At 39.4% G+C, this 72089-nt stretch overlaps 1 protein-coding gene across 2 annotated transcripts; it reads left to right on the top strand.

The window, feature by feature from the left end:
• Window positions 1-29851: 29851 nt before the first annotated feature.
• On the top strand, window positions 29852-51143 carry INHBA (inhibin subunit beta A). 2 transcript variants are annotated; one of them, XM_056337780.1, is made up of 3 exons: window positions 29852-29924; window positions 32591-33112; window positions 44214-51143. In XM_056337780.1, exons 2-3 carry the CDS (start codon window positions 32725-32727, stop codon window positions 45098-45100), a joined length of 1275 nt encoding a protein of 424 aa, XP_056193755.1. In that variant the 5' UTR covers window positions 29852-29924; window positions 32591-32724; the 3' UTR covers window positions 45101-51143. The 2 variants fall into 2 exon arrangements, with proteins under 2 accessions (XP_056193755.1, XP_056193753.1); XM_056337778.1 differs by lacking the exon at window positions 29852-29924 and having other exon boundaries at window positions 32263-33112.
• The last annotated feature ends 20946 nt before the right edge of the window (window positions 51144-72089 follow it).

Genomic DNA, 72089 nt, shown 5'->3' with positions numbered 1-72089 from the left:
TCAAGCATATGGGCTAGTAAACTTCTCTTCATTTGATCAATTTGCTTTAAAAATCAAATTAAAACCATTCTTAAGGATATATCAAACAGTTAAAGCCACAAGAATGTCCCACGGCTGGTAACAGTAAGGCAGTAAATCAGACCTTTTTGTAGGCCTAGCAAATGCAGGGCAAACAATAACAAAACAGACAATGGCAGCAGAGCCGTATCCTTTGAACTGGACACTGTAACTAATATATGCTGTCTTTTTTTGCAAAAACAGCACAATAGTATGTTGCTGAGAGCATACAGAAAGCTAAAAGAAAAACAAAACAAAAAAAATCTGGCTTTTTTCCACTTTTAGTCACAAAAAGCCATGAGGAAGTTGAGCTAGGAGGATATTTCAACTGCTTTCAAACAGGTCATTCTGCTACGTGAGGTCAGCAGTACTGCTGCTATTGACTTCAGCTGAATCAGGTTTTGGCACACTGGTTTTAATTTATCAAATTACTGAAGTTGCACATTGATATAAATCCACACCAGAGCAAAATAGGAATAATGCTGTAATTAATCAGGCCTAATGAAACAATGGTCCTCTAGGTCAGAAATACAGTTGTATCTCTGATGTTAGGATTAATACTCGCCCAGCCTTGAAATTGGTTAAAAAGTTTATTGCTATGGATGTCATAGTTCACATATGGAGGGGCTAACCAGCACAACCCTCAGATCTACGTGATCAGGAAAAAAAAATGCCACACAAAGAGGTGCAAATCAATAATTCTAATGATCCATCTGCCAAAAGAAATTCCATTGGCTAAGCACTAATACAAAAAGTTAGCTTGATAATATGGGATGAAGCCTAGAAGCAAAATTATCTGCAGATTCATAAACCCCTTGTAGTCCAGGTGATAAAAGAGCAATACTTGTGCATGTTACTGAAGAGGAGGAAAAACATAGGTGTGCCATTTGCCTGTCTCAAACAGAGCACTAATATATTCTGACTGACCTGCTATAGATACATTCAAAAAACTCATTGATGAACCTCATTCAGGGAAAAAATATTTACATTCCCGGAAATTATAAGGTCTTTAAACAAAGTCTGCTGAGCTAAGTCAGTATTAATTTTCCCCTAAGACACTCTCAAAATCAGTACCAGAGATCCCTGAGGAATGAGGGAAGTGATGGATTTACAATGGCTGATGATTTAGTTTATAAAAGAGGTTTGATCATACTGAAAGACATAGACAATTTTTTATGTGTAATAGAGAGATATAACGCTGAACTTAAATCTGATTGAATAGACACCATCTACCCAGGAATCGAAACCAAACAGAAAGAATTGAATTACACCAGCAATTCTTTTTACTAGCTCAGGCATCTCCTTGCTTCAGTATGCCCCATATCATGCCCATAGCTCATCCCTATAGTAGTATGCTGACTCTGGCCTCAACAATCGCTGCTGGGGTATTTTCTCCCACAGTCATGATTGCCCATTCCTCCGTTCCCTGGCTGTGCTCACATGCTGGCATGTGAATGAGGTCACTCGTGCAATCCATGCTTGAAATGCTCACAAGTCATTGACTGGCACTCTTTGCCCTGCAACACGTAGTGCTTTCTGGTATGATTGGGAGAAATGCTGAAACAAATATACCACTTTGAGGACAATGCTAATTCTCACTAACCTATACTTGTGACTTCAGCTGAGCTAAGTTGCACAGGAATGTTCTGCGCCTTACTGAAGATATTCCTGTAAAAAGTAATACTTCTGTAGCCTTAAGAGATACATATAAACAAACATTTCAGCCACCCAGAATTCTGTTCATTTATTTTAATTTTTTTTTCTTTGACCAAACTGCTCTCTTATTTATGCACCACCCTAAGGAATGGGTGCTTCATGCAGGAAGGGGAGTGATTTTATTCATACCAACATCTCTGAACAACACTGCAGCCACCGTTTGCTCCTGAATGGACCACAAATACCATGCCTGTATTGATACAGAGAATTATGGCAAGTTGTTTCAAGCTTTAGTGTTGTAGCCTAATACTTATATAAGTTAACGGCATTCTAACTGAAAATGTATTTTACAAGCCTTTTTTTTAAATTTTATTTTATTTTTTTTTGGTTTTAGCTGCAACTAGAACACAGATATGAAAGATAATTCAACTTAAGGGCGGGTCATATGCTCAGCAAGGCAATAAACAGATCTACACCAACTAAAAATAAAGCACATTCCTTTTCATTCTGCAGTGTCAGAAAACTATTACAGAGATATATTCCTCCCCTCTAGTTTTGTGTTAAGTAAAAGAACAGAGTTTATAAAGCCAGGGTAAGCAAAGAGTGTTTAGATCCCCACAATCTCAGCATTTTAGAAAGAAAAGAATGAACAGAACCTCTCAGTGTCAGGAGAAATATGATGATTTCAGCAGTTTAGGAAAAAACACAGTATCATAGGTATTGAAAAAAGTTAGCAAAGGGCAAGACAAGTTTTGCTGTGGCCTGGGACATATGCTTAGATACAAGACATGATAGTTCCAAAGAACACAAACGAAAAAAGAATGATTCAAGTTCGTGAAATGACAGACTATGGGAAAAGCAAGAGAGAATTTGACCTAAAAACCTATTTCTTAGAATATGATTCCTGTTCTAAAATTCAAAAAGAAGCCAAAACTAATAAACAATTAGTACAATGTCGATGTTTATGCATATCAAATCATGATGTGCAAGGCGAAGAATATCAGCAGTTCAAGTTACTGGGTGAACACCCAGTGAGGTATATCCGTTGCTCAAAGCATTCACAGGGCAATGAGATGGCTGGGAAAGCCTGCAGAAGCTTCACTCCCTTAAAGACAGCACAAAAGGCCAGTAAAGATGTGTGACTGGATCCAACTGAATCTTTAGACAGCACCACTGAACAGACCTGGCTTCTTCAGTGTTGATGGCACTGAATGTATGAACATGGGTGTGCCTGTTCAGAAGGTTATAAATATGTAAGTACATAGTGTATTTACAGTTGTGTTAAACAGCAAAGGAAAAGAATGCTGTGAAGAATGACACATAGAAAACCATCTTCCAGCCTGACAGTCACAGCCACAATGCCAAGCCAGACTACCCACCAGAGAATGGAAAAGCCAAAGATGGATAGGCCAAAGATGTCGCAAATCAAGAAGAAACGTCACAACTGGGTTAGGCTCTCAGCCACAGACAGTGGACATGACTGTCCCAGCTGCCTGTATGGGATACCAGTGGCATCCCAGCTAGCTATCAGTGGGAAGTGAGAGGAGAAAACTGGCCTCTCACTGCAACAGAGGGCGATCATTTGCAATGAGGGCACTAAAGTACAATTCAGCAGATACGAAGGCGTTCATCCCTATTTTAGCGGAAGCGTAATGCAACACTGAGCTTTGCTGAGATCTAGATTTACTGTTGTAAAATAGGTAGTAACAGCTCTAACAGGTAAGAGGGTGTGAGAATGGCACCATGGACACATTTGCACTCTCATGCCTGCACCTGTCTCATACACCCAGCTGAGTCTTAAAAGATGGTGGCAACTATCAAGAGACCAGGTTTTACCAGCAGCGGAGGAAACAGCTCATATATATAAGTTCCTTCTGCATCTTTACCACTGAGACAGAAATACTGAGATCTGAACTGTTGCTTTCATTTATTTCAGTAAGTTTTGATTTAAATCCTCTGCTTTCCATTTGGAAGTGGCAAAATGCCAGGAGGGATAGTCTTATTTGTTACAACGTGGTTCTTTTTTGGGCTTTTCCAGGTAAAACCCATTCACTCTTGCAAGTCTCCCTGTGATGAAAATTCAGTCTCAGGTGCTGCAATGAGCAACAGCTATGACAGTGAAACAGAAAAGAAGTATGTGGTATCAAATCTTACACTAATTATTTGAAGTTGTTGCCATCTATATTCTGTATCATGATCTGAGTAAAACAAGCTTCGTGATTGCAGTCCTGTTCCTGCAGCACAGAAATCTCCATGAAAAGCACCACTGCAACCAGTATCACTCTGGCTACACCTGGTAGGGAGGCCAAGTATTTAATAGAAAATGATAGTATCTCAAGTCACCTCTAGATAATCGTCCTCCAAAGCAGGTTAGAGGAACAGCAAAGGAGTGATGAGGGGAAATGTACATTAGGCATAATTTTCGTTTTGAGTACACAGTTGAGGCTGGTTTTGCTTTCTGTTAGCCAAGGACAACAAAAGCCATAGCTGTGTGATAAACATTTTTTGAGCAAGCTGGACAGAAATGCCCTTTAAAATTCATCTAGGGGGGAATAAAAACTCTTTCACTTAGCAACAGTCTCTTAGTCCCTCAGCCCTTCTGAAAGTCTATCCCTCCGAAAAAGGTGCCTCTGGTCCTCTCTGTTCCTTTTGGGTTGTCAGCTGGGAATTGTAGCTCTCGGCTAATTGCCAGTATTTGGGTAAGGTTTTGTTGTACAGTGGCACCAGCAACTCCCACAGGTCCTTCAAGGGGCCACATGCACTGTTACACTTCTTTATCCCATGCTCTCAGTATAAGACTGTCTGTATTTGCTATAACAGCAAGAAAATTACTTTTGAAAGAAGAATGCTTATGACCCCACCATATTTTGGACCATAAGTAAAACCTTGTGTCCCAACAGGCATTCTGGGAGGTGCTGGGCATGGCTTCATGTGAAATTTCAGGGCACACAGTTCCTTGAGCAATCAGATCTGATATGACTACAATCGTCATCTGCAGAAGTTTAACACATCTCAGACCTTTCTGACAGCGCTAGAGTTTTTGCTGATGCTGAGAACATTTTGATGCTAGTTTATATCTTTTTCTGAGGAAGCACAGAAAGAGAAGCCAAAGCTTTAATTCTTCTAAGCTATTCTTTTTATTTTTCTTTTGATATGCATTTTTACCCATAGGCCACTTGGTTTCTAGCTGTACTTGCCAGTCCCACAAGTGCTTTGGAACCCTTCTCAAAGGAAGCTTCTTCCTTGTCATTTGTTTGCAGAGAGCTCACTGAATAAAACACACTCATCTCTAACTTCTCCTTACTGTCTTTTCTAGGAAGACATACTACTTCTAACTTCTGCAAGCTTCTAGGGTACGTAGGGTACTACCCATAGCACTGCAACACACGTTGTGTTGTTGGGAGAGGAGGGCTGTGCGAGTGTCGCTCCTCTGTGCTATTAAATACCACAACCAAAGCCTAAATACTGTGCTGACATGAACTTCATGAATACAAAAAAGAGACTCACAGGTTGGTAAAAGCAGCAAGGATTCTAAAAAGCACATTCCCACACCCTAGGATATCTGTGCTCTCAAGAATATCTGTTTGCTTCTGTTCCTGCCCTGAGTGAAGAGGGACAGAAACAAGACTTGCTGCCATGATCCACAACTGAAATACAGAAATGTTCTACAGGGCAAAGGAGTGGTAGGATAAGTGCTACAATAGACAAGCAGGCTCAGTCAGCACATTGTTGCGAGCAGATGACGTGCCAGCAGAAGAGAACAGCAGTCCCAAGACAATTGTGGCTGGCCCACAACCTCAGTCTATGTCAACTCTGTGGCCTGTAAGCCAAAGGTTTGCTTTTTTTCCCACTCCCTGGCATACCACATGGCATCTCCAACTTTACACAATTACTGACTTCTCTCTGGATCTTTGGGTGAAGGAAACAAAGCCAGGAACGGACTCCAGAGAGCAGCAGACAGTATGTTAAACATCTTTCTGAGAGCTGAACAAGGGTAAAAGCTGCTCTGACTCTGAAGAACCCTCCTACCTCATTCGACCCAGCTTCCTTGAACCTCCTGCACATGTGACAGCAATCTATATCCAAGAACAAAGCAAGTCCCTTTTCTGGTCATCCAGGTTCTTTTTCACAGATATGTAGAAGGTTTTCCTTTTTCATGATGCTCTCAGTCTTTGCTGGTCCCTGTCGTAGGTGACTTTGGTTCTTCATGCAGTTCCTGTATTGCTGGAATTCATCCATTATAAGAGGCTGAAGAATCCCTTGATTCTTGTGGAATGGCTTGAAGAAAAAAACCCTCTAGTGGATTACAGCTCACTGAACATAGCTGAAGTTATTTAAATGAATGAGAATTATACTTATACCCAGGCTGTTCATTACTTTCACTGCAAGGCCATTACTCTAGCTACTGTGCCTTTGTAAGTTGTGCATCCTCTAACAATGGTTGTGGTGTCAAAACAGTGAGATACAAACATTATTTTTTCTCAGCCAAGAAATCAATTATAAGGCTGCTCCTGAAGAATCTCCACATGTACCAGTATGTAACCAGCATTAAATTAATCAGATTAACAGGTCTGGGGCTCCTCTGCAGCAACACACACTGTTAGAACCAGGTGCTTGGAAGAGATGAGAAACGATAGTTCAAAATGATGCTTCCTTCAGAAGAACAGAGCAATACTAAGGGGCAAACCCAGACTAATGCCTATCTCCACACACTGTCAGAGAAGCCGGTGATAGAAAAGACGTAAGGTAATTCAACCTTTCTCTGGGACACTAAACAACATAGCTGAAAAAGGGAGGATTTTCAGCTAGTGGGGAGGGGGGATAGGAGGAGTCTGGGAAACTTGACAGGCCAAGTTTGAGTGCTCAGCAACATCCCACCCACAGTATGGGGTTCTACCTACATACACCATAGGGCAGGATAAAGGCAGCCCCCCTTCCCTCCCCTGACAGTGTCCCCCGCACGGGCGGCGCGGCGGCCCGCGCCAGAAGAGGGCGCTCCAACACCAACCAAATCCGGGAATTGCCTTAATCAGCGCTTCGAGCTAATTAACGCTCGGATTAAAGGCTCCGGTTTTGCGGGCACTAGCTCGCTCGCACTGAGAGGCGGATGCAGGCAGCGGACGTTACAGACGTGCTGCAGCGAAGCAGCTGCAGTTTATTCACAGAAGCCTCCCTTTTTGTTTTCCTTTGGTAAATGCAGGCCAGATTCTTTGCCAAAGGCAGAGATTGAAGAACATGACTCAGGCAGGGGAGCAATAAGGCTATTTCATACCCTATTTTATTCCTGGGGGCTGTGAGTTTCCTCATTGATCCCATTGCTGCCCCTTCCCCAGCGTGCAGTAGCTACGGGGACAGACACGCAGCGAAACCACAGCTGCTCTTGCAAGAGCCATGGCATGCTGGCTCCTGTCCTCTTGCTGCTCTCACATGTGTCACCTCTCCCTTAGGCTTGGCATGTCTCCTGCACAGTGAGGAGACAGCCAAGGGGCTTCTGGAGTGCAAAGCCCACATCCCACCTACCTGCAATGCCAAACCCTAGCCTCCTGTAGTGCCCAGGATGCCAGAAGCATCCCTTGAATGCCTGCATCAGGGACTAAACTGCCCTGTGGGCTCCCCCAGCCCCTTCCCCCTCCCCCATAATCTGAATCACAAGGTCTCAGTGCTGGATAAATACAGGTAAAACATCCTTATTCCCATTTCATACCACAGAAGCAAAAGGTTTATACAGGTAGATCAATTTTGAGCAGATCATAAAATAACTAGGAAAACTTCAGGTGGAGCCAGCCATAACAGGACCGGTAAGCTGATAGCCCCAGCAAATCACTGCCTTCCCCTCTGTTAATGTTTCTTTTATAAACTCTCTAAAGAGGGGATGGGATGGGTTATGTTAGATTATATATGGGTTACACTCTTGGATTCACTGTACATATGAACATCAACAACTTAATTGATGGTGTATGTCCATCCCGTAGGAAAATATGGCATTTGCTGATGGGCCAACCAGAAAAATATCTCATTTGAAATGATGAAAAAGTTTCTTTCAATGCTAGCAGGCAAAGGACTGTCACTTTTTGTCACTGCAGCTGCTCACTGGTGTGCATCTGCTCGTTCACTCCTTTAAGTTCCACTACTGCCATAAATCCAAAATTTGTTTATTGAAGTCCCTGAGGTTTGATCAGCCTGCTTTTGTTACAGCCTGGTAAGACAACCTGCCCTTAGCTATCGATTTGATTTAATTGCATAGATATATTATTTAGGAAGAACATTATCCATGCTTAAACTTATTTTTTAACCATTTTCAGTGTCCTGAGGGGCCAAACTTAGAAGTGTGTTAATGTATAACAAACAAGGTTGCTCTTTGTTCCTGCAACTGCTCTGATAATATGGTGACAGGATAAGCTTCACCTAGTGGATGCTGCTATGAACTTGTACTTATACATCCCAGGAGTCCCTGGACAGGCCACTTGCTCTGTGCTACACTCCAGTTTCCCATCTGCAAAATGCAGCTGGTACTTCCCTGCCTGTCAGGGGCAGTGGGAATAAAACCCTTCTAGGATTGCAAGATGTTTGAAGACTGCATTAGTGAAGGCCATATAGGTGCCGAGAACAGATATGTATCTACATATCCAGACAGCTACAGACTTATTGTGACTCAATGAAGTTTAAATATTGTAAGATAAAAGCTGCTATTTCAAGCTTATTAGTCTCAAGGAAATCCATAATAAAAACAAACCATCAGCACAGAAATAACTGGGATTATTCACACCCAGAAGAAGTGAGAGAAATCCCTTGTCAAGGTCACTTCTGAGACCTCGACAGACTGAGGAGAAAAAAAAATAATTCCAATGTATGAAATCCATGACAGAAAAAAGATGTAAGATTAAAGCTTCTTTCCCCATTACTTATTCAAATAGAGAAAAAAATCCAATGTTTTATCTCCAGCTGAATACTCCTGAAGGCTGAAACACTGAAAATGAGTTTATATATACCAGGCCAGATTTACCTTTTCTACAATGCCTTGAGGAACAGGTCTGCGGCATAGATGTGGTCCAGAATATTCACTCTTCAGGGAAAAATCAGTTAATCTTGAAAGCACACCAGCCTCTCATTTGCTATACATTGCTGGAGTGTCAGGAGACAACTGTCTCATGATTTACCCTCTCCTCAGCTCTGGCCCGGTTGAAACTGATAAATTACAAGGCTGGCTAGCCTTTAACCCCCTGGCTAGAGATTGTCCTTCTAAGTGCTGGCACACAGGAAATTCTTGTTTTAAAATATGGGAGTGACACTAGCAGAGCATTTCAATCAAAAGGCAATTCTGATCCAGCAAAAGCACAAGACTGGTCTTATTGCCACCTTGGCTCTATTGTTTTGAAGCCTTAGATACACAGTCGCTTGTACTGACACCCATAATCACCACCATTCATTCACCCACAGTCACACAAGCTCTTACAGCAGAGATGAGCCCGAGCTACAAAATACTGCTCTGGATCCAAAGTCCACCCTGTGTCTCCCTAATCGTGGATTTAGTTTTGTTCAGCCTCAACTCTAATACACAGTCACAATTACAGACACAGCACAGAAACATAGACATATGAATCTCCCTAAGGGGGAGCCTGTAAACATATATGGGCTTAATCAGATCCTTATCCCTGTAACTAACAACTAAAGGAGCATGAAACACAGTATTACGCACTACGTGGAAAATGAGCTCTTCAGTACTACCCTGACCTTGCCAACTAGAATGTATTTTGTGCCTGCCTGTCCAACCTGGACAAGCTGTACACTCACTGTAAGGGATTACTGTGGTAACTGTGCACGAGTTACTTGTTACAGGGAAGCTCTGGGACCTTTCCTGTACCAGATCCATTGTTCTCCCACTTCTGCATTTCAGTGACCCTCTTTGGTCCGAGGCTTCCCCCTACGAGGTTGCTTCATTCCTCTGCGTCAGAGTGCATGTGTGTGTGTTACGTAAAGCATGTGGGAATGTTAGTGTGGACTATTTACGCAGCAGAAAAGTGTCATATGTCTGTTTTGCAAGATATAGAGTGTTTCATATGTAAGTTACTAGCAAGGTATAGGTACAGATAAAAACATGGATATAGACATGCACCTGTATAGTTTTGGAAAATGTCAATACTTTCCTATGGCACAGGGTAATGTGATTTAAATCTACTAATACCAGAGAAGAGGCAATACACTGTTCTTAGATGTTGTCTGAAGGATGAAAACATTTGGTGAACTCTTGGTTTGGCAGCCGGAGCAAAGCATTGCTATTCAAAGCAATATGATAAAAATACAGTAGTGAGAACCTTCTAACCAACTACGGCAAAATAATTTCTCATGCTATTTCTTTTTAACCTTGTATTACACTCTTCTGCAGTTGATTTCAAGTAATGTATTTTGCCTTCTTTATTTCAAAGGAAATGGAGATCGAAGAGCGTTGTAAATCCACAGAAGAGGAGTTACAGGGATTGCCAGTTACCTTTTGCTGCAGCTACCCTTCTACTGTAATAGAAACGTGAGAACACAGAACTGGAAAGGACCATCTGGAACCATCTGTGAGCCGTTCCTCGCACTGTAGGCTACTATGAATTAGATGTTTAATTGCATACAGTGCATAGAACATGCACTCCACATGTCACAGGCCATAAAACAGTTCCTGCGTAACACAATTAAGAAAGATGATGAATAATAATAAGCACCCACAACAGTAATGTGCCATAGATAGAACATAGCATCAAGCATCATAGCATCTGAGTCCTGTGGGCTATCATCATTTTAGGGTGGAATGTTTTTAATAAATAAAGCATGAATTTTGCTGTAAGAAGGTAAAACCAAGAAAACCCCAGCATCCACTACTCCTACCCAGGGGAGGATTTCTTCTTCACCTCGAAACTGGCAATCCATTTAGCCTGGAGCGTGTGAATCAGATTCACCTCCCACTCACTTACAGGAGAGCAGTTCATGATGAAAGCATGTGTTATTGCCTGTAATTCATCTCCTTTTCATTTCCCCCCATCAGTAGTACTACAGCCACTGTATTTCAGCCATAAGGCAGGTCTGAAAAAGCTAGAGAAGACCATACAGGAGATGCGCAACTCTGGACCAACTCACTTTACATGAGTATGTACTACAAAGGTTTAAGGGTGTCATAGCAGCGCACTGATCTGCTGCCAGTGGCCTTGTAAAGAAAATATAAGAAGCATTTGAGGTTGCGTTAAAGGTATAGCCGAAAAAGTGCATCAAAAATGCTGCTGTTTTGTGGGCTGGGCTGAAAGGCGGCCTTTCTTCCTATCCATTCCCAGTAAGTCTTCCTTACACACTATGACTATTAAATCTAAAAAGGAAAAGGAACGCCTAATGGAGCTTTTAACTGGATGGCTTTAGGGTTTTGGAGGATGTTATCTTCCAGGGTTAAGGCCAGACTGAATCCCAGCAGCTTCAGTTTGCAACAACCATAAAACAGAGCATAAAACAACTGTCCAGAAGTAAAAAAAAAAAAGGAAGCTTACTGCTTCTTTTTCTCTCCCTTGATCCTAATGGGCTGATCAAGAAAAATGTGGTCTGTGTAAATGGAAGGTATTCCATAAGCACATTGAGTGGAGCTTACAGTATCCCAAAGGAGCTATTCATCAGCTCCAACAGGAACATGCACTGGGAGGCCTTCACTGAATTAAAAACAACAAAAAAAGAGCTATCCACTTATCTTATCATTTGGTTATCTCTGATTTCAAGGAACGCATAGAGAAATGTTAAGCACTCACCAGACTTTTAAAAAGAGCTCCTTAAGCCCAATGTCTTTTTTTCCCAGTAAGTACAGGAGAGATATCCAAAGATTTCTGCATGTACTGTCTTACATTAAAAGTACTTTTTAATTACATTTACATTACGTGGGATTTAAATAATATTTTTTTACTGATTTAGAAAAAGCTATTAAAATCCAGACTGTGCAATTCAATACTCTATTGACAGACAGTTTTAAATACCACTGGCGTGTACTAGTGTCCATTCTGCCTGAGCTTCAGCAGAATTTTTTTAATTAAATTTAAAATTCTTTAGGGACTATAAAGTGAAAAAAAATAATTGGTCAAGGTTCAATCTTACGAAATACTAAACATTTTCAAGACAGATTGAGTGTCCTCAGTTTTATCTTAATCCAAATGAAAGTTGATGGTCCTCAGTGTCTATCAGAAATGCTCAGCACTTTGCAGGGTTAAATCCCCCAAGAACAAGCAAACAATATGCTCTGAATGCTGACAAGCCTTTAGAAAACACTCTAATAATGACCTCAACCATGACCTGGAGGGACTATTTCTTGTGGGGCCAGAGATAATTCAGCCTCTATGCGAGTTCACACTCAAGACTTTTCCCACCAGAAATGGTCAAGTTGCACAAATTATGAGTTAACAGTCTTAGGTTTTAAGATACAAATTCCTGTCTGTCAGGAAGCAAGAGCTATAAATGAATTTTATTTAGGAGTTGAACAATGGTGAAAAGAAGGGTACTCTATCTGCTAAGTTGCTGTTCTCGGGAGACTTCCAGCTTCCATTGAGAAGGTATGGAAAGAAGAACCTTGTTATATTGCACAGCTTACTCAGTTCACAATCAGTAAGGCATGTTGACTCCACGGTACGTATGTAAGAACTTCCGCACTGTGTTGGTTACTGATCTATGGGGCATACAAAGAACAGACATGTTTTAAATTTCACTGAGGTACACAAACTTTTTTTGTCTACAGAGTAACAGGGGAAACTAAGGAGACAAGTGTTAGAAATCCACTGAGACTTGTGGAAGTTATTAAGGCAGTTTTGAAGTCAGCTGATCCTTCTACAATCAGAAATGAAAATGAGCATTATAAACTTCACTGACTGCACAACCTTTTTCCCAATAGTTGCGTACAATTAGCTCAGAAGTGAAGGGTGACAGCTTCTAAACATCATACCTTTGCTGTGCAGAAGGGCTTTGGAAAGGGTAACATGCAGGTAGAACTGTGATGGAATGTTAGATCAGTGGGATATAACTGTCAGGCAGAACTGGTCAAAAAGGCAAGACTGAAGAGGATCATTTGTAGAAAGTGCCTTTAAGCTGGGAACCTTAATGACTGCAAATGGGCAGAAATTTGGCCTTGCTTGTTTCCCAAAGACATTATCTCTATTCCAGGATTAATCCTTTCAGCTTCTGACGTACTGGTACAAGTTCTGTCAGGAGAAAGAGCCTCTTTTTCCTCAGCCTCCTCCATTCACACAGATACCTTTCAGCTAACGTTGACCCACTCACGTCACTTTAACTGGGTACGACACAGAATGGTGGGACTGCCAGGAGGCAAACCGCTACACTTCTTCTACTTTAGCTTGTATGATTAAATCCCTCAGAATCAGAATACTACAGCATATAATGAACTTGCATCTTGTCAAATCAAAGGGATAGCCAAGTGACTGAAGGTAGTGGCTTAATATGACACTGCATTATAATGTGGCCCTGGAGAATAAAACTCAGATGAAATTATTTGGATAGAAAATTTTTGACCATATAAAGGTTTTTTCCAGACAAAGATGTTGACATGTCTAAACTGAAGCTTAGCAGAAAAGGGCAGCTTCCTGAATATCTTTACTGGGAAACAAAGATGGAAAAAGTACCTGGAATTTCTGTCCTAGGTAGAAGTGCCAATTATTCAGAAATTGACAAATGGGTTTTGAAAGACTTTTCAAATTACATTCTCAAATATTAATAATATGGACATTTAGAAACAATACAAATGATTGAAGTAGCCAGAAAATGTCATAAACTGAGTAGTCCAGAACTTTATTTTTTGAACTTTCAGTTTGATTTTTTATTCTGTTGCAGCTTGGGAAAATTTTAAAAATTCTAGCAGCTTTCATGCTTTATCCTTTTCTGCCAATCCTGCAGACTTCAATAGATACAAAACTTACTTTTCTTTAACCATGGACTTGTATTCTATAAAAGTAAAAATGACATCTGACAAAGGCTTCAGACCTAACTGGGTGGACAAGGATAGCAGAAGAAAACCAGTAACAAAGTATGCATGAATAAGACTGTATTTTGGAGGTCAAGAAGAGTGAAAGTTGCGAAAAGTTATATTGAGTTACACAAACTTCATGAATTTCCTGACTTTTCTTAAAGCAAACAGCAAAAGGCCCTTTGTTCAATACAAATGAGAATAATTATTATTGTTGTGCAGAAAGGTTAGGATAAGGCTCAAGATACGGCTCCAAAAATGAACTGTGTTGCCTCACTTTTCACGGAAGATGCATCTGTTAAGTGTAAAGGGCAAGGTTACAGAGTGAATGCAAATAGAATTCCTAACAGACACATCTGAAGTAAAAACTAAACTGAAACAACTAAGCATGCTCAAATCACAAGGTAACTGCCACCCCCCCCCCCCTTTTTTTTTTTTTTTTTAAATTGGCCTGTTAAACAGTAAGCCTGGTAACAATCTGTTAGTAAATCTGTCAAGCTGTGGGAGCACTGAATTACTAGCAATTTTTGAATGTGGCAGCCAGAGATAACTGAGGGAAACGTGATCCAGGCAAAAAAGGGCATTTGACTGATCTTAGGAGTACTTTAAAGAAGAGAATAATTGAGGGCATGCAGCTACATGCAGCTGAGTAGCAAAAAGGTAAAAAGTAGACACAGTTTCATCAGAGGTACTTCATGTCAGAACACCCATGAATCTTTCTTTGATACAAACAAAAATTTCCTAGAAAAGATAGTTTGTATTTCAGTAAAATATTTGGTATGATGCTACAACAGAAATTACTAGGAACTTGAAGACGAATTGTGCTTTAAAGATCAGTCATGTCCCAGAACAGAGTATGTCCCATTTCTGACATTTCCAAACCTTCTCCTCTGTGTGGAGTAGAACTTCTTTCCCAGTGATTTTCTCAGGAACAAAATCTGGGAAATAAAACATTTTACTTCAGGAACTCCAGGAGAATATGATGCAATGATGGTTGAAAATTGGACCTGTGAATAGTTAGGACTAACAAAGGACTGTTAGAAAAAAAACCTTTGAAAGACAGCTACAAAGGCCAGAGATAATGGTTATAACGATATTTATATTACTGGCAACAATCTGAGCTATCATCAGAAGAGGCTTTAAATCTTAGACACAAGGAAGAAATATCCAAGAACAAAGATGCCAGTTAGGAGTCATATCCAGCTTGGCAAGCATTACAAACGCACTGGAGCTAGAGAACTCTTCCCTGAAAGAGATGGGAACTGAAATGGCCTAGCAGGTGGAGTCATCATCTATCTATTACACAATACCAACCATGCCACATTTGATGGCACTGAGCACACAACTACTGAAATAGAAACGCGTGGTGTGTGACCACAGCTGATAGATCTCACAGACCCATGGTGACAGCCATGCCTAGCATCAGTGCCTCTGATAAACTCAGAAGTCTCTTGACTTCTTCTTGACTGGCATGAAGGATGATGACCGGTGTCTACACTTTCCTGCCTGACGTGTCAGGAGCTGTAACAGTGTGGATTGCCCTGCAAGCTCTAAGAAGTATGATATTCCTACTGTGCAATCTCTGCCTTGTTAGCACAAAAAGAGAGGCTAGTTTCAAAAAGAGCAGAAACCTGTTTTAGAAAAAGAATCTCAGGAGAAGGGACTCCATAAGGGTTAGTCCCTCAAAAATAGTCTTAAATGAATGTCACTGGCTGAAACTGAGAGAAGATGCAAGCCCTTGACAAGGGGGCAATCACAGGAAAAATGACAAAAAACATTCAGCAACACACTGTACAAACTGATGGCTGCTGTACTGGCCAGGTGCACCTTCATATGAAAAAAGGCAGTCTCAGTCATCTATAACTATATCAGAAGATTCAATGAAATTAAGTGGGCCTCATCTACTTGAATGCTATACAATGCAATGTTTCTTACTGCTCTAGTCTACTATCACAACCATTAGGAGGATGCAGAGTGCTACAGGGGCAGACTCATTAACTCTGCCCTTGCCGTTTGGTCTGAAGGAATGACATGGCATTTGCAGTGCATACACGGCCCACAGAAACTGGGCTTAATAAGCATAAATTGACATGACAAAACCTGCAGGACACCACATGTAGATGTGCTTGAGAAATCCACCTCCCTTCTGTTACTTCCTAACACCTGGCAAGTGAAGCACTTGGCTTCACACACACAAAAAAATTCATCATCATCTGTTCATGTCTGTGTATATATATGTATGTAGATGTAACCATATATGAACATACAGAAACTGATTAAAAGAAAATAAAATTTCTTACAACTCAAGTTATATAATGTTGTTTGGTGCTACATTATATTTTGCAGCATGATGCTAGTACATCTTCAAGTGTATCATCTTAGAAAATGCAAATACTGGAGTGAGGTCATACAGGGGCAAGTTATCAAATCTAGGCATACTGAATTTATGAATAAGCATGTTAAGTAATTCCAGCCAAATTCTAAACTGGGCAATTAACTTCTGACTGCCTGTATTTTCCTTGAGATGTGAAATGGATACAGACTTCTTTATTTCCTAGGCTGAACCTTTTTGGCTTTGAATTTAACGTTCATAAAAGGTGCCAGATTAATGGCCTGGAGACTAAAATGCCTTTTATGCACAGAACAAAGTACATTACAGGCAGAAGGAGCAAAAGTTCCTTGAATTGTTTCAGTAACACTGTCCAAACATGACATGGACAGCTTCTCTTTAAAGGTTATAGCATATTTCAAGACAGACTGGAGTAGAAAATTAGGCAAAATGGTAAATATGACAAATAACATGATGTTAAATTTGAATCAGACAGCCTTGAGAAGGACTGACATTTAAACGTTACGGCAATTTATGGTTAACCTAAGTGGACCAGAAGATTAAGCGTGGTCAGTTGACATGAAGTTAAGCAGTCCTTATCTATAGTAGTGTGTATTTCTCTAAACTGCCTTATTTTATAGGTGTTCTTTAGTGATACGATTTCTTTTTTTCCTAAAGCCCTTTACTACCTATTAAAACCATAGATTCTGCTGAAATATTGAACAGCATGTTATTTCAATAAATTAGACACAGAGGAATGCAAATAATTGATAAGGGAAGCTAAAAGTACTCATGAAACTCCATGATCAATAGGAGTTAACTTCAAAAATAAATACTTCTTGTCCCAATTAGTTTATAAATCAGGCAGAAAAGGAATACTAGCAATACATCAGGTCAAATTCTATTTGAAGTTTTTCTGTCAGCAATAATGACAGAAAAAGGGCAAACATGTATGATAAATATTTCTCTTCTGTATTTTTCTGTAAAAAAGAAAAGAGACTGCATGCATGTTTTATAATTAATTACTTTGTGTTTTAGCAATAACTACAGATATTGTTCAACTTCACGTATTTATGTTAACCATTCCCAGGTCAAATGCATTTTTCCAAGCTATTTTAAAGGAGTTGACTTCAGTGCTCTCTTATCTCCTGAGTGTTGGGTTTTAACGTTAATAAAATAAAGAGAGAATTCAGATTATTACAAAAAGGACCTAGATTCATTACACTCTGCTGGATTCTTAAAGATCCAGATAAGTCAAACTATCTTTTCCTATGTTTAAAACGGGTACATAGGATGAGAATCATTATTGCACATTGGGCACATTGACACTGAACAGGACAAAATAACTGGTTTTGGATTCCTTCAGTAAAAAAATTAAAGAGTGAAAACATAAATAATACCAGTCTCTATGATTTTATGGAATACCGATCTGATGAGTATTTGGAATGGAAAATCAATGTGATAATATCAACATAGCAGACATTAAATGTGTTTATATCAAATTAAAAATTGGTTGATAAACTTAACTATTCATGAGGAACTGTACAGAATAAGGCAATTAATTTTAATTCCACTGAACCTTCCAGTGTCTCAGTGTTACTTAGTATAGCAGTTGAAAACATTACATGGAATATAATATTAAATCACTACGGGCAATGGCTAAAGGTAATGAAAGTTTGGTGCCACAGTAATAGTAATAAGAGTAGATCACTTATGCAAAGTACTCAGTTGACAGTGATCTGTATAGATGACCTTGTCTTACATACTGACCTGACTTCCTAAGTTCTGCTCAAGTGCATTACAGGTGTCTTAGTGCCGCAGAGAGTAGTGCAATACAGCTTTCAACAGAATTTATGTCATACCCACGGCAAAAGGGGTGGGGGTGGGGTGGGGAAGGGGAGGGGATGTTAAAGAGGGGCACAAAATTAGAACGGTTTCAGGAAAAATACAAGAATGACTTAACCTGGGAAGAGTGTTCATTAGTGACAAACTTATGAAGCTCAAAAAATTAACCTTCCAAAGAGAATGTTAAGATCTAATTTTAATGATGATTTCCAAATCCCTACAATAAGAGAAAGTATCAGACAGTAAAAACATCTCTAAGTAGCTGACCAACACATGACAGTGTAGAGTGGCTGGAAGCTAATGTTAGCTAAATTTAAACTGGAACTAAGGGGCACTTGCCTACTAATAATGACAATTATTCACATCAGTAATTTGCCATGGAATCTGTCTTATTCTGTATTTGTTTTATTCAGATTCAACAAATGATTTTATGAGAACTTAGGAACTTCTTATGCTGTTGAACCTGGTCCTTAGGATCTTTGTCATCAAGAGTGGACATATTTGTGAAAACAGCATTTGGTCACATTGGAGAAATGGGAATGCAGGTATCATTGAATTAATTTCTACATCTTTTATCTTATAGAAGGTGAGACCGGATTATATAATGATAAATTTATTATTCTGCAACTATATCATGTTGTGATGTTTTCTTGAGGAACTACACAGTCTACTTGGAAAAAGAGACCATTATTTTACAGAAGTTTAAACACCACAGAATTGAAGAGCTAGAAATGACTGTTGGCCATATCAAGAACAACCCAAGACTTACTCCACTTCAGCTGAAGTCAAGGAGAGTTTTGCTATTGATTGAAATAGAAATTAAATTAGGTCTTTAGAGAAAAAGGTATATATCTGTGACCAATCTCTCCAATAATCTATACTGCCCAAAAGGAAATTTAGCCATTCTAACATAATATGTGGAAAAAAAAAACCAGTCAAAAGCTATAGAAATACCAATCTCAGATTGCCAGGTGTTTTGTTGAAATTCATCTACCTTTATGTTTGATCTGTCTGCCTAGTACTTCCCATTCATCCCATTCTTTATTCTTTTCCCTGACCCTTAACAGATGAAAGCTGTCTAACTCAAAGTCCTACCTGTATTTCCTTCCCCAGTGTAAATGAATCACCTCCTCTAATGAAAATACTCTCCCTTACTGTCTAAATACCCCTTCTCAGCTGCAATTCTCTTAAAGTAAGAAGGTGTCTTTTGGCCTCAAAATGTCTGCAATATGGAGTTAAAAGTAAAGGGTAGAGTTTGTCTCTTCCTTGGTCTTAGGCAATAGGTCAGCAAGACTAGAAAGATATTGGCTTCTTAGCAGATGACTAATTAAATATCCTTCAAAAAAATCATCAACAACAAATTGCCCTTGGAGTTTGGTTTATTTGCCTTTTTATACAGATAGATTTACAAGCAGGCAAACATTTTATGTTATCTAAAACAAAAAAGGAGAAAATACACAGTGGAATGTACCAGTGCTGAAACCACATTCAGAGTATGATGATAGCCTATGTCTGAAGAGCTTTAATATGTTATACGACAGAAGATGATGTTTTCACTATAATAAATACCACTAATGTTTTATATAGCAAGTGATTTCATCCTATGAGGATCTCCTGGAATGTCCCAGCTTCCAGTTAAAGATATTCTCTTTCATCTCTAAATAGATTACACCTTTAGCAGGTGTTTGAAATAGGCAGAGGCCTGTAGCCTCATAAAGAGGAAAAAAGGGGATGATTGGTCAGACATGAAAAGTGAGAGCTGCTAATTATTTTCATATGACACGCAAGAACTGTTATAGCAAAGTTGACTAAAGCTGAGCATGAGTTAGCCAGTCCAATTCAACAATGATGTCACCCAGTTTTTGCTTTCTGCAAATTTATGATTAATAAAAGGGAAGGATTATTACAGTAACTTACTCTTAGTGGGCAAGGAGTGACATCAACAGCAGCTGAGCAAACCGACCAAACTTAGTTGTGTGTTGTTGAGGTTTTTTTTCTAGCAGTGACTAACAAGGGACTAACATCATCTAACAGCACAAAGGGCCCTTGAAACTGGCAGGATGCTTCTGGTGGAAGTTTTGAATAGAAGCCACCATTTTAACTCTTCTACTTCATTTTACAGTTGCAAGATATTTTGGTTGGCCTGCAGCAAGCTCCTGCCTTTCTCCAGTCATTATACGCACACACACGCAAACTCCAAACTGGCCAAAAACTACCAAAAAGGCTATTGCCTTTCCAACATAAAGCTGCACGACCCCTGTTTTTTGCCTCATCTGCTGCTATAATAACTTCTTTCTTCATTGCTAATTCCATAATATCTTTGCAAAAGGAACTTAACGCATCTTTGGAGCATGGATTTTAAAAGGAACAACACAAAAAAGCTAGGCGTGGAATGTAGAATGCCAAGCCTCTGGTTAATCTCTGCAAGAATGCTGTGTTTAATTACATTTTCTTTTTTCAAATTGATAGAGACTTACAGCAATCCTGCTTGCTTTTTAACCTTTGAAAATTTGCCCTCCTAAAATTAGCCTTGGCCACCTGGAAATATTTACCAACGGAACTGAAATTCTCTTGTGAAAGCACCACCAGTGTAAATTGAATTCTTACCTTTGTAGTTTAACAGCACTTGCATTATACAGCCCTGAATATAACTATGAGGTGCCCTGAGAGAAGGTCAGATACTTTGGACTCTTTCTATCAAGTTAACTTTTTCATGTGAGGTGGACAGCATTTGCACTGATAATAAAAAGGGCATATGATGCTACTTTCAACTTCTCTGTTCTGCAGGCACTAAGAAAACAGCTCCAAATGAGAGCCACAGAGGTTTGATGTTACATTACTAAAAAGTTCTCTGAGCTGGGACAATTCAAATGCCCTTTTTGAACATCAATTAAACAAAAGATAGAGTGTGCAAGCTAATCATTTACTTGGCCAAACGCTAATAACTTTGTGCTTCTCATTTTCACAAAGACATCTTTTGAGCAAAACAAGAACTTTCTAAACTGAATCAGTGAATAATAGTCCCAATGGTAATATCTGGAAACTCAGCCAGAAGATGAGCTGTGGAGTACTACAGATACTGAAATGTTCAATCACAGAACAGTTAACTGTATCCTAAACATTTTCTGTTGGAGGCTTTGTGCAGCTTGGAATGGTTTTACAGTTCATAAGTAGGTATCAACATATTTTAGCAAGTAGGAAGACAAACTTGGGAAACATGGAAGGTTCCAATTTCCATCCTGACCACAGGCTTCTTTGGTAGCCCTGGACAATGAATTAAGCACTATGACCAAGCTCCCACGTTTTATCTTCCAAGTTAAAAGACACATACCTATTTCAGAGGATACAGTGGTGATTAATCAGTTGATTTCTGAAAAGATATGCATACCATCTGAATACCAAGTATTCATGCTACCAGTGATCAGTCATTTTATCCCTTATACTTCACAGTTAGAACCAAAAAGACAAGTTTAGATTCTGTGCAGTTCTTGCTGTGTTTTAGCCTGTTCTTGAATCTCAGAATATGCTTGGGAACATTTTTCTTGGTTTTTTTTTCATGGTGTGACCAGATTTTCAGCAGACACCTAAAAATGTCTCACACATCTGCAACTCTAGTAATATATGCCCAAGAATGTCAATATTTGCATGTCTAAATAGATCATTGTATGTAGAGATCAGGTAATGAAAACTATCACTTAATCGGTTATTTCATTTCTATGAGCTGGAGCGGTCAAAGGAAGCTACTGGGGTAGCTTTACATAAAAGAATCAACTCCTGACTTTCACCTTTATTTCTGATTCAGATATCGTCCTGCACTTCCAGCCTTGCTGCCCGCCCGTGTCTGTTTCCAGACAGTGACATGCACCAGGCTTCCCATAAACGTTAGGACATCCAGCCATACCTGGGCAATTTAGAACAGCAGAGGCAGTCTTTCCCAAGTGATTCAGCTTTGAGACTATGAGAAAGCAGTCTAATGTATACAAAAGATGTTTTCTTAACTTTTCATCTTAACCAAAGCTTGACGTACTGCTTCAACATCACTGGTTAAGGAAATGTTTCCAATTGCCTGTGATCAAAGTTAACTAATAATCCGATACAGTGGTTTTGCTCTTAAAAACACTCACCAAAATGACTGTGAGGGGTCTGGATTGAGATTTTGTATATGACACTTTTTTTAGTCCTTGATCAGCCGTTCAAACCCAGCCTGTGTCAGTTGTGACTAACGTGGTTATTCACAAGACTAACTTTTGTCTACGGTAGATTTTCTTTGAAATTGATGGTGAGATATAGGCTTTTCTGAGGGTGATTCAGGGCAGGAACAGTTAGGTTTTGCTGTGAATCACCTTCAGAAGCTTTCTTCTTCTTTCCACAGCATGAAGATAGGAGCGCCTCACTACCATGTAAGGACATGAGAAACTTCCTGCAGGGTCCCGCTGGTGGTCCATCTAACCCCCTTTTCTCATGCCAACAGTGGCAACAGTACATGCTATTTGGAGAGAAAATGTGAGCCTGGCTGCTTTCCGTGGGCCTGTCCCTTCAAACTCCCCAGCATCTGCAATTGTTGTATTAAGGATGTTAAAGGATATGTCCCTGCCTATTCCCTCTGGTAGTTTTTTATGGACTTTTTTTGAATCTTCTGATACTGTGTGCCTCCACAGCCTCCTGTGGCAACAAATCCCAGAAGCTCAGTCTCCATTGTGTAAGCACTGTATCTGTTTTAAATCTTCTACTAGTTTCAACGAGTTCTCCCTAGTACTGCAGGATTTGGTTCGGCATTCACCTTATCTGCCATCTTCATGATTTTCTAAACTCCAAAGCATATCTTCTCAGCCTTCTCTCTTCCAAGCTGCCTTTCAATTTCTTATTAAGCAGCTGCTCCACAACCTTAATTATTTTGATGGCTCTTCCCTAATGCTGCTATGTCCTTGAAATGCGGAGACCAGCACTGCATACAACACCCACCTTGTGGGGGCACCAGGGCTTTATATAGTTGCAAAGTGGTGCTCTCTGTCTCGCTCTCCCTCTCTTCCTGACACCACCTAACATTCTGTTGGCTTTTTGGTCTGCCACTGCCCATTAAATTTATAAGTTTGGAGACCTCTGAATACCTCCAAGACCCTTCTCTCCCTAGGCTGCAATTACCCATTGGGAATACTTCCCTGGATGTCACTTCCAGATTGGCTGTTTGCTGGTTTGTATGAAAGGATTCACTTCTCTCAGTTCAGTTCCTACTCAAAGCAAGATACTAGAGCAGGCAGCTCTGCTAAGAATCCCAGAAACTTGTTGGACCAAGGACATGAGCTAACTTCTGCATACCCAAGAACGAGGGTGAGGAAGGCTGTCCTGTGGCTGTCCCTGCTGCACCTCTCCTGTAAGCAAGCAGATTAAATTATTGTTCAAAGCTGTCAATTTGGCTCTGATCACATGAGCTAAATTCAGTTTAAGGGGAAAAAAAAAAAATAATCAGAACTAACCCTCCCCAAAAGAATCTTCTTCATGAGAAACATCTGAACACTTCTTTGTTGGTTTTTATACTTCCTAGATGCTTGGTTACTGTCCCTGAATGGGCAGCTTCAAAGGAGCAATTAAAAAATGTGTGCATGGACACACAGATGAGCCCTGTTTGCACACAAAAACTTTATTCTGAGCTACCTTATGTCACCCCTTTTAGCAGGAGTCATCACGAGGGCATGACACCAATAAGCAGACAATGAATAAAGAAAATAACTGTTTATAAGTTCATAGTTGGCATACAAAAGTTATTGAAGAGGAACTGATATTCTAGGCAACTGGCCATCGCTGCTGCCTATCAGCTCTCTGTTCCTCCAACTATTACTGGGTGTTATAACGCTCATTTTAAAAACACTTTTACAAGACCTCTAAGCTTGGCAGGTACAATTTTGTGCTCACTAATAAATACACTTAAACTTTATTGTTCATGCACATTGTAGTCTGTAGACAGACACCAGGCAAGTAGGTATTTAACTGTCTATGTGTTACACCTCCCACCTGCACAGAACTACAAGTATAAAATTTCAACCATAAAATGTGAAGTCACATGAGGAAAATTAACGGAAGTGGATTAGTGAATTAAATCCAGATTTGAGGATCTTATATCCATTCCAAAGATTTAACCTCAGTGCTACTAAGTCAAATCTCAACTGTTATAACCCCAGATTTGAGTAAAATTCTAAGAAAAATTCTCAGAACTCAGGCAGGTTTAAATTTGAACCTGGAAACTGAAGGTCATCTCCAATGCTTGCTAAAAAGGGGGGGGGGGGGGGGGGGGGGGGGCGCGCACAGCTTTATTACATAAACAAATGATGACTGCTTATTTTACTCCCGTCACCTCCCCATATGTCAAATGTTTTCAGTAATTTTCTGTGTTTCCCTGAAAATAATCACCAAACTCCAACCCACCCTTCAGAGGTGACCTGTGTCTGTATTGGACATCAGTCCAAATGTTACTTTAAATAACCAGCATGAAAATCAGTGCTGGCAGTAAGAATACAGCATGGTGCTGCTCATTGCACATTACGTGCTTTAACTGGACATCGTGTCAAGTTGAGGAGGTTCTGAATTGGGTGATTAATGGCAAAAATGCTAGACTGAGATTTTCAGTGAAGACACAGATATTTGTTCATGCTCCTGGGGGAACCCCCACAGCTCTTCCTTCCTGTGTGATGCAGTGTTGGAAAGTGTCTCCTAGAAGATCACTGGCACCTCAGAAAGGAGCACTGAAGGACACCAAGAACAAGTGGTGCCAAGATGGTACTGAGGCAGTACCAAGGAAAGGTAAAAGGCATGGGGAGCAGTGACACTCGGCTTGATGTCAGACAAGCTCAGCTGGTGCCTATGCACTCACCTGCACCCTGCCTCCCCTTATGGTTTCTTTTATTCAGATCCCAAAGGGTCATGAGAAACCAAACAACAGCAAGAGCTTGTTTGTAATTTCTGACCCACAGATCTCAGATGAGATCTTGATTCTTTCCATTTTACAGGTGGGGAGTTGAGGTAACTCTCTTCAGCAGTTGAGGACAGAGCCAGAGAATTCAGATTTCCTGGGTCCCTATCTAACACACTCTTCAGTAAACAGTTGTAAGCAGTCAGGTTTCCCCTTACCATTTTCACTTCAGGATATATTTCCTTTTACATTGTGATTTGCTCCACAGGGGATTTGCAATGGACAAAGCAGCAATGATGCACAAGATCAACATATCTGTTCTAAGCCACCTGTTGGTGTCCTCAGTATTTCACTTATGCCAATTCTTTGCTGGCCACTCTCACAGACAGGGAATGTCTGTCCATGTGTGACACTGCAGCTTTTCCCAATGGCCTGTCCATGACTACTGCCTTGGAAGATTTGCCAGTGTACCCTCTTGTTGAGTTCAGCTCAACGAAAGTGGCAAGCTTACAAGCTTCATTCAATTCCCTCCCACACATCAGCAGATTTAGAAGTAATCAAAATATAACAGGTAAAATGTATCTCCATCATCAAGGGAGTTAAAACAAGGTGAAATTGGACCTTTCTTAGAATACAAGAACTGGGATCTGTTTTAAAAAGGAAAAGCCACAAGCCAGACATTAATATGTAGAAGTTAAGAAAACAAACAAACAAAAGAGGGCTTTAGATAGGATCTACTGATGTAACCCAGTCTCTTAAGTCAGGAGAGCTACCCCAACTTACATTAACTAAGGGCCCAGCTCTCCTCTTGCAAACAGACTGGTAAATCTTTCTCAAATCCAGAGGCAACATTACTTGGGAAGTACATCAGTGAGAAATTATCTGAACAGTTTTTATGTAAGACCCAGTTTCTTGTTTCTCTTTCCATCCACCAATGGTTAATATTAACCTTCAGAGTCAAAGCTTGATTCAACTGACTTCTGCTCCCACAGTCAGCACTAGCTTCAGTGGCATCAAGAATTGGCCCCAAAAGCTGAAAGATAACACGGTCTGTACTTACACCATTGTGTCTGCTGTGATTTGGCTAACTGTAGTAAAAGGAACACAGAAAAGAGAATTCAGGGCTTGTCAGAGAAATAAAATAATTCCCTGTTATTTTGCAGCTGGCCAAAATATATCCTTGATAAAACTCCACTGATCAAAGTGCAACTGCATAAGGAATAATTTTGATTTATGTACTGTACAACAGTCGAAGTTTTCAACAGCATGCAAATTAATTTAGTGGAATCTACCTTTCAATAATAGCTTTCATTTACCTATAAATGTTAAAAGCTGCTCCAACTTTAGCCATAAATTTTTCACCCTCCTTGGAAACAAATAGAATATGTCATTTGGGGCTCCCTCCCTGTGTGGTTTAAATAATCGATGTGACTCTAATCAAAACCTCTGGAAATATCTTTGAAGACAGCATCACTCAACATTTTACACATTACAGGGCTATTTCTCAATTTAAAAATATTACTTTTCCAGTAATGTACTGAGAAATCACCTGTCAGATGGACAACCTGTATGAACAGATTTAGCTCTTTGGACCACCTTCTGCAATCGTAACCTAACTCCATACTCCCTATAAATTCAAGAAAATTGTCTTTGAAAATAGGTCTTCCCCCAAATGCAAAGTTTTGAACAAGCTCTGATTACAGAACACATTTGTGTCTTATCACACTAATAAAATCGTCTGTGTCACCTGACTTATGCATTCCTATCTCCAGGTTTTTATTTTTAACTGTAAAGCGGTAACACATATGCTAAAATAACATGGACATAAAAATATCCCTGTAAGAAACAGCTCACTGTTCCATGAGTTGGCAAGAAAAAAGATCAATGAATGATACAGCAGACGACATAGGTATAGTTTAAAGAGAAAATTAAAATACTTGCTTCTATTAGTCAGATTGACTTTATATAATATTCTCTTAAAACAGACTTACCCTTCCCCCCCTGCAAAGTGTCATCCATTAATACTAAAAAAAAAAAAAAAAAAGTCGAGAACTTGAAAGCTATTCTTTACCCCACCCTCTAGACTGAGTTCTTATCCTCAGATGAACTTTATTTTTTGACCAGCTCACTAATTATGATTGAAATCACTGGCCCCTCTAAACAACACATAAGCATTAGAGTTAGCAGCAACAGCAAGATTGGCCTTAATTGGTCCACTTACATAAAAGTAGAAACATAAAACTTCTAAATATAAGTTTCTGGCATATCTTTTCTTGCTACTACAGTAAAATAAGGTACAACAGAGTGAGATTCCAGCTGATTTGCACAGAAATCTGTGCCAATGTGTTTTCTAGTGACTGCTTTGCAAAGCAGGAATAAAGGTGCAGAAATACTGTTGTGAGCAATTCAGGATTCCAAAATAGCCAGTAAATCACACAATCTCCACTAGGTGAATAATGAAGTGGCACTGGGTCATTTTTCTAAATGACTTGTAAGATAAAATCCACAATTAGGAAAAAAAGAGACAGGTTGCTGGAATACTAACCTTTCTTTCTCATTCCTATTCCTTTAATTATTTCTGATCCAGCAGGGAACTAAAACATGCCCGCGAGCCAGCAAGATAGGCTTAGCATCACTCCGATGTTTTATGTGGTCTCAATCGGTGGCATCAGAATTTAAGTTAGAAATCCCAACTTCCCTAAATGAACAATGATTATCTGAATTCTGAAGCTGCCAGAAAAAAAAAAAGAAAGAAAGAAAAAAAAACAACCAACAACAACAACAAAAAAAAAAACCAGCTACAGTCTTTCCCAAGAGCAATTGCCCTTTCTGGCAGGAAGGGGTAAAAATAGAGGCAGCTCATTAATATGGCTTGGCAGTGCTTAATGGCAGCTGGTCTGAAGAGTTAGATCAGTGGGTCTTTCCAGCAGTACTCCCGGACCACTGCCAGCAGGTGTTGCTGTGTTCAACAAAATGAAAAGAAGTGGAGGGGTGGGGAGAAAAATATTTGTAAAGAGAGAAATAGGTGTGAAAAAAAATTAGTCACTGAGTAAAGCTTTCATTAGGCCTTTGGTAAAGCTATACACAAATTCCCTGAGGCAATAAGGAGCATGCTCTGAAATGAGTAATGCTTTTCACTTCTCCTAATCTCCTTTCAGAAGTTATCCTGCACTATAAATCACGTACATGTTTGCTGTGCTTCACTCGGTAGCCTTCTCTTTTTGTTTGTCACGGACCACACACTTTCACACTGGGAATTCTCTGATCTGCTGCCGTCGTGGGAGAAGCTACGGACCCGCTTGGGTGCCGCATCAGTAGGGGTGTGATGGGCAGCAGCCGTCATGCCAGCTGCTGCGAATGCAGCACCGTGCTACCCCGAGCCCAAGGAGAAGATAACTCTGTTACTTTCAGGGCAATTTTTCTATTCTCTGTAAAACTAATGCAATACAAGATCTCTTGCTGAGCATATGTCTGCTGCCAAATTACAGCAGTCACTGCACTACCAGTACATAACTAATTTCAAAGAGTTTTAGGATGCCAGCTAAAACCAAACTCAGCCTGGTCCTGAGAAAAACAGAGTTCCATTCCTTTGCCAAAACTCATGTTTAGGTTCCCTGTTAAAAACACAGTCCTGCAAATAACTAGGTATGTGCATGCTTGTTATTTGTTTCTTCAAGTGTGTCTTGCACTGTCCCTGAAGGAAAAAAACAACAATAACCAAAAAAAAAAAAGAAGGAAAAAAAAAGCACTGTTCTTTGTAACAACTGGAACCACCAATGTCAGATCGCAGGAAAGCTACTGAAACCTTTTTCAAGAGGTTCAATCCACAGCACGTTACAGCCTGAAAACTTATTATATGCATATTAAACCTGGGAAACAAAACAACCTATCTGGTCATATGTTTCATATTAACTCCTGAATTTTGCTCATTCTACCAAAGCTGTCGTGAGAATACAGCACACACACTGGTTGGAATCAATGTTGCTATTAGGATTCCCTGGTATCACTTTAAATTGAAATTTTAAAATCTTTCTTCCCTGATCCAGATTAAACGTACATTACCACAGGACATAAAAATACAATTATAAGTACGATTCAGGCCAAAAAAAAAAATCTGAAGGATGGGGATTTTCTGGTAATCAGTGGGTGTTTTGAATGAGTAAAGACTGCATGATCATGCCATTTGTCATAAATGGTACCACATAAAGCCAGCTATTATGTGTGTTCAAGAAAGAAGATGGATTTTGGATTTACTTTTGACCTTACATATATTACTTTTGTGCTGCCTAATTGGCATAGTTGTTTCTGATTTTCACTAAACTGAAATGAAAATTGCATTTTATTTTATTCCACATGTATTAATATCACACTTGCAAAAAATGTGACTTGTCATTCATTGTAACTTATTTTTAGATGTCTAAACAGTTTTTAATAGTGTGATGCAATCTGCACATCAAGAAGCCAGGAGACTTGGACAAGAGCAATATGATTCATTTTTTAAAAGTGTTAAAGAGATCCCTAAGTTAACAGAAGGACATATTTGTACAAAGATTGATTTAGAAAAAAATAATCCACAGAAAAAGGATTCTTAATCAAATGCATTTTCCTGAATTTGAAAATAATCCAAATTTGCAAATAGATTATCTGGTATATCCTTAAGTATGAAAGAAGAAGAAAACAATTTGGAAACTAGTAATTAAGTATCTGGCAAATACTGTAGCTGAACTAAATCAATGATATCTACATCTAATAATATCTATATCTAGCTATGCAATAAAACAAGTTGGAGTATGTCTTCCTGACTCATAATGTTTGCTTTCAGTCTGATTTTAAGTTCTATTCTTTAAATGGATACAGAGATCACCACTACAAGTTGAATCCACGATATTTTGTCATGCTAGACAATTAGGAGTTTCCATTAGATAATTACCAGAAGTATGTCTCATACAGGAAAAACAGTCAATTGCTGATGTAACAGGATTAACCAATCCAGCACAGTGATCCGGCCCACTTACTTTTGACAGACATTATATGTGAGTGTACACATGAGAAGTACAGTATAAAGCTTCGCATTATAAATACCACAAAGAGGAACTTCAGCAGTTCTTAATGCACAATACAGCAGTCTCCTTCTGAGAGTCAGGACTAGAGAGGTAAAACTTTAAATCAGCTTTTTTTCTTTTAAAATTAAAACTTTTAATTCCTGTGCATGCTGTTGCATACTGTTAGGGCTATATTGAATGAATGCATATACAAAGCTTTGCAGCTCAGGTAATTTTACAGAAAGAGTCTGAACCACTATTTCTGTATTTATTAAAACACTATGCTTTTTCCTACATATATCTATATGTATGTATGTAAGTACAAATGAACTATATATAAGCGGTATCAGTGGACTTGCATTTAGAAAACAGTGGTTTTTAGAAAGTTATGCTTTAATGTTAAATCTGTCATCATCATGGCATGCAAGTAAAGTATGCTATACCTATATGTAATAGGGACTGTTTGTGATGTGTACCTGTTATATATGGCAAGCAACGTATACCCCACAGCAAGAACCTAAATATACCTACCTGTATTTTATATTGATTTATGCCTATCCCTTACTTTTCATTAGACACTGTTGGGATAGGTGTTATATTAGAACTATAAATAACTCCTTTAATTATGTCTTCTGTTAGTACATCTAATCATGAATGCATATTTTCGTCTGAAATTATTTTTTTCGTCCAATTAAACTTTTAGTTCTATTTCAAGCTGACTTTCAGACTTCACATAATTACAACAGACTTTGGGCTGTTCACAAGATCCAAGAAATTTAGATGTATTATAGCGAGGTTTGTGTTACAAAGATGTGTTTATAAGAATGGCTGCAGGGTTTATAATGCTGACAGACCCGTAAGTGTAACAGTATATAACAGTATAGCAACTGAGGTCAGTAAAACACAGATGAGGGTGTACTGTGGATGCCTTATAACAGTGAAAGACTTATAAAAGAGCTTAATTGAAAAGGACTTGCAATATATAACATTTGTAAAACTTTGGTTGATTATTCAATTACTTCTGTATGTTTCATTTACTCTAACTATAATTCCTTGCCTGTCTCTCAGCCTATGTGCCTGTAGTCATCTCATGGAAATTAGAGACCTTACAATGCTTGTATTTATAAATTACTCCTTTCCACTAAAATACAATGGTCAGCGGTAATATAGCAAAAGTGGAATAATTGCTGGGTAGGAGGTAAGCACACCTGAGAAGACAGAGATGTGTGAAAGAGAGAGTGAAAGGAAGGAAAAAAAAAGGGTAAATATTAAAAGAGCAGAAACTCTTCCAAGAAAATCTGTAGAAGTTAAAGTGTGGAGGGGAAGAACCTCAAAATTACAGTCTATCAGCTGCAGTTTTCTCATTTTCCATTACCATGTTCAAATGTGAGTGCGTCTGCTAGCTAAGGAACAGAATGGCGAGGCTACAGAATGTAAAGGCGACATGAAGCCATGGCAGTGACACAGGGAATGTCTTTTCACTGCAGAGCAAAACCTTCACTGGCATAAACTGACAAGGGTCTACCAACGCTGGTTGAAACTCCAGCTTCTACCAGTGTTGTAGATTGCTTTTCATTCCCAGTGTCTTATTCTGATATTATGATTGCTCTGTGTGGTTTAAATGAATGAAAGAAAAAGTGCCTTCTAAAAACAATGGGCCAAATGTAGAAGATCTTACTAAGTCTTCAATCAGGCAGAATTATTATTGGCACCGATGAGGGATTTGCCTGAGTCAGGAGTATGATTTGGCCAGATGACATGTAACACTTTTCACCTTCAAAGCATTTTTCAGACATTACTAAATTAACCCCAAACCTAAATATATCTGCCTGAGAACTTCTAGGCACAGACTAGCATAGAAGTAGTGATATTTCTGGTGGGAGAGCACAACCTTAGCATGTCACAAATATGTGCTGTACCAACTCCTGCTTAGCCTTTCAGTGCCTGACTGCATATTGCAGCTGGGGAGTGTATCATGTATTATATAGCCCTACAAACAACAGTGTTATTTTGCTCCTGTCAGATCTCTTGCCAGTGTTGATAACCTCCAGCATTTAGAACTGAGGATGAAAGATCTTTTTTCTTCTACTCAAGGCAGAATAATGTTCTGCCCAAAATATTCAGAGCCCCTGCCCTCATCCCCATCTCATTCACAAGCTATTTAGCATCTCCTGCTATCCTAACAATAGCAGGCAGGACCAAGAGCAAGGTGCTTGTTAATATAAGGTTTCTCTCTTTTCATTCATTCATATTTCCTCTGTTTAGTTAAGCCAGTGATACCGCTGAAGGAATAAAACAAACAAACAAAACAAAAAAAAAAAAAAAGAGGAAGAAAGAAAGGGGGAAAAAAAGGAGGGGTGGGGGTGGTGGGGGAGCTAGGAGGGTCAAATGGAGGGGAAAAAAAAAAAAGAAGAGTAAATTTACAGGCATGAAAAGAGATTTTAGAAAGGGGGGAGGGCAGAAACCACGAGTAGTGATATTTGAAGAGAGGTGTGTTAGGGGAGCAATGAGCATAAGGAAGCCAGCCTGCCTGTTCCTCCCCCTTCCTAATCATAGCCTTTACTCACAGACAAAACTCCCTCCCTCTCTCATTCACTCACTCACTTTAGGCCAATCCGTCCTCTCTCTCTCTCCCCCTCTCTCTGTGTCTCTCTCCTAGTCTGAGACAGAGTCAGAACTCTTCTCCCTGACAGCCACAAACATCTACAGCACTTATTGCATTCAGAGAGGGAACCTGCAAACAAAACTTCACAGAAAACTTTTGGTTCTTGTTCCAGAGAATTTGCTGAAGAGAAGGAAAAACAAACAAACAAACAAACAAAACAAACCAGCCCCCAAAAAAACTGTGCGTGAAGGGGGAGGAAAAGCAGGGCCTTTTAAAAAGGGAATCACAACAACTTTTGCTGCCAGGATGCTTTTGCTTTGGAAGAGAGGATTTTTGTTGGTGCTTTGCTGGATTATAGTGAGGAGTTCCCCAACCCCAGGATCCGAGGGGCACAGTTCAGTCACTGACTGTCCATCATGTGCCCTCGCCACGCTCTCAAAGGATGTGCCCAGCTCACAGCCTGAGATGGTGGAAGCAGTAAAGAAGCACATACTGAACATGTTGCACTTGAGGGACAGACCTAATATCACCCAGCCGGTGCCCAAGGCAGCACTTTTAAATGCCATCAAAAAACTCCACGTGGGAAAGGTGGGAGAGGATGGTTATGTGGAAATAGAGGATGATGTTGGAAGAAGAGCCGAAATGAATGAAGTTGTGGAGCAAACCTCAGAAATCATCACTTTTGCAGAATCAGGTGAGTGCTTGAAAAACAAACCTGTAAAATATCCTTTGTGCCAGAACTGCAATTAACTTCTTTTCTTCTCCTCAGCAATAATGTTTTCTGCAAGGTTGTAGGATGAGACCTGGGGGAAGGGAGAAGGAGGAATGGGATGGGGGGGTGGGGGGTAGGACTCTGAAGGAATTTGATTTTTCTGACTTAGTCTTGGCTACAGATTACACTTGCTAAGCACAGTCAGCCACACAGGGAGGAAGCTCTCTAACCAATCTTGAGCAGAAAGTCAGGCTGCAGCGGGGTCCTCCAAACTGTGCCTGTGAAGCCAGAGTACTTACAGTAAAGTACTGGACTGCAGAGCTGATGGTGAAAGAAAAAGGGCTGAAGCCTTTTGGGGAGTTTATCAAGACAGAAAGTGAGCTGCAAACTAGAGAAACAACCCTTTCATGTAAAAAATTATAGTGGAAGCTAGAAAATCAGATGAAGCAGCTTTAACTTCTAGAAGTGAGAGGGTTTTATGTGTTTGGCTTTGGGTTTTTTTTGGGGGGTTGTTTTTTTTGTTTGTTTGTTTGTTGGTTTTTTTTTTTTTTTTAATTTAACACAGCATCTTCGGCAATAAAGAGTTGCAGGGACTGTCAGATGACTTCAATAGAACCGGACAAGTTGCTGTAGCTGATCCAATTTGTAATGCAGACTTCTGCATACTGGAAAAAAGATTCTGTTCCTAAAACACTCCTGCCAAAAAATGTAACCTTGGTAGGGTGTGTTTTGAACTCTTTCACAGTTCTGTCTTCTCTAACTCTTATACAGTAAGAGCTCAGAATATAGATATTTACTAAGTAATAGCTTAATAATCACATCAGCTGCCTACAGGAAACAGCTCTAAAGTTTTATTTTACTGTCCTGTTTCTACATGAATAGGACCAGAACCCATTTTAATTCAATGTGTATGTATGTGCATATATATCGGTTAGTATATGAGAGTATGTTTATACATGCATCAATAGCAGTATCTTGCAATAACTCTATCATCTAACTAACAGCAACTTTTTATGATGCTGTCTAGCCAAAGTATTTTTCTTGTTGCCAAGATGGTTTTAAAAGAATGTCATTGTTTTGTTTGGTACAGCATATGGTAGGCAAAGTATGCAAAGGAACTCCAAGCATTTTTGTTTAAAAGTTTGCTGCAGCAGTATAAACAATTAAGACAACACTCAGAGTTTCCAGTCCTGAAAACCTGTTGACTCAGATGTTCTGTTTGCAGGGAAGCCATGCACAAGAAGTGTGCATGCTTTTAAGAGCAGACATTCCTGCTGGCTGTCTGATTTCCAACTGTACAAGGAGCCCTTGATTTTGGAGTCCTTGTTAATATACACATTATCAGTTCTTTCAGTATCAAAGTTCAGGCTTTTCGGTTTTTCCATCCCCTCCACTTCAGAAAGCATGCAGAAGGTGTCAATGCCAGTGGTCATTAGAAGCAGGGGCAGCTCAAAATTAGTTTAGAAATGAGTTTTTAAAAGCAAGGAAATCTCTAAGCTGTCTATGCGTCGGATTCCCCACCTGGTTTTCAGCAGCTCGCTCTAAGCACAGTGAAACACATATGGCATGAGCAGTGTTTTCTCTTCACTGTGTGAGTCCCAATCATTTGTAAACACATTATTGTCTCTCCTGAGCTCTGACACAAAGGAATTTGGAATTTGATATATGCCTACTCAGTACGACACCCTCCAACAGCGACTCCTGAAGCTATTGGCTCTCAGGGTCACGTGAGCAGCAAAATTCGTGCCATTACCCACACGCTGGCCAATAGTCCAGTCACCGATCCCCCTCCACAAACTACCCAGCATTAACACGTCACTTTGTTTGATTTGCATTGCATTGACCTACCACTGCTAGCCAAATTAGTTTAAGAAGACATATGCTATGGCGTTGCACAGCTGAAGGATGGGGGGCATCTGCTGTGTTCCCATGCCTTTTCTTCCCTGCTGCTCTTCTCCACCTTCACACTAAGCCCGTCCTGCAAGCCAAGGGAGGAGGGCTGCTCCAGCCTTTTCCTATACCCACTAGAGTTTGATTTTGGGAGAGGAAGGAGTACTTAGCAACCTAGATACTGAGCTCTAGGGTTTGGGCTTATAATGGAAATGATAACTCCACTCTGCGGAGTAACGTCAGACTGCTAAAACACATTTCTCATCTATAGCCATTCATATCTGGTGTCTTGCTAACGTCAGAAGATCTACCAGATGCCAATGCTGCAACAGCTTAAGGAAACTCTACCTGGGATCTCTTCCACTCATGCAACAGCAGTATTGCATGGCAGATATTAAGGCATTCTTATTTTTCCTTACTGAGGAAAGTGAGGCAGAAAGAAGGCCAGTGACATGCCATATAAGAAGTGTGTGTTATAAACATAGGAATAGAATCTAACCACATGGTCAGTCCCCACTTTTCACTCTGTGAGAACTGGGAAGAGTACGGATAAGTTCAGAGCAGCGAGCAGGAGAGTAAACATGCTCCTCTCACAGTCAGGTTAATGTTCTTCCTGCTTTTAACATGAAACTCGCTGTGTCGCGAAAGAGGGCAATGGGAAATCAATGAAAATGAATGGAAACATCTCACGTTGTATCAAATAAAGGTCTATGGAAAGAGAAATAAGACTTTAGGCTTTTTGTTCCTTTGGGCATGACTTGACACAAACCAGCCATTCCCCCGACCTTCCAGAAGCCACATTTACTACTTGCCTTCATAAAAAAGTAGTATTTCCATCTTTCATCAGCTGTATCGTCAGACATACAATGAAATGGTGTGAATGAACAAACAGTGCCCTGTGCACATGGCTCTGGCTTGAGACTGCTATTTTCTAAAATAGACCAAAAATCAAATGAGCACAGGCTTTGGACAATTAGAGGGGAAACTAAATGCAGTGAACTTGTCTGAAGCACAGGTGTAGTTATGTCCAGGAAATCAGCAAAATACTTGGCAGGTACTTTTCACAGCTAACAAATCCAGGCAGATCTTTGCAGAACTAATGACCGTGAGTATTGGGCAAAAGTTTACAAATGCACCCTACTGTCCTTTGGCACTCTTACAAGTAAAACATGAAAATGATTTTCTACTTGCATATCAAAATAAGATTACTAACCTCGATTAGTTCTTCTATGAGGGTAGCTGTGCCAGAGTTGTGGGTTGCTTCAAGGTCTTAAAAATAGTCTTTTGAGGAGAGGGGTCATATAATTTTGTGACAAGCAAACCCAACAAGTTCTATAACTGAAATACCTAATGCCCATAAAATATGCTTGGCTACTAACTCTTTCATTATTTTAAGTAGATAGCTTATTAGGCAGAGCTGGGATTTTGCCAAGTTAATTTGATCCTGGCAACTAAACTACCAATGAAATGGGTTGATAACATCAGCCCCCGAGAAGGTGATAGGAATTACTGGGTGGAAATACTGAAATCCAAAGGCTTATCTTTATGAAAACTATAAGGAAAAAATGAGAAGTCTGACAGCTGTTTCGACTGCTTCTACCTTCTTGTATCACTTCATACTGACTTCAGGGTGAACCGACTTGATCATGTGAGACCTACTTTCATGTGCAGATACATGCGTGTACACACTCATGCCTTTTCTTAGGATGACACCTACTCCTATATAGCCAGGCTGGTAGTTCAGGAGGAAAAAATGGATGGGTTGCTTGTGTCTCTTTAAATCATTTAGTCAATTTTCTTTTGAAAGCGAATGTATTTAATGGCACAGGTATCCGTGCTGAATAAAGAACGGCCACGAGAGGGCACACTCCAAAGACTTTTTGCTCCACGCAAGGCAACCTTCCTGCAAGCTCTTATGCTACCTAATTAGATCCTGAATCCCAGAGATCTTTATGCTTATCTGTAGCTTCTCTGAGTGGAGCTCATTTCTTACTTTTAGCTTATTTAAAAGGCAGAGATTCACTGGAGTGGAAGACTGCAAGTAAAATAGTGCAGGAAGGAAACAGGCAAAGGGAAAAAGATGGACTAGACACTAGAAGTTCTGGGAATCTAGAGAGATCAGAAATTATCATTATTATTTTTTACAAGATACTGAGAAATGTGACCGTGAATCATCATCTGAGCTGATTTTCTCACATTTTTTTAATGCAATCTCCTTGGGTTTTAGAAAACAAGCCTATTTCCCCTGATTTTTTGGAGGTTTTGGGGTTTTTTTTGTTTGGTTGTTTTTTGGGGTTTTTTTGTTTGTTTGTTGTTGTGCTTTGGCATACTGTATCAAAGATTTCAAGTTTACCAAATGAAAGGAAGTTACTTCCAGAAGAAGAAAGCCATTCTGTATTTATCTGTTTCATTGTAACAAAATGTGAGAGTTCAGGGAGGTTGGTTAGTTTGAGAACAACTTAAGAAAGCACAGACAAATCTGAGAACATGGGAACCAGTTTAGAAAAAGATACCTGAGAGAGAGACAGAAAGTACTATGTGTGCCAATCTTTGTGTGCAGTCATGCACACAGTTTTGCATGCAAATGTAGTTGCGAATAGCTGAATATGCATTTTCCTGTATATAGTGCACATATGTCCATATGTACAGGTATGCCAAGGCAGACATGCTTATACACCCATGTAGCTATACCTACATCACTGCAATATGAATAGATTCCTGCAGATAAGTACATGCATCCATGTGCTCTGCTGTGTGCATGATGTCTCTATATTGCATATGTGTAAATGATGCATGGTGAGGAGTTCTTATAGCTAGATATGTCTATATGGGTATGAAAAGGCAATGTCATTTAATGCAATGGAGCTTTGCAAGATTGATTTAAGATTGACCATTACTCTACTGGAAGCAACTGAAATTTCTGTTATTCATTTCAATGGGCTTGGGATTTCAACCTTAGCGCACAGAAAATAATTATTTTCATGAAAACAGACTGGCAGCTTCTGATCCACTTAATGTTATGATTTAAAACAAATTATTAAAAGTATGTAAAAAACCACAAAATTCTCCCTTTTATTAGAGAGAGTATGGTAATGTTTTTACCTTGAAATATATTATTGGTGCAAGTGACCCTAAACTTTGCTTGAGCTATTTTAGAGGTAAATGCAAAAATCAAGTAACAAAAAACTTCAACCAAACAAACACCTTTTTTGTCTCTAAATATTTAAAGCCATGTGGGGGAAGGGCTTTCAATTTGGAACAAACTAGGCTGTGGATGTAAAGTACTTCCCTCCTAACAAAATAGCAGAAGAGAGTCAACGTTCACTAGAACTGAATTATTTCACATTCTGAATGACCTTGTCAATGCTCCTTTGGGTTAACTTTTCAAGAGAAGGTATTTAAATAAGGTTGATGCTGCTTTTCCCCCTCATGAACACTTGGGGAATAGTTCTTTTTCCTGTTTTTCTTTTTTGGTTTATTTTTTCTTACAAAAAAAAAATCTCCTTTTGCTGGCAGCAAAGGGTATGTGAACATAAAGATAAGGTGTTTGTTATTTGTGTCATAGTTGCTTATCCCTTTGTAAGAGGCAAATGTCAGGCAGTCAGGGAGCAGGAACAAAAGTATGTAACCTGGATGACCAGTCACACATGAGGGGTGATGAATAGTTAGAATAAATCGTTTGCCAGTAATCCATAGGCTGAAACGCATTCACAGAAACAGCCACTGTCTAATCGTGGTAATAACACATTTGTAATAATCAGTCTGCCTAGGGGATAATTGCCAGACGATAACAGTGCTAAATTCACTGAATAAATTCTACACTGTGAACAATTCATCTAACTCTAGTGGTCACTCATTAGTAAACATTTTGAGCAATTATCTCTCAATAACCATGCTCTTCTCTTCACTCTCTTTAGAGGAACCTTTCTAGTAACCTATTTTTTTCTGTCTCCTGGGGAACGGAAATGAGAAGTGAAGAAAAGGATGCTTTTGAATGTAATTACAGATTGGCACGCGGTACAAATTCCCCCAAATCTAAACATAGGCAGTAGTAAAGTTAGCAACTAAAAAAGGGAAAAAAAAGGTTGCTTTGTATGGAAAAACAGTTCACTTACAGTATAATGCAAAAACAGTTCAAAATTAAGCACCAGCGGAGCATGGAAATTTAAAGTAACAGCACCTTCTTACACAGTGAGCATTTTTCAAAGGAAAATTTAAATACTGTGTATTAAGAGGAATTAAGAATAAATCATATTGTAATGTCAGGAAGGATAATCACTTTCATTACAAAAAAAAATAATCATTTAACAGCATATAGTAAAAAAAAAAAAAGTAATGTTAAGTATAGTAGCATTTTACTCAAAAAAAGATCCTCGTAAATCATATAGTTTAGACCCTACCTAGTGTATGTATATAGCTTGAAGTAACAGGGCTCGGTCTTGAATCCCACTGCAAATTGCAAATAAATCAGTTTCAATTGCATAAAGCCAGCGACACCGACGGAAGGACCCTTAGCCTCAGAGGCAGAGCGCTGGAGCCGCAGGCTCCTGCTGTGAGCCCAGTGCGAGCTGCCCCACCAGCCTCCCCGCGCCTGGGCCCACGGGGCTCTGCCAGTCCCTCACACTCTCCTGTGACTCGACCATGCCCATCGCCCAGTGCCGCTTGGGAGTGGGTCCCGAGGGCAGAGTCCCATGTGTGAGCCCTGAACAGCCCTTCCAGAGGTGGGGAGGAGGGTACCTGTGCAGGCACACCTCTGCTCCCATGTTCAGGGCTCTGGCCTAAAAAGGTGCGCGAGCACCACTGAAGAGAAAAACAGATACGAGCAAACTCTCATGCTATATATACTGATGCTACACTTTCTTTCCATTCAGTAACTCCTTCCATTAAAGCTTTTACCATATATGCACTACTTCTTAGGGCTTGTATTTTTAACCATTTCTCACAGCATTTGTCGGTGTCACTTGTGCTGCTAGACTGCTCCCTAGGCGTAACAGCCCTCTTCCTGGAAGGGACTTTGCTCAGCAGTAAAGCAGAGAGGTGGCCTCTCCAAGGCTTTGGGAAGGGGAGATGAGGAAAAGCAATCAAAGGGGGCCCAAAGTAATCCCTCATCTCCTTTTTCAGCTGCTTTCCGCTATGATAACTATCCAGGCTGTTGACATCGCCGTTTATACGAGCATGGAAGTGATGAAGGCATTACCACTGTTGGGCTGTGGGTCTTTCCACAGGAATCAGGCAGGAGGAGCAGGATGATTAGAAATGGAAAAAGACCCTTGCAAATCAGCTGTGTAGATGAAAAGGCAGGACAAGAGGATAAACAAAGTGTAATTATGGAAGTGATACCATCCCCAACTTTCAGGAAGGTCTCCTTTTCACTTTCAGTTAGATTAACAGTATATATTGCCAAAGCTTTGAACCTGGTCATTAACTCAGACCAAAAAGGAAAGACTGTTAAATCCCTAAGCAATATTTGTAGAAAATGAAATACAGCATTTTTTTTTGTCTCAGAGCATTTAAAGTATTTATTTTATTGTAGCACCGAACCTATTGGAAATAAAGGTCCTGTTATAAAATGCATGTGTAATCATTACAAGCCGGATCCAGAGATCTCAATTCAGTTTTATCACAGGCCAGACTCTGATTTCAAAATGAGCTTCTCTGAGCATAGTGACCTCGTAAAGACTGCAGGATTCATACAATTTGTGCTGTGTGATCGCAACAAACTAGTTGTGAATGTGGAGAGAATTCAGAAAAGCTTCGTTTTTTCCTAATGTGAAAGCATGCTTTTTATCCCTAACTTTTCACCATTCCCAGTCTCCTTCTAAAAAGATCTGTGAAAGGGAAAGGTTTTTTTTTATTGCTATAAAACCTTTTATTAGCTATGCAGGTTTGAGGACTCAGGATTTTGTTTCTTCCAGAAATATTAGGCTCATATAAGCTTCCTGCATCTTTTTTCTTTAAAATCTGAATCAAGCATTCGTATGTGAAAACGTAACTAACCACATCCAGAGAGGCTGTTATTGTAGCTAACAACCTACAGGGAGGCTGTTATCCTTGTATAAGGACACGTCTTACACTACCTTGTTCAAGCTCACTTCTTCCCTCAAGTGAAGAAAAAGCAAGTACTTGGGTACTTTCACCGTACTATTCTAGTATTTTTCGTAATGAGGAAGAATTCAACTTTCACACACAGAGAAGTATATGAAAAACTAATTAAGAGAATTATTGAGGTCCTGTTTCTTTCATGTTATATCTGCCAAAAAGACTGGTTGTATTGCTACGCTTCTGACCAGTGCATAAGGTAATATGAATATTTACTGTTGGAGATAAGTCGCTTCATAACTATTTTCACCTCCCACTAGCATGGAAATAACAGAATGTGAAATATCATGCATTAGCACTTAACAGTATTAGGTCATTCTGTAACACACGACTGCCTGACTTTTCTGATCGGACGGGCCATACAGCTTCTTCTCTTGTTGAGCCAGGTCTGAACACCCCCGGCTCCTGTCTTCAGAGCATATGACTGGCCCAGTTTTCCATGTTTATGTCCAGCACAGCTGATCGGCTTATGCATGGGAACCCCCCTAGTGCCAGAACTGCTGTCTGTGCCCAGCTTGGTACCTCAGGAACACAGAATAAGTTTTGCACTTCCCAGCAGTATCTGCCTATTCCCTGCACCAGTCTGTGAGCTCTGGGGAAAGAAACCAGCTGGGAAGAGGCTGCTGGTGCCAGAACACTTTCTGCAGCTTGGTCTAGACCACCATTTTCCCCTCAAGGCTTCCTTCACTAGGGACAGCAAGCAGAAAGGGTTTGAATGGAGAGTCTTGGAGGCAACAACCCAACCCACTTCTGTCAAGTCACCTGCCTTCAGGTTCCCCTGAAGCTCAGGTCTCCCTCAGAAAGGGTTTATTGTGACTGTGCCAAGGAAGGGGATAAGATAACGTTAGAAGCTTGCTTTAGAAGAGTCAGGGGAAATGAAGCCACAGGCTGGCTGGCTGGTCCTTGCAGGCCTTAGAAGTCTTCATTCTCATAAAACACACTCTTTATAGCATCCCTACATACAAAGCAACCAGACTCTTTGACCACACTTCCTGGGAATGAGGAATGTCATTGCACATCTACATCCTCATGGTCTGAAACCTGGGCAGGAGTGGGATTAATGCCTATTTCCTGCCCTTTGCTCCAACAGAGCTGGGAAGTTTGCTGTAGTTTCATTTCCAGAATGGAAAAAAATTGGTGTTAGCTGGTAAGAGCTGACTAATGAACTTTCCATCAGTATTGAATGAATGTTATTTTAAAAATAATAAAACCCGGGTAACTCTACCATGCCTTGCAGTACTGGTTGGCTTGCTCTGACTTTTCTATAAGGCACTGTCCCACTGGTTCGTGTAGCTCCCTGAGAAATCAATGTAACTCACTTTGGAGACTGGCATCAGCAAAGCCTGTAGAAGCAGTTAACACAAACCATGTGTTTCCCTATCTCAGCTACAGTTAAAAGTCTACAGTTTCACGCTCTCACTTACAGGGAAAACAAAACCAAAATGCTGTGCCCTTTGGCCACTGCAATTCAGAAACGTCTGTCTCTTTGACCTGGGAATGCCACCAGGGAAAGCTGAGTGTGTCAGTGCCAGGACTTCACAGAGAGGGAAAGCAACAGGTAGCTCAAAGGGCAGCACAGCCTGCCTACAGACTTTAGAAACCAGGAACTCTTGAATTTGGAAGTGAATATGGGATAGATGTCTCTTGTGATTTTGCCCCACTTCTGCCTCACCTGAGAACGGGGGAGCAAGGAGATGGACAGGGAGCCCCTACTAGCGAGTTCAGTGATCATGGGAAGCAAGGAGGAGAGCCTTGCTGCTCTGAGAGCAATTTTTCCTGTACGTGTCCAACCACTTCACTTTTGGTCACCACTTGCCCTTTCTAGAGTGCAAAGTTCTAGTTCTGTGACGAGTAGAACCACTGCATAGAGAATTGGGTCAACAATTGTGGGCAGCTCAAGAATAATATCAATGACAAATTGGTAATTGTGAATACCATTTCTTTCTCACTAAGGCCAGATATCTGTGCATTTCAAATCTGTGACCCCAGTCCATCCTGGCCTCCACACTGAGAAAGAACAAAAGATGCCAACACAGCTTTTCCTTTTGTCAAGAAAATAGAAAAGTACCTCTCAAAAAAATAATGCCACCCACCCACCTACCTCACCCCACCCCCACCCCCCAGCTAATTCATTCTCTCTTAACTTTTTCATGCTCTAGTGATCAAATCATTAACGAGCCCTCATTATTCATTCCAACTTCTGCCAGGGATATGAGCTCTGTATCAGAGAAACACCTCCTCACCATCATAATCATCATCATGACATCTCAGCAAGTTGATACAATTATGCCAGAGAACCATCCCCATAATTATACAGTTCTTTAGCTCATTTCTCAGTGTACTCACCATTACTATAATCACAGTGAGTACAGCGTGTTAAATTAAGAACAGGATCTACAGCTAACATCTCACAGGATGAAGAGTTTGCCTGCTGCAATTCTGAAATTCTTTACAAAGTAACTCTGCAAACCTCCAAAGCCAATGCTCATGTTTTAGTATTTCTTTGTTTTTGAAACAATTGAAATCTACAACTCTCTTTAAGATGCATGTGAAGAATGGCATTTTACAGAGGGAGAAAGGGCAGACCTTATCCCCACATAATGTCCAAAGTACTACCAAAGAATTGGCAGGGCTGGAACTCAGTCCCTAACTTTAGCTATTAGGCACAGATTTCTATGTATATGGTACGTACAGTCACAGACTGCTGTCGAAAAAGCCTTTTTGCCTTTCAGCTAGCAATGATCACAAAGATAGCTTGGGCAAATGAACTCTTAACAGCTACTGATGCTTATTTGCCATGAGATGCTTTACATAAATGACTGTATCATTACTATAGAACAAAATGTTAAAATGTGATACTGGAAAATAACAGGCAAATAAATACCTTTCTAAGGAGATAATTTTCACAACAGACAAGCTGAGGAGGGGATCAGGTGAATGAAGGTTAGAAGACAAGAATCACAAAAAATCAAAAAGTCAAGTAGGAAACCTAGGGAACTTCATGCCTGTGGAGACAGTAACAGAATTCTCTTTAACAGAATGCAAGCAGACATACTAACAAGTTCTTCCTGTCTATTTCCATTTACCAAATCAGGCACAGCCAAGAAAATGTTGCACTTTGAGATTTCCAAGGAAGGCAGTGAATTATCGGTGGTGGAACATGCTGAAGTGTGGCTTTTCCTGAAGGTCTCCAAGGCCAACCGGAGCAGGACAAAAGTCACCATCCGCCTGTTTCAACAGCAGCGGCAGCCAAAAGGCAACTCTGAAGGAGCAGAAGATATGGAGGATGGGGGCCTGAAAGGTGAAAAGAGTGAGACTTTGATTTCAGAAAAGGCAGTGGACACCCGTAAGAGCACTTGGCACATCTTTCCTGTCTCCAGCAGTGTCCAGAGACTTCTGGACCAAGGGAAGAGCTCTTTGGATGTGCGGATTGCCTGTGACCTGTGCCAAGAGACGGGTGCCAGCCTGGTGCTACTGGGAAAGAAGAAGAAAAAGGAAGATGATGGGGAAGGGAAGGAAAAGGATGCTGGAGAATTCACAGGAGAAGAGGAGAAAGAGCAATCACATCGGCCCTTCCTGATGATGCTTGCCCGACACTCAGAGGACCGTCAGCACAGGCGGCGGAGACGAGGCCTGGAGTGTGATGGCAAAGTCAACATTTGCTGCAAGAAGCAGTTCTTTGTCAGCTTCAAGGACATAGGATGGAGTGACTGGATCATTGCACCTACAGGTTATCATGCCAACTACTGCGAAGGAGAGTGCCCCAGCCATATAGCAGGCACATCTGGTTCATCGTTATCTTTCCACTCCACTGTCATCAACCATTACCGCATGCGGGGCCATAGCCCCTTTGCCAACCTCAAGTCATGTTGCGTGCCCACCAAGCTGCGGCCCATGTCCATGCTCTACTATGACGATGGCCAGAACATCATTAAGAAAGACATACAGAACATGATTGTGGAGGAGTGTGGCTGTTCATAGACGCATGTGTGCGCAAGACCCTTCTCATTAAGTTGAGAAGAAAATTTATCAAAAGCCCAAGAGGAAAGACCAGACACGGTATAACCTTTTTTGATGAAACAAACATCAGAAATAAAAGCTAAAATAGAAGATAGAGAAAAAAGAGAGGGGAAGAAGAGGGGAAAAAGAAAAAGACGACTTATGGAGGATCAGAAAAGACTTCGGCTATAAAAAGGAAGAAAGTTTCATGAACCTGGGCTTGAATGAGATACGTCTGAATGGCGGTATGGGTTGGGGATTTCCCCTTCCTTTCAGTATGCTCCTTATGTTATTACATAGTATACTAAACATTAGTTATTACTAGGGGAGTTACGTTCCATCCCTTAGTTACCTATCAGTTCAAACCATGGTAGCAGCTCATCTAACCTGCAGCAATTTGGACTACGTCCAAAATATCATTGAAATTCCTTGAAAAGCCATGTGTATGAACATTACATTCATTGGCACTTCCCCCCAAATTTCTGAGGGACTGAGTAGGTGTGTAGTGTTTGTGTGTATATATATATGGCTATGTATTTATATACATATCTCTATACATATAGACACTATACACATACATATACTTAACATTGGTAAAGGGACAATATTGTGCAGGTGTATACACCTTCATCTTCTGCACTACATCTACAAAAAAAAAAAAAAGAAAAAGAAAAAGAAAAAAGGAAAATGAAGAAAAAAGAATAAAAAAAAGAATGAATGAAAGAATAAAAGTTACATTTTGTAAAGGTGCTTACAATGTTAGAACTATGCAAACTAGTTGGTTTGAACCTGTTTACCTGCGAGAGAAAGAAAAAAAAAAAAAAAACAAACCAGAAAGACTTTTTTTAAAATGGAAATAACTTGTTTTAAAAAAATTCTTCAGTGAGAGATACTTGAAAGGAACATGTTTGTCCAGTTACTGGAGCCAAACATTTCTATATTTTGTAAAAAAAAATTTTTAATCGTTTACTATTTGCACTACAATGGTGTCTGACCTGTCTAATCCTTATTTAACAAATATTTGCAAGGGAGGGTGGTTGGGTGTGGGAGGGGTTGAGAGCTGCACTTATTGTGAGCTATACAAGAACTGCTACAGCACACAAAATAGCTATTTTTATTATTATAATAATTATTATTATTTTGTACCTTAAAATGAATAGACACATACACCAAAGACATTTGTGCGAGCTTCTAAACAGTCCGTTTGTGGTTGGTACCATTCAAATGTAATAAGTTAGGGTTTGAATTAAGGGTCAGTGAGTTGATTACATTCAGGCTGTTAACCAGTTAAATTCAAATAATGCCCTCGTCAGAAAATTGCCATTTGAAGTAAGCCCAGAAAAGCCCTGGGATTTGGATCCAAGGTCTAGGATCTGAGGTCCACCTAAGCATAATTGTACTTTTTTGCATGTACAACACTAAGACTTGTCCCTGGTGCACAGGAACTGTGCATTGTTGGGAAACATCATGCAAAGGATATACATATATATATGTATATATTTCTGTATGTATATATGTATGTATACACAAAGTATAAGCACTTCTGGCTTCACTTTAATGTTCTTAAATCAATGAATGTTTGTGTGCAAAGCACAATATGTTAAAAGATTGTTTGTTTGTTACTACCAAGTGGGAGGTTACATGTTTAAAATAGTTTTTCTGTGAGAGAAACCTAAAGTGCTGGTGTACACTTAGAAAGTCTTGATGTAAAATTGCAAGCAGCTTTGGGCCCTGCCCACCATCACCCCTGCAAATATCCAGAAAATGGCAGTTGTGATAGGATTTCTGTTTGAAATGCAAGTCTTCAGCGAAAGACTGGCTGTCTCAACCACCACCCTCTAGCATGGCACCTCTTGATGGGTTTGCGCTTTACCTGTAAGACCTAATTTTCAGTGTCAACACCTAACCTGAAGGGTCCAACCCGTAGGGCATAGGTAGATAGTTTTTAAAAAAAATTCTATTGCTGTCATATTTCAAAGAATGTTTCAGTTAGAACATTTGTCTTTGAGTAGAGGGAGATGATAAGAGGCAATGGGAGAAACCTTTAGGCCCTGTTTACACTGAGTTTGATAACCCTGAGCCTGAAGCTTCAGACTCTCAAAGGTTTGCAGGACCAGGCCCCTGTTAGCTGCCTTCTGATGGGACAAGCTTCAAAACACCTCTCACAGAAAGAAACGCTAACGCGGCTCCCCACCTTGTTGAGAGCACCGTCTATATATATATAAATATATGTAAAAAAATAAATAAAAAAAGAAAGATAGCACAATTTAACCCTGTCACATTCGCTAGGGATAGCGTGTTAGCACCTTCTTGGCAAGAACCATGTTTAAACAGTGTAATCAGGGCCTTAAATTTTTGTCAGCCAAAACTGTTTGTGTGTGCATGTGTGCGTGGCTGTTCTCTGTGTGTGCATATGTATGTATGTGCACATGGGCACATGTCCGTATTTGTACGTATCAATAGATTAAAAAAAAAAAAGAAAAAAAAAGAAAAAAAGAAAGAAAAGGAAAAAAAGCCCTTTCCTCTGTTGAATAGATATCAACATACATGCTTATAGCTAAGTTTTCTATCTAATTTATTCCACATTATTTAGATTGCATAGTACAGCTAATGGGTTATACATTTATGTACTTTTTATACAATGCATTTTTTACAGACTTGTTTGCAATTTGCAAAAAAAAAACTATTAAAAATTATAACTATTGGGTAAACACTAAATTTGTCACTAAAGTATTCTGTAAAATATCAAGGCTTTCTGATTTAAATTATTTGCAGATGTTTGTCGAGTTTTTTGTGTTTTATTCCTGGGGAAAGGGAGGGATACCAAATGCTAGTAGAAAAACTAAAAAAAAAAAAAAAGATGCACAAATAATTTATCTTTCTAACTTAAACAAACCAACTTCCTAGCCCTGCTTCGTTTGAAGCAGCTGGCAAAATTACTGTTGATTTTTCTAGAAGTAGAGCCAGGCTCTGGAACAGCAGGAGCAGGGACACAGTCTGTGACAGTTGCTGAAGGGAATACCTTTTACTTCACTGGGCTTTAGACCTGTCCTTAAAATTGGATGCATATTGTCCCAGAACACTTACTCATGTTAACAGGCTCTTTGATGTCTACTGGTCTCCTTACAAGAGTAGTAAAACTACTTACACAAGTAAAAGTAAGCCAGGGTGAATCACAGGTTCCTTTTGCTGTAGGCAGTGTGAAGGGAGAGAAAGGATTTTGAATGAATGGCCCCATATCCAACATTGTTCAATTCAATTATTTAAACCAGGCTGCTTGCATCATGGTTGATCTCTGAACAGAGTGGCAAGGGAAGCAGGTGAGATGGCTCATGTTGCTAAAAACTGTTCTCAAGTGTGATTAGTTAGAGAGCATTGGGAGGACCTGAGATCCCAGCACCTTCCTCTAAATGACAATGACAAAACTCCCATTAGCTGCAAACAGAGTATGTTCAAACTCACGGTTTCCCTGGCCAAAGCAGAAATTGCCTTTAAAAAGAAGTCTGATAGCAAGCATGATACCAGCTTTTATGTTGTGAATGGGGACTGACCCTGAGACAACTTAAAAGTGAGGAAAGAAAACACAATTTTAGATGTGGTGAGCATGTTTCATTTTAGATACACCAAACCCAAGAAGGTTTTCAAATCAAGAAGCAACTGTTCTTAAGCCCTGTTTTTTAGCTTTCATTTGTGTGTATACTAGTCACAAATTTTAAAGGTTTCTCCCTCCGATCTCTAGATTCAGTCATGGGGTTTCGATTTGTGGTCAGTTATTTAAAGTAGGGGGAAATGAAAAAGTATATGATAAAATAAAACAAGAAATCGGGAAGTTAATCAAAACTGACTGATTTCAGCAAAACATCCCATCCCTGATAATTTGATTTAATTAAAACTATATGCACTTAAAATAGCATTAGAAATTGTTACCATATTTAAACAGTTGTTTAAGGGCATGCAGTCTCAAAAATTACTTCTTTCAGGTATGAATACACAAAAAAAAAAAAAAAAAAAGCAGCTTTCAACTACTAACACATTCCTTTCCATATAACCTACTTCCTGGTTATATTGAAAATGTATTTTCGGTATATATTTAATCACAGAGATGTATTTATTTAGTACTTCCACAATCTTCTTACTTCACAGTTGCCCACAATTCGTTGTCTTTTCCTCTCTCTAAATCAGATGCTCACTAGATACAAGGCCTAAGAAACTGGCAGAAGTGTATGCTAAGATGTGTCTTTGGGAGGGCTGAATGTATTTGTGTTCTTAGGGTTTAGCAAAAGGAAATGCTTACAGATGCTTGAAATTATTTTGCACTCATGTATCACAGCAGAATACCAATCTAGGGCCCAATACCTTGGAATTGAATAAAATGGGAGTTTTGTCATTGACTTTAATAGAAACAGTCTCTTACCAAATCACTGCAAAGTAGGGCTCCGTTATATATACCTCCTTTTTCTGTATTTAGTTGAGATTTAAGCCATCAAGTTCATTTACTGTGACACCACAGGGCCACAAAGAGGCTAGCAGCAATATCTCTGAAGAAGAGAAGTTCAGGCATCTGTAAAGTCTATGTGCAAAATGAAAAATTTATGGACTATAGTTACTCTTGTGGAATAGTGCCTTACTCTGTAAGCAATGCTGTTAATTTCAGAGGGTCTCCTTTCCTAGAAAGTTACAAGTCAGCATCAGTAAAGTGAGCAAAATCTGTTTCTGGAGTGTAGGTAGAAGAGATGAGCTGGAAATGATTGAGTTCTTTAAGTTAAACCTCATGTCAATAGTGTGCATCAGTATAAGAATCAGATGCTAGTTACTTTCCTCACACTGAAAAAAGCTTTACTCCCCATCTGCTCTCACTGCATTACGTGTGGAGTAAAAAGGTTTTCAGTATGAGTAAATAAAATCATAATTTGACCTTTCGTGAACAACTATAAGTAACATTTTCATGGGCAGAAACAAACAGCACTTCTGGGTTATATAGCTATTTATTTTTTGAGATATAGTGAATCTGTGTTAATTCTCAATGGGTTTCTTTGTATTTAAATACTTTCAAAAACAATACATCGACGATGGGTTGAAGATATATATATGTATGTATATATACATATTATATATATCTACAGTATATATACACAACTATATATATGTATATACATATATATAAATTATGAAAGCCAAGATATTATGAAGCCTATTTTGTTTTTATCATTTTGTGTTTTGTTGTTGATATTATTATTATTATTGTTGTTATTATTATTATTTTGCATACTACATGCAGTGCTTTAACCAATGTCTGTTCGGCTAATGTAATTAAAGTTGTTAATTTATATGAGTACATTTCAACTATGTCAATGGTTTCTTAATATTTATTGTGTAGAAGGACTGGTATTTTTTTTATTTACAGTATGTTTAAAGAGGTAACAGTTTGATATGTTCTCATTTGTTTATATTAGAAGTTATTTATTTTCACGGCATTCCGTCTGGTATTTTGATATTTGGAAGGCATGCTACCTATACTTTGTACAGTTAGTGGGCAGTATTCAGCAGCTCCCGGTAGATTTTTAGGCCCTATGTTAAATAAAAGACCTGTTTGGGGTTTTTATTTTAGATCTTTCCTATTGGTTTGCCAGGACCACTCAGTGCACTTACTGCCAGACACTCTGCCTGTGTGACCAATTTATTCCTACTGTATTTACCCAGGACAGAGGACCAAAACCACCTCTGGTGTAAGTCCAGTGACTTCAGTGAAGTTATACCAGAGATGTATTTGGCTCACAGAGAAAATGCTTGTGCAAATCAATGCAAAGAAACAGCAGAAAGAAAGAAATAAACAGCAGAAAGAAAGAAACAAACAGCAGAAAGAAAGAAAAAGTAAAAGTCTTTGCATTTGGAGGGAGATTTCAACGTGTTAAAAATGTTTGGGTCAGCTACTATTTTATTTTACTTTGTTCTTTTTGTTATTTTGCTCTTTCTTATACAACAGCAGCAAAACCACAAGTGAAATAAATAAAGGGAGTTTCACCAAGCATTGTGTAATTGTCTTTTAATATGCATTCCTGGTTGGGAAATTCACAGAGGCTGGGGAAATAACAGAAAAAAAATAGAGGTGAAAAATATCAGTGCCTCTTTGCACTGAACAGTGTGATGTCTTCTCTTTGGTGTGACTGTGCTAAATGAACATTGGAATTCATGGCCCTACGTGTAATGGAATTTTAGGTTGCTCACTTCTCCTTGTGACAACACACTGAGCAGAAAACCTAAAAGCAACAGCAACTTTTCTTTGCCTGCAGGTTGTAAGGTCTTCAACTACCATCACCACAATTCCCCTGGATAATCCAGAATTCGATGCTTACACAGATAAAAGGAGAATTTGTATTACCAAGACAAAACTGCAAGGTTGTCTGTTCACATGCACTAGTTTATAGATTGATTAGTAGTCAAATGAAGTGATCAAAGAGGCCTGATCACAGCAATCTGATCCCTAGTGGTCTGAGTGAGAAATTATCTGAATACCCTCATATTTGAAAGTAAAGTGAATTTATGACAGGTTTTCACCAGTCATTGCATTCCTATTGTGATAAATAGACTCCTGCTACATTCCAGTGGGGTGAGAATCAGGGAGCAAGAATTTTGAGGTTGATCTTTAAATGGATTATTTGCACCGTGCTCAAGCATAGGCTACCACAGCTATAAGCAAGCCTTTTACTAATAAGGCACTAAAAGCCTTTCTACGAAGGGTGAATTGCTTTTCTCTTACTGAGAATAAGTTTTCAAGAAATCAATGCAATCCTAGAGAAAGCCTTTGTTTCAGATATAATTAAGACATGATTGAATATTGCTTTCTTTCCTTTGTTATAATCACTATTATTATTATTGTCAGCAACTGGATTTGGAAGTTGCTTAAGAGAATAAAATCATAAGGGCTACTTGAATCCCACTGCTATTGTATTAACCTGGTATAAATGAAGCTTACACTTCAGGTGTAAAATGGGGAGTTACCCTTTCTCTGACATAAGTGCAGTACTGTATGGTATAATCCAGTTTTTTTTCCATTATCTCCAGCCGTTTGATTTTCTTTTTATTTTAAGAATGCTATTGAGAAGTGTTGCTATTGTACAGGCCTGTTGAAATGCCTCATCCAAAAAGAACAGTGGGGAACTAAGAGCTGCCTTTTCCACAAGAAGAACAATCTACTAAAACTCAAAAAGAACTGTCCTAAACAAATTAGGCCGAGCCTTTACTGGCTCTTTACACTTTATCCGAGTAATACACGGATAAAGACAGATAACACCAAATGATTTTGCGAAACAGATACACAGATAGTGTCTACTCAGTGTGGATTTCCTACCTTAGAGGAACATTTTCAGACTGCTGCTTTGACTATTGAGTCACTGAGCTAGTTTCTGCACATATCATGATTCTTTCCGTGCTTGTCACCAGGCTAACAAAGTCTATGTTTTGGTAGTCTTAATGGCTGCCCTCAGTGAGCCCTTTCTTTCTTAAGTTTGTCTGTCTCCCTGAAATACAACCACCAGACTGATTTCAAGTACTGCCTAAGGCTCAGAGTGACTGTTCTCCCTTATGCTGCTGATAGAAATATAGCACAGTGATCAAATACATGGCTTGCAAATACCTGCTGCCCAGCTTCTATGACCCCTGGGCATTTCATGGTTTCAAAAGAGCTATATTGCACACTGTCACCATTTGATCACATCTCTCCCATCTACTATTGCTCCTCATCAGCTTTGCTAGAATTGCAAATTGCACTGACTGGAAAAAGTGCAGAAATTCATCAGCTTGTTACAAATCAGCTCATCATCAAAGCATCACAAATCCTTTCTGCAGGACAGAGTTATGTGAACAGTGAGATTTCCCTTTTCTCTACGACAGTCAGTAACTCTGAGTACCTGAAGTGAAAGGGTTGGGAGAAAGGTCCACAGGAGTGTACACTATCTATGTATCTTTGTCTGATGACGACTATGAGAGGGAATCAGTTTATTTTATCTTTGAATAGCAACACTGCAATGTCACATGGACACCATGGCAAATTCAATGTACGCATTACAACACCACATTAGGAAGTACCATAACAATTATTTAATACAGTCTCTATTGCATGAGAAAGTTACTGTTTCTGAGAAGATAGAAATGCATATCACCAGAGTTATGGCCTCCTGAATGTCATATAACAGCAGACAAAAACAGCATAGCAGCTTTATTTAAACAAGAAAAACATTCAGAGGAAAGTTGGCAAGTGATACTAACGGAGTTCCCTAGAGGAGCTTCTGAGCAGACTGCTCCTCCACAACTTAGACACACACAAGAATGTCTCTTATGGCTGCATTAGGATGCAGTTTATAGGCCTGGGTTTGATCGTAATGAAGTCAGCAGGGTATTACAGACCTGGATGGCTTAACTGAAAGTAAAATGAAGTCCTATTTTTCAAGAAAGGTCACCGAGTATAAAACAGCAAAGAGTAAGATGGTAGATGATGTAGGCACATTAATGAACCACATATGAGAGTGATCAGAGTTGAATGCCTTTGAAAAATGTGAAGATAACCAAAATCAGGGTAGCGGCAGAAAAATCTGTAGTTATAGAATGCGATTTCACAGGATCTTTCTACATAGAAAGAGCCCATTCAAAAGTCTAAATTTTAGTTATCAGCTGAGCTGTGTGTTTTCTACTTCACTGACAGAGCCCTTCCCAGCATCCTGCCAGCCTCAGAAGTGGTGCAATGCAGGAAGAGGATGCAGCACCATTTTCAGGCATCAGACACTCACTGCTTTTGCCACCCTGGGTGTGTACAGAAGCCACAAATCTACTTAAAGACTGAGCAGACTGATTGGTTAACAAGTGACAAATCACACTATTTCAATTTTTTGAAATTTCTAGCACATGACACAACTCCTAGAAGCAATTCAGGCCTGTCTCAGCACTGGCAAGTAACCTTAGTATGAATCAGGTTTAAATTTGTCATGCTTTCAAATGCATACCTTTTTGTGCAAATCCTACTCCTTTCTCACGCTTTCAGTGGACAGCCTGGTCATTTGTACACAGCTGTTGTGGTGAAATTGGCTCTAGGTTTAGGCTTCAGGCTTCACTTCTCATTCCTATTTCCATAGCATAAGAAAATACCCTCAGGCACAGGAGCTTTATGCTACCCCAGCATGTCCAGGCAGGAAAGAGAGAGATCAGATAAATAAGCTAATTATGTCAACAAATAAAAGACATTCTCTATGAATAGAAACTCCAGGTCCAAACAGGAGAAGCCCAGTACTAGAACTTCCCTGCAAGTAACCCAGCCCAGGTACCGAGAGGGTCTGCAGGACCTGCGGAAGAGCAGAGGAACTGCAGGGAGAGGAAATGCAGCAATGGGGGATTGGTTTCAATTACTCCCATACAGTAGCTATCACATCAGGTCATGATGAAGAGATTAAATATTTTGTTGTCACAAATGACCTCTTCAGCTAGGCAGGGAATCGCACAAGAGAAGCAAACTGCTATGCAGAACCTGGCTCAAGAATCTATTACCAAAACATTGTTCTGAAACAGTAACTATACCACACTCAGCAAGAAGGTAAGTTTACTTGTCCATCTTTCTATCTACCTACCTCTACTAGAGCAGAGTGCCTTTTCAGAAAGAGAAACTGCAAAAACCTATGAAAACTTGAAGGAACTAAAAGGGACAGCTGGAAGGGTAAAATATTTCAAAGCAACTTGCAGACCATTTATTTATTGCAGAGTATAGAAATCTGAAGAGTGGATGAAAAGTCAGATGACAAAGTCTCCTAACAATACCAAGTTAATCAAAATAGCAAAGGCAATGGCTGGTGGCACAGAATTGCAGAAGGACTTAGCAGAAAGGACTTGCAGAAAGACAGGACAATGAAAAAGCAGCTGAAAATCAGTATTGATAACTGTAAAGTGACAGGAAACACAGGACATGTATGACAAAGTCTTGACTTCACATGGACAGAAGTGAGCTGCACCTTGGGAAAGGGACTTGAGCATTATGACAAAGTGGTATCAGTGAGAAAAGGAAGCTGAATGTTAGGGATTACTAGGCAAGACAAGGTTCGTTGCTTATGAGACTGGTTGGTATAGCAGGAAAATGCAAACATGGTTTTGGCTATCGAAAGAGAACGGCAGACTTCAGGGTAAAACAGAAACTCTCCTTAGCTGGCTGAAGACCACAGTTAGGCCTCCCTTTTACTTTCTCTCCTCCAGGCTGAGAAAGTCCAGCTCACTCAAGCTCTCCTCACACAATTTCCTTTGAGGGACAGACAGAGGGAAGAAAAATAAGACCTAATTTTTAGGTAATCATGTTTCTGATTGGAAAAGCTCATTGCTGATTCTCCATTAGTTACTTCATGTTTACCTTAGTAGTACTCTCTCTCTGGTAGAACAACACGGAGGATCAGGTTATGAACAGATGCTGATTCTGTGTGTACAGAGAGGATTCACTCAACACAACAAAACAAAAATACAGTTATGCTGCAGCAAACCAGACAGCTTGGTTATCCTTCTAATGAACCCAGTTGGTTTTGGTTTTTATGTGTGTGTTTTTGTCTTTTGGGTTTTTGTTTGTTTGTTTGTTTTGGGTGGTTTTTTTTTTTAAATGCATGTTTTTAAGGTCAGAAAACTGTATTATCCTCATTGTTGAGAGCTACAGCCTGTGATGATTACCTCTGAGCCCTCTTCAAAGGCCAGTCACTACTTCAGTCACTACTTCCTTCAAGCTCAAGTTCAAGTCCTCCTAGCTGTTTCAGTTGCACAAGCCATATGCATCCCTGAGGAGACTGACTGACGGGCAAATCAGCTTATGAATGGCCAGGTTTGCCTTGCTGCATTCATGCAACAGCAACAGAGATGGTGTTTACATTATTATTCCTGGCCTACACTATCTAAAAAGAAAAGGAAGGGAGGTAGGAGGAAGCAAGACAAACTAAAACAAAGATGAAGCTAAAACAAAATTAAACTAGTCTTGATAGTATTTCCACATAAAGAAAATTGTTTGACAAGAGTTTTTTTTTAATAGGGAAAAGGAGGAAACATAGACTGAAAAGAAGTGGATGTAACTTCAAAGATCAGAACACACCAGTAGGTAATAAATATTTATAAAATAAGACATGCATCAGCCTGCCACATACGCTTTCTACAAAATGATATATGGATGACTAAAGTGTGATAAAGAAATGCAGAGTAAAGTAACACAGACCATAAATTTAGACACATGTAGATTTTCCCAAATGCTGCATTTTCAAGTATATTAAAAAAGAGACAAGGAGGTAGGGGAAAGATGAAGTGTTTTGTTCTCCTCCCCGCCCCCCCCCCTCCCCAAACTAAACACAACTGTTTCACATCTTCATTTTTTCTTTGTTTCTTCCTTTTTTTAATTTCCCTCAACTTCCAGCCTTTGTTCCTTTGTCTTATAACACGTTGTTATTCTCAATATGACAAAAGTTGTACTTTTAATGCCAAATTGTTTGATACATTTTATGAAAGAAAATGAAAGACAGACCTTTGACTGCAAGGAGATGTGGAAGTGTGCTTGGTGCCATAATATGCTACATCCACCATTTTCAGTTAACCCCTTCCCTGGCCAGCTGCCACCTATGCACCCTTAGCAATACATTTCCTGTCAAAGCAGCTGAACAGATCACCCTTTCTACAAAACTGAGAGGTACTGCTTTAAATTTCTTAGACACTCCTTTGAGACCAAATGAAAGTTTTCCTGGTACATTCAGCAGAACGGTGACCAGATCTCTGTGGTAAAAGTGCTATGCCTCAAACCTGCCCCCCCAAGAATGACCTCAAGCAGGTTTATGTTTGCCTCTCGTAAGAGAAGTAAAGTTTTACTGTTACTAATACTTGTCATTTCTGCCACTCTAACACAAAGCCTGAGCTGCATTTTATTCTGTGTCGTGTATTTCCCTTGCATAATGTGATCCTTTAGTCCTGTAACAGGCTCATGCAATGCAAAGGGCCTGACGGTGTCACCAAGGGCATGATATGAAGAAGACAGGGTGGTACAAGCAGACAGAGGCTTTACAATATAAGGTGGCCTACACTGGTTGCAGAATCTGATGATGGTATGTCAACAGCTTGAATCATAACAGCCTGTGCATTTTGCAGGGCTAAGTGTTAGGAAATCGCTTTTTAACTTATAAAATGAGCACATTTGCAACAGAAACAACTGTCAGACAAATATAGAATCCTGAGATGTCATTTTTACGCTCTTTTTTCAAAGTAATACTACATTTTAAAGTACAGTAGAACATAATGACAGTTTTAAAGAGAAAAAGAACAAATTTGATTTTAAAGGCTACGTATAGGAGAAGTGAATCAGACCTGATCTCAGGGATACCAGAGGAGTATTGAAGTTACTGCATTAGGATTATTTTTGAGGAAGGAAAGTATAACTGAAATCAGGATCTAGCAAACTCTGGAATAAACAAAGGCAGAAATAGCCTTCATTATGGAGCACTTGAAGACAGTTACACACACACACACACACACACAAAAAAAAAAAAAAAAGAAAAAAAGGGCAAAGGACAAAGCATACATAAGCACAGGCATAGCACTCCCCAAAAAACTTTCTGGTGTCTGGACCCAAGCCCAGGTAGTTTCAGCCAGCACAGAATAGAGGTGCTACAGTTCAGTTCTGTCTGTTGAAGAACCTTAATTTTGGATTGTGGCAAGGGCGTTCAGGGTGTTATTGAAGAAAACTCTGGCGTGGAAGGAGAATGGTAAGCTACTCCTCAGGCTGATCCTTGCAATACCTCTCTGTACAGTTATCAGGCAAGAGAGTAAAGAGGCAGGAGGTCAGGGAAGTATTGTAAAATATAGCAAGCAGAACAAGACAGACTTTGAAGACTAACATAAAAATTCTGATTTTGAACTGAAGCGGCACATAAACATCATATTTATTTGTTTAGATGCAAAATTACATGTGGCCCTATGCCTTGTCTTTATAAACAAAGAGGCTATGGTGCTTCTCTAGAAGGAAATCTTGCATCTACTAAGGTAGTTGTTGAAAAGGATTTGGTGCTTTAGTGATTTGTGCAAAGATAGAAAGACACAGAAGTAAAGCATAAATTGTCACTGAAAGATAAAAAACATGTAGAAAAATAATCTTTCAGCAGTATACTTGGCCAAGATGATATATAACATATAACTAATAAAAAAATGATGGCTCGGTAAAACCATTACGTAGAATAACAAGTTCACCTGATCAGATTATATTCCCTAGGATTAGGAGTATTTGTCAAAATTTGCCTGATTTTGGAACACTTTTGTGTGATCTGGCATAAAAGAAGAAATGGTAGAGGTTGCAGCCACACACACACGACCCTTTGCTTTGATCCATGTGTGCTGCACAGCCATTCCAAAAAGGAAAGGCAAACAAATAAGTACAGCTTGCTTCAGTCTGCCTGCACTGCTTCAATTCCTGATATCACATGACCTTTTATAATTGGGCAAAAAAATCCTGCTGTAGTGGGCAGGAATAACTTCTTTCTACTGCAGTTATTAAAGCTGTTATACTTCACAAGAAAGTAACTTCTTCAGCTTTCCAATATATGTACACTCATTGTACCTTGTACTTGTAAACATATTTTAAACAGTGCCCATCAAAATGGAAAGCATCCTTTGTCATCAGAGTATCTCGTTGCAGAAACTGTTTCTGACAGCAATGTTAACATTTTTCTCTACTTGGACTGCAAGAAATAGTCTAAAAGGATCTACAATGATGACAGTGATGCATGGTATCTGGTGTTCTACACTCACTATATTTTGTTCATTAACTTCTCAGTTACATGACATGTTACTCACTTTTTGACCTAAATTATTATGCAACCTTACTTCATGCTATTTAAAAGTTACCTCATTTCACCTTGAATACCACTGAGCAATGACAGCTGAAGTGATTCCTAACATGGTTTGTACTTAATTTCTGGAATCTATTCAGGTAACAGGCCGTATCAATGTAAGATCTTATTATGTGACAAACTCCTGTATGCTTGGAATTAGTCTCAACATCTAGTTTGGACATCTGAAACAATCACACTTTTCAGGAGATAACTAGTGAGAGAACAGTGTTCATGACAAATGTAATGATATTATTTCAATATCAACTAACAGAAGGATTTATGAATATTTTTTTACCAGAAATGTAAAGACAGTATTTTGGATCCTCTAATAGAGAGATTGCAGAGAAACTGATGAAAAAGTTTATGTTTAATAGTATGGTACCCTAATTACAGTAAAATTTAATCATGCAGCTTGCAAAGAGAATTATGGCAGAGAGACACAATTATAGGCATCTCAATCTCACAGAGCTAGTGGGGTGGATCCAGCTGTCCTTGTTAAATCTTTTTGCTAAGGATTCCCACTGAACTAGGTACATGTTTCTTGTCACTTCTGGCCCTTGCCGCAGTGGGACAGGATCATTCTCAAGCCACTTTACCACACTTGGCAGTTATAGGCTCCCTACACAGGATGCTCAGAACAGAGACAAAGCCAGTCATGGGTGCTGAAGCAGCATGAGTTCCTTGGCATGATGCTGCAGCGAGGCGGTTGATGTCAGTGCAAGGCAATGCTCACTCAGGCATACAGCAGTGATGCAAAAAATCATATATGCTCTTCTAAGATGTGAGCACGTACCGGGGTTTGGTACTTTAATCCCCAAGTGGCTTGTGGAGGCAGAAATCACCACCAATGGTCTAGTAGGCTTCTCTGCCCATGCAAAAGAGTTTCTTTGTGTATCAGACAGAAAGGTTGGGGAGGGGAGACAAGCCATGTATGAAGCTGAATCCTGAGGACACTGGTCAGTAGTATGTTAGAGGGCAATGTGTCATTGATGCCCTTGGGAAACAGTTGAGGATCCAGATGTGATTTCAATTGTGACTGAAAAATTCAGTGTGGTAGCAGTGACCATCTAGGTCTCTGTGGAGTTAGGTATAGAAATGCTCTATGGTTACTAATGCCTGTCCACTGGCACTGCTGGCATTTGCCAAACTTGTACCTAATCCTGTAGTCACACAAACTTTGATGGCTAAATTTCAGTGGCTGTCATCCCACAGAGGCCCATATAGCTGCCAGTGTGCAACTTCTAGCCACACTGAATTGCAAAGGGAAAAAGCTCAACAAGGCATCACAAAATAGAGTTCTCCTAGCTGTTTCACTTTGCCATGGATATGATCAAACATAAAACAATCTGTTAAAATAATCTCTATCCTGGTTACCCAGTGGCAAGAAAGTCAATCAGGAGATCTAAAGCATAGAAACCAGGGCTTCGATAGCTCTTCCCTGAAAGGACTGGAATTGTTGTCCACGCTAAGGCCTCTACCAATGGCAAAAAATACGGTCATTTTTGCCACAGGTCTCACTTCCTCCAACCTATTCAGTTTTTACTGCACCCAGAGTAAGACAGCAAAGGGTCTGAGAGATCCCCATCCAGGATTATTTACAACATGACTACACACTACCAGGTGAAAGCTTCCTCTCTGATACTTACTTGAATCAAAATGCCAAAGAGAAGCTCTAGTATTTTCCAGCCACACTACCCTTGGCTATTACTTCGTAACTCCACATAAAGTTTCACTGCATCTGGTAAATATCTAGGGGGGCTGGATGACTCAGTCGCTTAACCATGTAGCATGGTTCCCCCTATTTCTGCTTTACAGCAGCACCCCAGTCTGTGACTCTGAGCATGTCCCAGGCTGCCTTTCAAATGGTATTTAATGTGAGGCTCTCACTGCTTGCTAAGAAAGATCCCCTGGCACTTTTCACAAAAGTAGGGCTATTAACCTCTCTGACCTGACCATATTCCACTATTCATTAAGCACCATGGGGGAAAGAACTAATTTAGTACTGACTGAGAAGGAAGAGTGCCACCCACTGAACCAAAAACTTCACACTTAACAGCAGCCTGAGTATATACGTACATAGACATATGTGTGTTTATAGTACATATACACAGTGTATGTTGAACAGAAACCAAGGAGCGATCTGATGTTGTGGTTATAATTCACTGAGCCTTAAATTAATGTGTTACATCGTTCAGTAGCAAAACTGACAAGATGTTGCATGATCATGTTTAGTCACATTAAGTATGTTGTAAACCAAATGCAGAATTTTCTCTGATGCTCATCGTTTAAGCATCTAGGGAAAAATCCCTAATCTGTGACTGTAACCTTAAACTGGTGGATTTACACCAGCAGAAAAAATGAAGCAGGGAGCGAGGCCCACGTTATTTCTCCCATCCCACTGTTTCCCCTACATTGTGGCTGCTAAGAACAACTTTCCTGCTTGAGATGTTGTTCTTTCTGCCAGCTGCCACCTTAAATTAGGCTTTCTTATGTCATTTTGTAGTAAGGATCTTTAGGTTCACGTCAGGAGATGCATTTAACATGCTTCTGATACTCCAGCATAAGCAGCTGTGACATGTAGGCAACTCTGAACATCCACAAACATCACTGCCAATTATGTCCTTTATTAGTCTAACCTTGTGGTGGATATCCAGGGAGAATTTCTCTGTCAGTCTAAGCATTTCACAGCTTCCTATGTTTCATGAATATATATATATATATATGCTGTGTTTCACATTTCACTTGTTTGCTGCCCTCCCAAACACCAGCTTCTTAATTTTAGCTGCCTCGGTAATAAGACATAAATCACTTTTTTATGGCTGCTGCACCATTTTTCTGCTAACAGCTGTCATATTGCATTAGCCTACATTATACATGATGAAGAACGAGCGAGAGGTGGAGCACTACATGTGCAGCCTAACAAATTTATTATGCTGTTCAGTTGATAGGCCTATTCATCTTTCAACACTGAGAATACAATAAGTCCTACTAACCCAAACTAACAGCACTCCAGGAAAATGTTAAGAATGTAGGTTATATACAAATCAGGAAACTCTGATACTGTGTATTCAGCTGGGATAATCTACTCCTTGATAATGGAGCCGATGTATTTTAGGCATCCATTACCCTTAGGATGCTTTTATGAAAAGGCATTTATAATTCTGTTTCCCAGCACTGTAGAAATCTGTATTCAACAATGGAACTGTTTAGCCTGTGGTTATGTTTATACAGCTCAAACACACTCAGGAGTTGTCTACACTGCAGGCTGTGAGGTGATGCAGAGATACTACATCTCAGCTGAGGTAGCTCATGGCTTCCTAGTGTGGTGTGACCATTCCCTGGGCCCACATTTTGGAAGCAGGTGAGTACACACCTAGTACAATGCAAAAAGTCCCTAGGGTGCCAGAAGTGCTGCTCTCCCCTTGCCTGAAAAATCAGTCCTCATTCCTGTGTTTTGAATAGGTCATCCACAGTCCGAAGCATCCCTAGTCATGTTTATCATTTCAGCACAGCTGGGCTTCTCTGACACTAGCACATATTTTTAAAATGGGCTGTAAAAACTGGCAAATGTGAAAACCTGTTTAAAAGTTCTGACCTCAAAAACAGCAGGAGTTCCTACAGCTATTTTTATCAAATCCTGAAACTGAACTTTCCAAGTGGAATTCTTCTAACAGAAGAAACAAAAATTTCTGCAAGAGCAAAAATTAAGTGATTACAATATATACATTTGGAGTTATAGTATAGATTAGTTAGGCTATAATAATGCAGACTATAGAGGATTTTGTAAATCAAACAAATTTTTAAGAAGCTCTTAAAAGAAATATTATTTTTCCTTTCCCATGCAAAGCCTTCTGTTGCTTCTGCAGTTATTGGGAGTTAAATCACAACATTGAGACTCCATATTAAGGAATACACAAATTGAAATTTTTACAATTCTAACTTTTACCTAATTATCTTTACAGCAGCATTCATAGTGTGGGGAATGCTGTAAACCACATGCTAATGTTAATTACGTGCAAATGGCAATTGTAAAGGTTTTAATAGTGACTTCTGTAACTAGAAACCTTATTGATCATGTCTGTGCTCCTATGTGTAATCCCATAGTGCTGGCTAAGGCTAAAACACCAAAATTGTCTCTTGACATGTACTGAATTCTGTGTAAAACCTGGGGTGGACTCCTGAGGAACAAATTCTTGTTTGCTTGCTTTTCAGAAAGTGTTAAGTGTCTCCCCCTTTCCCACAGTGAACTAAAATTTTAGAAGTTGGGCAATGATTCTGAATTATTTTATAGAGCTGTGAAGAAAGCTGATAGAATCAAAAATTCATACAAAGTTATCCATGCCAGTTTGAATTAAAACATTTGCAAAACAGTGCTTGAATTAGGACTTTGGCAGGTTTTGTTTTCTATCTGGATATCAGCAATATTGCACCTAATGAGGCCTTTTTATTTCTTATGTGTTCTGAGACCTATATATCATTCTTTCAGTCCTTTGCTAGTTCAGATGGTTCTGTATTTAACACCCCCACACCACGCACATACTTATTTAAAAATAAATGCAGTGGAACATGCACCTTATTTTTTGGGTCCGTTTTTCACAGTAGTTCACAGACTTGGGACAATCTGGAGAGATCTATTTTAAAATCCACAGTGCACCAAAGTACAGATTTTATGCTTTCCACCTCTGTTACTAAGATGCACAGGTAGCCAAGATTTTACTACAAACCATGGAAGTTTTTATCATTCAAATCACAGCACTGGATAAGCAAGGGTCAATACCATGTCACAAATTTTGGGCTATCTTTCAAAGAGTCTTCTCTGGCACACAGTAGCTAAAACTCCTGAAAATTCAGATTTTTTTGCTAAGACTCAAAAGCCTTGGATATGGCTATGCCTGGTCAGCTTTGCTGGCTGCAGTGAGCAATAAATGAGACCATATTTTCTGTTCTCTTCATCTTTAGAATTAAGTTCATGTGAGCCACCTTCCGTACTGATACATGCTCAACAAATCTGCCGTTACAGCTTGCTGCTACGTAGGGGTGTTATTCCTCACCTCTTCAGTGCAGCCATGCAAGACCTAGGCACATTGTTTTGAAGAGGTTAACCATCTCTGAAGCTTATGAAGTGTTTTGAGTGTTAATGGTCTCTGTTCAGTTCTGCATTGCTTTGAAATGGCCCAGCTTATGCATCTGTTTATTTGAACTCAGATTAGCTAATGCAGTTGTTTATTTTTCCTTAACTAGAGCACTAAAACATTTATTCTATATAGTTTTAATCATTAATTCCTGAGAAACACATTTTTTCAGCATAAGAACTTGGAAAAAGTTGTTCACTTTGAGTGGGAAGAGTAAGATGATTTTATCCACATTTGGGTCTTATTGTTTTAAAAGCGGAAGAGCAATGACAAAATGTTAAGACCATGACATATGTGCAAAATTATTTGTTTATTTGATTTTTTAACCTAGTGAGATGCATGAATTTATTTCAATTTTGTTTGGATAAAACTTTCCCTTGACACTATAGTCTATGTATTTTAATTTGGTTTATTGCCTGCATTCTTTGAATAAAGCCAAAAAAAAAAAAAAAAAAAAGGACATTCTCCAGCTATATCTAAGAAGATTGCTACTTAACCACTTTTTAACCATTCCAGTGCTTTGTAAGGAATCATCATCAGTATCAAAATGCTTCCCCTAATTTTCTTACATAGAACAATCTTTATTAGAGCAGAATGAAATTCTTGGGTCAAAAGAAACATTTTGAAATGTCAAGATGGATCATATTGATGTTTTCAAAACAGAAACTTTCACTTCTCATTTTGCACTAATGGTTCCTTTTGAAATTTACCTATATTCAGTTTTAATGAATGCTAAAAAGCCTAAATGAAATGTCTTCTGACCTGAAATGACATTTCTTTCAAATTTGTGTGTTGCTGGTTGGCAAGAAAACTGACAAGTTTTAATTCTGGGTGGACCAAAAGAAATGTTTTTATTGTTGATTTTTTGGTTTGGCCAGCACACAAATACAAATAAATTTTTTATACGACTCTAGTCTTCAGATTAGGAAGAACTAACTCGACCAGCAAAACTGTCCCTTCAGTTTTATACACGTAAACAACAAGTAACCAGATTTGTTTTCATGGGGTTACTTCATTCTTATGCAAGAAAAATAGGAGAAAGATTTCCTGTCAAAATAGTAAAAACAAAAAAAAAGGTTAAAAAAAAGAAAGAAAAAGAAAAACAAACCAATGTAATAGAACCACATCTCTCCTGTGTGTTGCTCGACACCAGCTGAAACAAAGCTGACTTGAGACTCTGCAGAAGCATAATTTGGAAGTGAGCAAAATAAATTCAATCCTGCAGCAGTAGAGCAACACCCCCGGACACCGCACTGGGAGGAATCAGGGGAGTTTCAAGGGGCTGTGGGTGGAAAAAAGGATTAGGAAGAGCCAGCGGGACTTGGCTGACCTTTGCTAACTTCCTGACCCCCGCTTTCCACCCCTGGGAGCTGGGCTCTGGTCGTGGGAACAGCACCTGCCTTCCCTAGTCCCGTCTCCACAGGGGCAGCTGCCGCCCCATGGACACCCTGGGCCAGGAGTGACCACATCTAGGGGAAAGCCTCTTGTGCCTCATCTGCCCTGCTCCTGAGTCCATGGGGAGGGGATATCAGCAGGGTGGAAAACATCTGAGGTGTGGTGGAGCAACATGGTTCATTGTTGCAGGTTGTTCTGCAGCCCCACGGAGCAAAATGCCCAGCCCCAGCTCCCTGGGGAAGTTCTCTGCTGACAAGGTCCTGTGGGCCCCAACCCAAAAGACAGCACAGAAACAGAAGCTGCCATCATCTTTAACTGTGGCCTGTGTCCAAAGGTGGTTTTGGGTCCTACAAGTGGATACCAGAAGTCAATGACATGTCTTTTTCAGTCATCCATAGCTATACCATGAGTATTTCTCTTACACTAAAGGTCTAAAGACATCAGCTACAAGACCCAGATAGGATCTGAATAACATAAACAAACTGAATATTGAATACACTTTCTATGCCAACCTGTCTCTCTTACAATAATGCAAAGAACTACAGTAAGTTACACACATATTTCAATACACGTGCATGCAACAGGCAACTTCGTCTGTGCTATAGACTGAAAACAGCCCCACTTAGGTCAACACCTACACCTCTGTCAATTTTTATATGGACAGGTTCTCATATTTAATGTTATATGTGTGCACTCTGAGCACACATGTGAGTCTGCACACGTGTTTGTCTAGTGTACACATTGGTTATCCTTAAATTCCTGTTCAGGGGAAGATAATTTACCCTATAGTAATATAAATCACATACCACATAACATGTCCACACAGTGCTTATAAATGACTCCATACCTACACAAAACAGAGGCCGGTGGCATCACTACTAGCAAACATTTGGGCCCTGCAAGGTCGATTGCAGACGCGGGACAAAAGCTAAGGAGATTTCTGTTGAAGGAGATGCTTTTTCCCTCGCCCTGCTGTCTATTATCTCCTTTTTTTTTTTTTTTTTCTTTTCCCTTTTTCCAGTTTCCTCCTTTCTCCTGCTCATCTTTCCCTTACTCTGAATAATGCAACTATTACATGTTTTTCTAAGTCTACCATCATGCCTAATCAAGCTAACAAATTCTAATAATAACATTACCGTAGTTCTTTTTATATCTTTCTTATATAATATTTCTTTCATTTCTATGACTTACACAAAAAGAGAAATTATATTTGCTTTTTTTCAACAGAAAATTAGTAGAATATTTGTCATCTAAGACAGGAAAGACTTGTAAATGTGCAGACATAGGAGAATTAAAAAGAACATAGAAATGTTGCATTGTAACACATGTACCCATACGTATTTTGTATATCAAAACACAATAAGGATATTTTAGCAGGGTTAGTTTACAATTTGTGCTAAATAAGGGGCAAGAGCAATGCATCTCTGTGATTGCCTAGCCTAGGGTCAAATCAAAGTCAATTAAGTTAATGTAAAAGTCAAATCTTCCTTTCTGGTTCCCCATCTAGTCTAGAAACAGAAAAAACCCCTACAGCACTGGATCTACCTTAATCACAGATGATAGTTCCCTTTCCCGTCATGACTTCTGCATAAGCTCAACCCAACAGCGTGGCACTATGAGGAACAGATGCAAAACCTCCTCAAGCTTCAGGAGCTGTGGGTGCTACAGGCAAGTTAGACAAGGGGAGGTGCTCCCACCTCACTTGTGCTAGAGGGGAACTTGGATAAACTAGAAAGGAGGTAACAGACTTCAAATACAGATGTGCAGGAACACTCCTAATATTGTCATGAATCTTTATTCATTATTTTCAAATGAATAGTCAAACCAGTCTTTATTTTATGATTACTGTGCTATAGGTATAGTCATTTTAAAAAGTAGAATGCAATAATGCAAATAAGATACATTGTAAAGCATACAGTTATTCAATATTCAATTCTACATTAGGTACTAGAACCTGAAGTGGAAAATTATTAATGCAGAGAAAAGCTGGACAGGTTGATGTCTGCAGATCAGTACAGGTTTTGATATAAACAGTGAAGCAACTCATTGTCTGAAGAATCAGCAAAGGGAGGGAAAGAGCTGTCTCTCAGAATATCAGATCTTGGTGGTTACTGCAACCCCTGTTAGGTAAATAAGATTTGGATCTGTCTAGAACTATACAAGAAGCAGGAGGAGGAAAGACCTCTATTCTGATTTTGATCTTGCATCTTGGGACATGTCCATTTCAAGATGTTTTTACTTGATACATTTCTCTCCACACCTGCTGCCCCTTCCCCATCCTTGGAAGGGCAGAAGCTGACAGAGATAAGCACTTGTTTATGGTCCTGCGTGGTTGCTGTTCCTCAGCTGCACAAGAGCATAGTTCACACAGGCCGTGGTCATAGGTCTGATCTGGGAGTGGTGCTTCCCTTGTATTCTATGAGATCTCAACAAAAGTGAGTTGAGGAGTTCCCAAAGTGAACTGCCCTCGGTGGTAGTTAGGCTAATACCATAAAAGTAAAACCTCTTTTTATGAGCCCTTAGTGAGAAATAAAAGTGCGAGTAAATTGCTGAGATTATTTTCCAGAAGGCAGCTCCAATAAAGTCCTATATCTCATTTCAATAACAACACAGAAACCTGCTGATTTATTGCAATGTGCTTTCAGAAACTTTGGGATGCTTCAGGTGGCTACAAGTAATGCTGGAGCTTTTAAGCAGCAAATGCTTGGATGAGCTCAAACATTCCGGGTTTTCCTGTGCTTAATATGTTGCATTGCTATCTTGATATGTAATGTCACAGATGGTAATATTAGTCATGAAAGAACAAAGAAGCCAAGTCCATAGACAAATTAAGGTGGTGGAGGGGCAGAGAGAGGGAAAGGAGAGAAAGGAAAGAGAGCGAGCAGTGAATGCCTACAGCAAACAAGTTTTATTTTAAAGCCTCTTTATATACACTGAACACCTCAAGGTTCATGCACTGGCAAGAGTCACCGTAGAAGGCTGTAAATCCTTAACCTGGCTGGTATCCACTGCAAAAAGTAGAGCAAGCAGTGTCATGAAAATACTTGGAAATGAATGGATGAACTTAATTTAACAATGGGCAGCCATCCCACAAATTCTCATGCAAACCAGTGGTGTTTCCTCTCCACTTTTTTTTTTTTTTTTCTTTTTTAAATTAACTACATAGCCCTTCTCCAACAAGTGAATTTAGTGTCTGCTTCCATCTTCTTTGCACCTTTCAAATGTCTTTTGTAACCATTTGGATACAGTTCATTTTACCTGCCATGAATTGCTTAAAGAAAGATTCAGATAGATTAAATTCAAGTATGAAAAGAAAAAATGAGACAGTGATTGAAGGCACCATTTGACAGAAATTATAGGCCTCATGAAACTACATGTGCTATATGGAGTTGTGGGAGAACTCCCTCCAGCTCAGCACACAACATGACCACTACAGCTTCTGCTTGCTAAGTTAACTCTTTTTCCACGAACAGAGGATGTGGAGCTGATGTTAAACAAGGTTGCACACTTTTATGAAAGAAACACGCCTCTTAAGTAATTTCTAAATTCAAATATGCAAACCTATTGAAATAAATTTAAGTGTAGAACTGTACCGTTGAAATTGCCCTTCATCTCTTAGTCATCTAAGTGTTTGGGAAGACAGTGAGAACGATAACAATTGGGCCAAAGAGCTATGAACTGATACAATTGAGAAATTTTGTGAAAGGAAAGGAGAAAAATATTTCATCCATAGTAAATGTAGCAGTTTGCCCATAAGTTCAGCTTCAAAACAGATTTACCACTTTCCTTTTGCACGTGGTTGACTTTACAGAGGTTGGCGTATATATGATGACAATTTACAAGAGTTTGGTGTCTGAACTCTCAAGGAGGAAGGACAGAAAAGGGTGGCTTGCAGGTGTGAGTAAGGCAATACAAATGAACAAATCCATTTTCAGGCTGAGCAGTAGGGAAAATTCCCAACACTGTTTTTATTGCACTATGGAATAGAGTCCTCAAGTGAAGGAATAGATGCCTAATAGCCTGAGATGGAAAATACTATATACTTTAGAGTACACTTTCACTGGCAAGGAAATGCATAATTTAATAGGTCTTTTCCATTTCTGTGATCTTATAACTTGGAGCCATTCCAAGGTGTAAGGTAAAAGGAAAGATATATTGAAGTTCTGCGTCTCTTTCATAAAGCACTTGATCTATCTTGGCATACACAGGAACATATATTGAAGCTATTTTGTGTGAAAGATTTTACTATTTGGAAGGAGATTTGATCATTCTCCAGAGATTGGACAAATACAGTGAAAGCAGAAATAATGGCAAGTGTTACCCTCTCCCTTTCACGCCATTTATTTCATAATCCAGATTTGACAGTCTTTCTGCACTGCCTGGTTTCCCTTGAGAAAGAAATAACAAACTAAGTTTTATTGCATATGATGATTTTGTAATCTTACATTTGCATACGTCACTCTCATTCTCTATATCCAATGCTTTTACATAGTCCACAAAGCAGAAGGTCTGATTTCCATATACCACTTTGTTTTACCCTATGCTTAAGGAATAGGAAAGTAACTTACACTCTTGATGCTGCAAGAACCTGAGGATACACAGAAATTGGGCTCATTGAAAGCCTTCTATTCCATTTAAAGTCCAGAGTGCAGATATACATTTTTGAAGACCCAATACTTGTATTAACATCTAGCAGAGACATATTTTACAGAAATAAATTTGGATTATTTAGATGGTTAGAATAGCAGTTTCTGAGTGATTTGGGGCAACATAAATGAGATCTCAGCCTTTCTGCAAAGCAAGAATACAGGAAAATTGATCTTTGGTCAGCTGAAAAGATATTACAATTAAGTAACAACATAAAAGTCCATTCCATAGGGTTTTTTCCAACCTACCAGATAGGCACAGAAGTTGACCTTTCAGGACACTGACACCAAAGGGTCTCCTGCCTCCCAATGTTCCCTCTAATCGATGTAATCTGCACAGTTGGGCTAAGTCAGATATATTTTCCCAGACCATGTATTACGTTAATTACACTTCAGCAACATGCGGAAAAAGCACAAAGAGCTGCTTCTGCTGCAGAGCAAACTTAAATCCTTGGACATCAATGTATATTTCTATTTAGGATTATACTTGTTTCCAATGAAAAGTAAGATTTGAGAATCTTATTTATTAAAAGAAGAAACTACTAAAACATGTGTGGATAAAAATCCTTATTTTCCTTCATGCTAGTAGGATGTACAGTTCTTAACAATCGGATTCTCACACATCTCTAAAGATGTGGAAGCATGAAAAAGAGTTTTTATATGTGGATAATCGAGCAAGGTAGATTATATGAAAATCTATGGAGGGAAAGAAAAAAGAAAAAAATATGAAAACAAGAAAAAATGAAACAATATAAAAATATATGAACTGGCCTTAACCATCTTGTGGTGTAAAAAGTATTTAATGTGTTGATGGCCAGCTGACTACCTAGCACATCTCGGGCTGTGGAAAATGGCTCTGGTACTGCGGGTCCCAAAACACAATACTGAAAAACACCTAACATAGATATTTAAGTAAGTTCAAGAATTTTTTCTCCTGTAGTTTATGAATGAATGCTATGACAGTTCTGAAGATTAGGTGTCAGAGATAAAAGTACGTGGCAGAGTCTTGTTAGAGAAGGTGTTCTTACAGCACATGAAATGTAGTGTTATCCACTATAAAGTTTACTCTAGGTAGTAAAGAAGTTAAAGTGCTGTGTTTTGTGACATTGCAGGATTTGATACAAATGAACAATATTCTAAGGATATAAGCTTTAATGTTGTAAGTTGTAGAACATTTCCTTTTCTTACAAGAGACCCGAGCCTCCTGTTTGAGCATCCATTTGTTCTTGGTAAATTCATCCCAGTGGTTTGTTTCCACCAATATATTAGTTAAACAATGGCCTTAGAATTATCCAGAAAACAAAAAAAAAACCAAAACCAACAACAAAAAAGAAAACCAAACCCCACAACTTCTATTATTTTTCCTTTTTTCTATTGGGATCCATTGAGCAATAATTGATTTAGGCTTTACTTTTAAATCTGTCTGGTCTTGGAGAGAATATAGGTCCTTTTCCTCTTTGGCACTACTAAGGTTAAAGATCTGTTTTGTTCACCTGGCCTGAGAGTCACAGCCCCAGAGACAGCATGGCATAAACAGTACCGCTTCTGGGTTTATTTCCTATTTCAGCACTACCCTGAGGAACAATGAAGAGAGACTATGAACTCATAGACTAAGAAACTTCCTGAACTTTGTATCGTTTAACAACTCGCATCTGAGGTCACAAGATACAGACATGTTGCATGATGCTTCTTGTTAACTATCCTGATAGCCAAAGAAGTCAGCCACCAGCCCACGAAGCTATGCAAGAAACCTACTTCTGCATGCAATTCTTCTGTATATGTTGCGTTTATCTTCCCTTTCAGCAGATGTAGACACAGAGATCAGATATATGCTCCATCAGGAGAGCTCCTCCTGATCAGGACAGTTCCTCTTGGAGATAAAGCTGATTGTGGTCATCTGACTTGGATGAGAACCATGTCAGAC

The sequence above is a fragment of the Falco biarmicus genome, chromosome 4, assembly GCF_023638135.1.
Source record: "Falco biarmicus isolate bFalBia1 chromosome 4, bFalBia1.pri, whole genome shotgun sequence".
Lineage (NCBI taxonomy): Eukaryota > Metazoa > Chordata > Aves > Falconiformes > Falconidae > Falco > Falco biarmicus.
The sequence above is the reverse complement of the archived record's forward strand: the minus strand, read 5'-3'. Positions and strand labels throughout refer to the sequence as shown.

Bases quoted from the DNA above. Each gene is read 5' to 3' on its own strand.
- INHBA (XM_056337780.1), top strand. From the start codon at position 32,725: ATGCTTTTGCTTTGGAAGAGAGGATTTTTGTTGGTGCTTTGCTGGATT. The intron at 33,113-44,213 runs GTGAGTGCTTGA...TTACCAAATCAG, and splicing joins CATCACTTTTGCAGAATCAG to GCACAGCCAAGAAAATGTTG.